Genomic DNA, 54,273 nt, shown 5'->3' on the forward strand with positions numbered 1-54,273 from the left:
GAGTGCGGTGTTGGTCCTCGTTAAACTGTTCTACCGTAAAGTACTCGCCTTCGCGTGCAGGTCGTCGGGCTACTGAAGCGGGGGTGCCATCCCCTCTGCAGAGGATCAAAATTGTGATGGCATGTCTTCGGATCATCCTCAGCTATGTTTCCCAGACCGTCGCCAATAGCCCATTGTGCGAAGTAAATGACAACTACTACAACTACTACCTTATTTAAAATTGCAAATTAATTTTTTAAAATTACATTCAGAGGTTAAATCGCACAGAAACAAGCAGCCAAAATAGGTTCATAACCGTAGCTGTAGTAAATAACAAACAAACCCATTGTATAGCTTTTATTTTGTTTGCTCTGTCTCATCCGTCTCCTATGTCAAATTTAAAATTTACAGATTTATTATCATGAAATATTTTAAAGATTTTTAACAATAATAAGAAATGGAGTCACGTCAACGTGCTTTTGCACAAAAATTAAAATGGTATGTATCTTGTTTAAATAACTACTTTTACATATTTTGTGAAATTAAGTCAAATTTAAATATTATTTGATGATTTTTATGACATTTCTTTGAAATTTTTTTTATTTAAGGTTCTTAAAATTTCTATGTTCCAATTATTGTAAATTTTACTTGATCTTTAGTTGTTGATATCTGTCTTTTGTGTAAACTTGCATTCTATTCTGTTTAATGTCTGATGAGAAAATTATAGTTTACTGGTTTTAAGTGATTGTTATTGTCTATGTATGATAAACTTGACTACTCTATAGCTTTCTACATTAAATGTAATCTCTGTATGTCCCATTGTTTCAGGCATATGACATATTTTAAGTAATTACTTTTTAAATAAATCCTTTTATAGGCCTAATAACGCTGATATTCGACAGCAGATATCAACTGTTGCTTCGCACTCAAAAGAAGATTCACTACACAAAAACAACATCTTCCCAGAAAATGTAATTTATTTAATTTTCTTCAATTTCTCGTAATTTTTATGTTTTTAGTCAGATTATTTCATGCTTTTAGTTAAAGTATAATTTAAATTTTTTGCATGAAGTTTTTGTTAAGCTAAATTTCATATTCTATAATTTTATGGTTTTAAATATTGTGAATTGTATACTATTAATTTTAGAACCTACTTATAGTTATCACATCATATTTTGCTTTCTTCTTTAGTAAAATATTTCCAGTTACTTGTATGTAGCATAAATTACCTCACTTCTGAAAATTTAAATTGTTCTTACCTCATTTATAACATGATATAGATGCAGCAATTATAAATGATATAGATATGGCATTTCATTTCTTTCGGTGGCAGTAATTATGCTGAGAGAAAAAGAAATCTTAGTTAAGCCTATTAATATTTATTTGAAACTTTTTTTAAAAATATAATTTTTAGTTTTTCTTTTATAATACATTATATTTAGTTTCATTTATAATCTGATATATATATATATATATATATATATATATATATATATATATATATATATATATATATATATATATATATATATATATATATATATATATATTGCATTCTAATTATTGTATTATAATAGATTCCTATTACTGACGTAGTGGATCCACTAGATTTTGAAGAATTTTTAGACCAGCATAGAGATCAGATTGATTGTGATTCTTTTAGACATGTTCTAGATTTTCCTGATGATGACTTAGAAATAGGTATTTTGCCTCATAAATGTAGAACACTAGGACACATTGTACCTGATGATGAAGTGTGAGTATATTATGTTATAAGGATTTAAAAAATTTGGTAACAATAATAAAATAAGGCTGTTTAAAATTTCCTGAAGAATTTTCTACTAGCTAAAATAACTTATATTCCTGAAACCTTAAAAAAATTATGTTAAAGATAACTATATATCTTAAGTAGCATAATAACTAGTGCGAGAAATAAATTTTCTTTGGAATTCAACTCTAGTTTTTTTCCTTATAACTTCAAATTTGTATTTAAATAGCTCAAATAACAGAAAAGAAAAGAGAAAAAGTATGATACCTTTTTTTGTTGCCTATATCTGAAAATAGAATCTCATAATCAATATTTCATCTTGTACCAGATACTAAATATAAAGTTTTATTTAAAAATATTACTGTTTTTCATGAATAATATAAATTTTTTGGAAAAAACTTGGATCAATTTAGAGTTGCCTTAGTGAACAGACGTTGTGCTGTTAATGAATAAAGCTAAATAACCTGAATTAAGTACAACTTAAATCCCAAAATTTTGATTCTGTTAACATGAACATTCTCCTATGTCAAAACACAGAATCACAGCAAAATAAAAACAACAATTACATTTGGAAAAGAGTGGTTTAATCATTAGGGGGGAGGAAAGAAACAAGTTTGAATGATATAATAAAAAGATGGAGATAGGAGCCAGGTGTGTAATGGAATGGTGATAACCTCTGGTGTTTAAGATGTAGGAATTAAATTCAAATAGATATTAAATCGAGACCACATACAAATTTTCTCTGAAATTATCACAAACAAAAAGTTATGCTCCTACAATATGTCTTTCTGAGTTTTTTCATTTTTTTTGTTGTTTTTCTTGAGTGGTAGAACAATACAAAGTTAATTTCAATTCTAAAATTTGCTTTTTTTTTCAATTTTGCTTTTTGAAAAATGCTTTTAATTAAACATAACTATTTATTTATTCTCACAAAATTAATATAGATATATTTTATTTAGTGTTGAGCTCAATCAACAAGTTAAAGATTGCATTCAGTGTTATACTTCAGATTGGATTGTTGTTAACAGAAGGTCTGTATATATAAATTTTTAATATATTAGGTTGTTTAATATTTGAACAAATATTTGTGAATTTTGCATTTTTCTTCAGGTACCAGCAGTACAGCTGTGCAAATTGTCCTTATGAAAAGCCTTCTGATCGTCAGAATGCTGCTAGAACTACACCAAGACAAGAATTTGAAATAGATGTAGCTCCCCCTATAAGAGATTATAAGGAAGAGGAAGAGATACGTCTAAAACAAATCAATGAAGTGCCATTACCACAACCTCCTCTTGCTGAAGGAGAAGATACAACATCTGTAAGCTTCAAAATTACTTTTGGTGTACATTTTAATTTTGCTTATTTTATTGTTAATTTATTAATGTTGTTTGTAGTTGATGTTGTTAAAGAAATAAGTTATCTTGAAATTAGTTAAAACCAGTCCTTAAACAAGATTCTTACATTCATAACAAATGTTGATTAGAAATTTTTATTCTCTCAGCATTATAGAAATTTTCTTGGCTCCTAGTATGACTGAACCAAAAATGACTTTTTTAAAATTAGATTAAAAGGCATCAATTAATACAAACAAGAACAAAGCAAAAGGATAAAATAAGATTCAAAATCATTCAATCTCAGTTTTTAGTACAAAGTGCTATAAGCGTGATAATTTTTAAAAGCAATATCAGTCTGAGTTACACATGGCACACATAAAACTTACCAATTTTACAGTTTCATATTTCATTCATAAATGCAATAAAAAAACTTAAATGATAGTTCATGGCAAATATCTTACGCTTTATGTGTTATAATATACATTAGCTAAGTTGGACTAAATCTATTCTTGGGAAAGGTTATTGTATTACCTGAGAGAAATATGCCTTTACTTTAAACATATAGAAAAGTGGTAGTTTTAAAGAAGTGTATAATACAGAATGAGTGACAAAATTAATGTTTTTTACAAACATAGCATTACATTTGAATGATTTTCTTAAAATTTTTTTATAACACTGTGAATGAACAAATGAGTATATGTTAAAACCCTAATATCAAAGATATTTCAAGTAGCATAAACAAAAAGCTTGGAGCAAATCGTAAGAATAGTTTTCGTGCATAAGAATTATTAAAGTTTACTTACTTATGACATTTTTTATATTGGGCTAACACTATATTCTATTTCTATGCTTTGTTGATTGTTTTTTTAAACTAAAAATTACATTGGTATTATATTTAAAAACCATAAGCTATACATTCAAACTGATATCAATGTTTGTATATTTCAGGATGATTCAGTGCAATGGTTACAAACTTGGTGGGGGTATGTAGGGCATATCATAAGGATTGAGAAATGTATAGTAGCCCTTGGTTGGAAATGTCATAGTATACTGCCAAGGGCATTTTGTTTATTATGCATTTCAATCACAACTTTTAAACTTAATTTTATGTTTTCTTATAATTGTTGGACATTGCACGAAAATAGGTTCTAAAATAGCTGTTTTACCATACTTTTCCGACTCAGTGACTATCTTACAGAACTTGTCAATTTGGTGTCAAATGATCTATGGTCAATTAAACTGCTATTATTCTAGGCCTAATTGAATACAATTTTTTTCTATGCTCCTAAGAAAACAGGGCAATTAAGATGATTTAGGTAAATAAAAATATTTGTTCAACTGGACATGAACTGCTTCTTTTTGTTTTGCCTTACCTCTCTTGCAAGTTCCTAACCACAGCAGCATTTTTTTTAAAACTTTTTAATTATCAATTTTTATTACCTACCTTCAATTGATGAGCATTATATTATAAAAAATTTACTGTTTCGAAAATTTTAATTGCTCTTAAATTGTGTTTTGCCATGAGCTTTAAAAAACTAGCATTTTTTTTTTGTTTCCAAAAATTCTAATATCAAATACAATAAATTTATTTATTTTTCTTACAAATTTGCTAGTACGTAATTAAATTGCTGAACATTTTATTGATGAATATTTTTGGTCTGAATGTAAGTTTATGATAACTTTTAATTGAAGAAATAATAGTTTTTTTAAAAAATCATTATTTTACAGGATTCTTCTGCTCCTTCATCCAATCGGCAATCATTTCAGTTAGTTGATACACCCAGAGGAAGTTGGGCAAGTAGTGTGTTTGATCTCAGGAATTCCCAAGCCGACCCCCTTATTCCATCATTGCTTGACCATACACCGTCTGAAGCTTTGGATTATATAAATGAAATCAAGCGCTTAGAAAATCGGTCTGATTCATTGTTCACTCTTTATCCACCCATGGAAGATGTAAGTTTTCAAAAAATATTAATTTCTTTTATTTATAAGTTTTTCTTAATACCTTTTAAAAAGAAATTTATCAATTAAAATTGAAAATTACACACAAATTAAGGTACTTCATTATAATAATAGCTGATAGGCAGGGTTGGCAAGGTTTAGGACAGAATGGATTAATCCACGGTTTAAACCGTCCTGTCCAAAACCCCTTTGTCCAAAACTGTCCAAAATCCTTTTACTCAAATTATGTCACAATTTTATCTGAACAATATTTAAGAGGTAAAATAAATATAGAACTAATAACATATTGATAATTAAAATATACTAGAGAATATTTATTTTTAAAAGTAATAATGTTTTATTAATATTGTTTGAGTCTTCAATTTAAACAAAGGAAGATTAATCAGTAATCAAGTTCAATTGGTCCTCTCATTCAATAGTACATAACTGAAGTTTGGCCTTGCCATACAGGTTAAAATATTAGGGACTAATTGCTTGGTTCATCATAAACAGGTTTATTTATCTATAGTACTATTCAAGAATACTTTTATTTCATTCATGTTCAATTCTTTTAGCATAGTGGTGATACATCACCAGTGTCAGCCCTTCAAAACTGTTAATACATTTTTCAATTATTTTGTATTTTCAATTTAAACTAATATACTTATATTTAAAAACAATTTTTTTTAAAAATAGATGTCTTTTTTATCATCCTGTAATGCAGAAATTATAACACTTTTTTTAAAAAAATATTGTGAAAAATAAAAGGTTAATTTTTGAACAAATTTAGTATTTTTTTTAAGAAAAATTATTTTTTAATATTGCCATATTTATCCTTATGCAAAAATATTATTTATGAGTATTAAAAGCATATTTATATTGAAAGGATTAGGTATCACTTTTGTTGTTCAATGAATTGTGGAACTTCAAAAATTATAAACCTTTTTCTATTATAATATATTATTTTCTTTTAATAAGTTAAAGTAAATTGTATAAAAAATATAAAATATATTTATTGATACATGTAATTATTATGTGTACAATGGTTACACCTATAGAATTTTTACCAAAGTTCAAGGTTCTGGACACTTTAAGACAGTCCAAAACCAGTTTAGGACGTCCAAAACCCCAACCCTGCTGATAGGTCTTATTAGTATATTTAGCAAGACTGGCTTTTTCACTACTTAACCTGGACTCTATTGCTATGGAATCAGTTTAGACAATTTTATTAATTTTAATATGGTTATTTTTTAATGTGTTTTAAAGTAATTTAATTACTTAGCTTTTATTTTAATTACCTCACATTTTTATTTATTGTAACATTTTATTTTATGTTTTAATAAACAAACTTGATTGATATTTAATATGTAACATTTATACATTAATTTACAAAATAAGTAATAAGTAAAATAAAAAATTTTTTGTTTTATATGTTTATTTTTTATTATGTAACATCATTTTAGTGAATCGTTTTTACTTGTTCATTTACAAAAAGTTTAAGACATAAGTTAAGTTAGATGTATTGCGCTTTTTTTAAAAAAAATTGGGAATAATTTTATATTTGTCAGAAAACATGTTTGCTCTATAATAAGAATTCTGTTACAAAGTAAATGCGCTTTTTAAAATTGTCCAATTTAATATCAATTTATGCTTTTTAAGTAAAATTTTTTAGCATTTTAGATATTTATTTTTTAATATAAAATGCTAATCTAAGTCAGTTTTATGAAGTTGAACTATCAACTTATAAGTTTCTTTCTTTCTCTCTTTTTTGCCAACTGAATATTTTCCTCTCTACAACTATTTTCAAATTCGTTGTTAAAAGAGCATTAAAGGAACAATATAAATATTTCTGTTTGTTTTTATAGGAAGAGTTTATTGAAAAAAGGTTTCCTGGTCAAGTGCCCAAAGAACATATAGGTCATCGCGTAATTGTCAAGTGTCTTGCTATGAAGTAATAATTTATTTATTTAATCAACGAAATCAAAATAAACATGGATGAAATTTATGGGCTATAGCATGATCAATGGTTATGTTTTAAAAATTTCATGTTATACAATTTTAAATACAAATTCAATTGTTTTATCTCAATAACTTTTTAGCTGACTACTTTTAATGCAACACTTTAATGATATAATTAGATCCTAGGACAACCTACTAAGGAGTTGCTTAATTTTTTTTGAAAATTTGGGAATTAATTATAGAGGCCAACATCTGCAGGAGATTCAGATCAGATAATAGGTGGGAAATGTAAAAAATTCATTATTCATTTTATAAATAAAATAATAACTAAAATGTAATTTTTGATTTCTATCACTTGAGAATTATAATCCATGGACTTAAATAATTAAAAAAAAATTTTTTTTTTAGATTTATTTCTGATTTAAAAGTCATTTTTCTCTGTAGTTATTTTAGGAAATTTTTTGTGACTTTCAGTAAATATATGGGTTGATTATGACATTTAATTTTGTTATATATATTTTTTGAAATTTTTAAATACACGACTTCAATAGAAATTTTATTAAATAAATTGTTATTATAGGTATGTTGTTAAATTAATTGTCTTAATGCTTTCAGACTTGACCTTGAAATTGAACCTATTTTTGGAATAATGGCTTTGTATGATGCCAAAGAGAAAAGAAAGGTTTGTATAATTATTACTTGTAATGATTATATTAAATATTTATGATTTATTTTAATGTGTTGTTTCAGATTTCTTTTGAGAACCTATTTAACTTGAATGTCAATATTATTTTTGTGTTTCGTTATTTAAATTTAGGTTTCTGAAAATTTTTACTTTGACATGAATTCTGAACCTTTGAAAAGAATGTTGTCAAGCCATATTTGTTATCAGGATGTGTCAACTCTAAGTAGATCCTGTATATTTCAAATAACTAATCCATCACCAGATTTGTTCCTTGTTATAAAGGTAATTTTGACTTTTTATAGGATCATGGTTTGAAATTTTAGCTGTTTCAATACTATTGATATGTTAAAAAGTAATTATATATATATATATATATATATATATATATATATATATATATATATATATATATATATATATATATATATATATATATATATATATATATATATATATATATATATATTGTTTTTTATTGTCAGTAGTAATAATTGATTTGGAACGACAGATTTATTTTTCAAATATAATCAATTGAAATATTTTTCTTAATGGCAAAACTTAAATGATTTAATTTTTTATTAATTATTTAATCTAATAGTTTCCCCCCTTATTTTTTAGCTTACTGTAAAACAAAGTGACTAATAAACCAATATTTAAAAAAAAATAATTGTATAAACTGATTTATAAATTAAATGTTAAATATTTAGTCAAAAACTTTGTGTAAGTTACCTAATGTAATAAAAAAATTTAAAAATCTCTAACTTTAATAAATGTAAATCTATAAAAATGCCGAATTCATGATGGCTTAGGACTGTCAAGATAAACCTTCTGTACAAAGTTATTATAAGTTTTGGTTTTTCTATGTATTTTTTGTTTACTTTTAAGCAGTGATGGAAGAAAACTGTTATTGATTTCTAAGTATTCAGTAGTTAGCTCTAATTTGTTTTTGCAGATTTACAAAATTTTTAAAGAATTCTTTGTTATGCAATGTTGATAATTTTACTTCTTTTCTTCTGTTGCAAAAAATAAATTATTGTCATCAATATTCTATCACAGAATATTTATAGCCATTCAGTATTAAAACTATTTTGATGATGAATGAATGATCAATACGCCTTGAACAATCTTTTTTGCTTATTTATTTTAAAAATGAAACAGAATGTTAATTCTCACTTTTTTGTTCTAAAACTCAATCAATCAAATATTCAGACGATTATAATGTCAAAGTTTACTGAAATCTTTCATTTCTGAGTACTATTCAGATGTAATTATTGGTAAATTTTAATATATAGTTATTAATGTGATATTTTACTGTTGTTCTGCAGTAATCATATATTTTTTTTTAAGCAAGAAAGAGGAATACAATTTCAGAAATTTATAATCTAATGTTTATCATCATTTTGTTATTTATCTAGTCATCTAGACACTAAATTTAATTTTTATAAATAGCATATCTTTCCACATAATTCTTAAAATGTTTAAGCAAATTTTATTGATTATTGTTTATGAATGGTAAAAATAAATTATGATGTGCATTAAATGTCAATATATAATAAATATTGACATGTTTGTTATATCTCAAAATTCAGAATTGCTTTTACATGATGATAATTACCAAGAGCTGTATTGAAGCTATTTCATATTTTCCATAATTGATATAAAATTTTAGTATGTTATGTTAAAATTATAATCATATCATAGTGTTAAAAATCATAGTGTTAAAATCACAGTGTTAAAATTGAATAAATATTCCTTGGCAATTAAAATTTTAGAATAAAAGAAAGACGAAATCTCTATGGAGTTTGGGTAGTTTTAGTTTCTTATTGCTCGTAGAAAATTAATGTTTATGTATATAATTAGTATAGTATCTGTTTGTTTTTGTGACTGTATTTTTATTTTATATTTTTGAACATTTTATCAGTTTTTCTTATTTTTATTGTAGCATTTACATAAATGTTTCATTTGACCTAGGCATAAATAATGTCTGCTATTTTTTTATGAAAATGTTTTTTGAATTTTTGTTCAAATTTTGTATAATTTAATTCAAATTCACAGCATTTGTAATTTTTGTTATTTACTCAATATCCAATTTTATACATTTTTTCAGCTTGAAAAAGTATTACAAGGTGATATTAACGAATGTATTGAACCCTATGTAAAGGATGATAAGGTAAGTACATTCTATATGGTTCAATATATATTTATATTATATTTACTTCTTTAAATATATTTGAAAATGTTTTAGTTCATGCACTGTTTATGATGTCATTATTTATCAGGGCTTGTTGGTTTACAAAAGTATAGTTGGTTTTCAAAATTTCTCAGATTTTGTTTGGTTAAATATTTTTATAAACTGAAATTTAATTTGCTGTTAAACTGAATTGGACAGTGAGAAAATAAGATTTTTTAAAATTTTATTTAATCAACCAATCAGAGAATTAAGACCAATTTTTATGCCGTAAAACTTGTATAAGGAAGAAAAGAGAAAGAGAGAAAAAATCAGTTTTACCTGTAAAAAAAGGTTCAAATAATAATTGAGCTGTTTGATATATTAATTACTAGATTTTCATAAGTAGATTTATTTCTCTAAATATCCATATAATTTTTGATATTTAAAGTACCTCTTGTTTAATCAACCATAAATTCTGTTTTTAATTCGTTTATTTTAAATTTATGTTGATTTTTAAAAATAATACTGTGTCATTTTATAAATGGTAGAACTGATTATATTTTTAGAACAGAGATAAACTCAAAAGTAGCGCAGTTTTGACTTGTGAAAGACTCGGGAAGTACAGAATGCCATTTGCTTGGACTGCTATTTACTTGATGAATATTATAAATGGTGTAAATACTTTAGATAAAGATTCTGGAAGTGATCGAGATAGCATATCTTCAAATAGCTTGGGTAATATAAATTTTTTTTTCTCTTTTTACTAATATTCTTCAGTATTTTTTTTTTAAATAATTTTTTTAAAAATAGTTTAATAAAAATTTTTTTCTAGTAGAAATAAATAGCTCTATCTAAAAGTTAAGTTTTTTTTTGTTGTAACTACAGTTTTGGTCTGTTGTATTGAGATGAGATGTTCAACTGTCTCTGCTAATGTTACAAAAAGAAATAAAAAATCTTGCTCTATAATGCTTCTACTGTTATCATCTGTAATCTGTGATTATCTTCTGAAGGAGAATTTCTAGTTATTTAAAATCAATTCAAACTAAATGAATCATTTGTAAAATATATTCTATCACAATTTTTTTTTTAATCGAATTTAATTTTTGTGTAGCATTTTTAGCATGTTTGTAACAAGACACAGTTAAGACAGGCATGTTTATGTAAACAGAGTTATTTTTTATTATATATATATAGATATTAAACTATTGTTTTATAATCTGTGAGAACTGCATATAACATTGATGCAGACATATAAATATCAACCTAGCAATTTTCTATACATTTTTTTAGATGAAGTATTTATCTATGAATGCTGAATACTACCGAATTAATTTTTTATAGTGAATATATATTTGGAAACTATGGTTAATTTGCTGTATACTTTTTAATAGATCGCAAAACTGTTGGCAATGGCTTTGAGACATTGCGCAAAAAAACTTCTGATTCTAGTACTCTTAGTAGAGGATCTTTAGAAAGAAGGAGTACAAATGACAAGCGAAACAGTTGGAGTGCTGATGATTTGGGGTCAAATTTAGATAGCTTTCGTCCTGTTACCCTAACAGTAAACAGTTTTTTCAAACAGGTACTGACAAATATTAGATTTATCACTTTTAAATTGTATTGATGGTGATATTCTATCACAAACTGAACAAAATTTACTACAATATACTGTAAAACCTTAAGCAACAATTACTATAAATCCTTATTCATATGTTTTTTTCTTATTTTTATTACTTTATGCCTGTTTATTGATTTAACATTTACCGTAACTTACATCTGGTTCTCTTGGAAATGCAGTATAATTTCAATTGTTATAATTTTTATAGTCATGATTGTAGTAATGAGATTTTTTTTTTCATTTTTTAAATAGTAGTATTTCAATCTATAATTTTATTACTTTAATTTTTTTTTTATAAATAGCCTCATTTGTTTTTTCTGTTATTTTGAACATATTAGAAATTTTATTTTAAAATACCTGGTAAATTACTTTTTCAAAATTGACAATTATATTTTTCAGGAAACTGATAAACTTCGTGATGAAGATCTTTTCAAATTCCTTATTGATTTAAAGCGACCCTCATCAGTTTTAAAACGTTTAAAATGCATACCTGGTAAGTAATCAAGATTTCATATATATTATGTTAGCATTTAAGTTTTTAAGTAAGCTGTACTATTATTTATTGGTATATTGATTCTGTTTTACAATTAGAGTAAACAAAGAAACTATTGATGTTCCCTGATCATTATGATATCAAATTGCTTAAAAAGTAACTAAAGAAATTACTTTAAAGAGATTTATGTTTAGTTGTTTTGTGTCCTTATAGTTAGAAGTTTTCTATTGTACTTTTTCAACTCATTCTTGTTAATACTAATTTTATTATTGTTTAATACAACAAATTTGCTTATTTTTATGAAATTCATTTGTGTATTTCAAGCAATTGTTTGAGAAAAAACATTATTTTAAAGTAATTATTAAAATATTTTAATGAACTTTGTCTAACCCAGTATTTTTATTAAAATTTAAAAAATTCTGTTGAATATTTTTTTAAAAATTATTTATCAACGTTATGTTCTTTTTGTTTTGTACATTTTTCTACTCTTAAAGTATTTTACAATTTTTCATTAAATAATTTGCTTTCTTACTTTTTTGTTTATCTTTTTCGTTTTAAAGGTATCTTGAAATTGGATATAGCTCCTTGCCCAGAGGAACCTAAATATTGCCTTACACCTGAGCTAGCTAGGTTACATCCTTATCCCGATGAGAAAGGCCGCCCAACCAAAGAAGTTCTAGAGTTACCAGTTAAAGAAATACTGGTTCCACACTACTCTTATCGCAATCTCCTTTTTCTTTATCCGAGAGATATAAACTTCTCCAATCGTCCTGGTTCTGCCAGAAATATCTCTGTTAAAGTTCAGTATATGGCTAATGAAGAATTACACAGTGCACTGCCAGTGAGTGTTGACTTTGGTTGATTTACTCTTTTTAAGGGTATTGTCTTCTATTGTTGTAGTACACTGGTGTCCAAAAGTTGAGCATAATTTTACTCCTTTACAAATTATGCTTAACTTTTTTCCCACGTGTATAAACAAAATGTGAATTCATATTTTTTGTAAAAATTCCATTACAATAATTTTAAACTTTGTACAATTTACAATCTAATGCAATAGAATAATTCATAATTTGAAAAGGTAACACAATACAGCTTATTTTATTTTTATAAAAGAACATTCCATATCTTTAATTATTGTTAAAATATGCAACTTTATGCATTAGGTCTGAAAATTTTCTAAATCCATATTTAAATACCTATTTTGGTGGTTTTTCTTTATAAGAAACTTTTTCTCTGGTTTTCATTAAGTTTTTTTTTTTTTTTTTTTGATTTACGGATTTTATAATTATCTCTTCTATTTATCAAATTTTTTCCTCTTTGTTCACCTTGGTTTAGTGGTTAAGGCTCTGAGCTGCCATTGAGAATGAGAGGGGTTCTATACCCAATTGCAATTTGAGGCTGAACCAGCTTCAGACTAGTTTGTACCAGCTTGCCTGGAAAGTAAAATATCGGGGGTCAATGCATAACATTAAAAACATTGTCAAAATTCGGAAGCCTAAACCTCCTTTATTTCCTTTGCCAACTAGCTGTTGTAGGATGGTTTAATTTATTTTTTCTTCTAAGAGATTTTTTGGTTGTCCCTACTTTATATATCTCCATCCTCTTGTTTGCTTTAATATTTGAAAATTTAGTTTCAGATCTTTTTTTTTTTTGAATAAGCAATTTCTTAAATTGCAAGTTTTCATATTAATTCTCAACATTTTCAATTTATAGTGTGACAACTATAGTGTGAAGTCTAAAACAATATTTATTTGCAAATAGTTTTATGTTGTGCAATTTGTAAAAACCAATTTTATTTTAAAAAATTGTGTAAAGCTATTTTTATAAAGCATACATTAAAAGACCATGCATGCAGAGACAGTCACCTTAGAGTTTGTACTAAGTGATTTTATAATTTTAAATACCTTCTCTTTAGGTTATATTTGGAAAATCCAGCTGTCCAGAATTTCTAACTGAGGCTTATACAGCTATAACCTATCATAGCAGGTATTTTGTGAAAATGTGTTTTTGAAATTCATTGTTTTTTTAAAGGTAATGTTTCAAGGTTTATTGATTTATTGTGTCTGTTTCAGGTTTCCAGATTTTTATGATGAAATAAAAATTAAATTACCTGCAGTTTTTACTGAGCAACATCATCTTCTTTTTACATTTTATCATATTAGTTGTCAAAAAAAAGTGGAGCAAAATCCTACTGAAACTCTAGTTGGCTATACGGTAAATTTATATCAATATTTACTCATTTTTATTAAAATATTTTCTCAACCAATTGCTTCTTTATATTTATTGCAAACATCAGTTTAACAAGATCCCAGGTTTAATATGAATATAGTTTAATATTAAAAAGATTATATAAAACTAAATTGTAACAATAAATTTTTCATAAATTTGAAAAAATTTATTTTATTTAAATTGTTAGAAAAAAAGTAAAATGAATGTGGAAATTCATATTGTTCAAAAACTGAATATAGATAAGTTGTGAGAAGTAACAATATAAGTTCTTATTCATTAGAGAAATTCTTATCCTTGTGCCCTTATAAAATCCGAGTTAAAAAGAAAAAACAATAAAGAAATTTTTGGTTTAAAATGTTTTTAAATTGATGTTTTTTATTGTTTTATTTAAAACTTCAGGTGAAAATATTTTAAACTGTAAAAAATATTTCATAGAAATTTTTTTTTAACTGTTATTAATTTTTTTAACTGTGATTTTTTTTTAACTGTGATTTTTTTTAACTGTAATTAATTTTTTCCATAAACAATTCGAAAATGTTCACTTTTTTATAACTATGCTAACATAATTAAAAATAATGATAACTAAAGATTTTAAATGTGTTTATAAATTACTGATAGATTAGATATGCTTACACCTCCACTTAACATGCTAATTAACTTTAATATCTAAATGTTAAGTCATAACATATAAAATAGTAAATTTATGTTACAGTGTTAGGGTTTAAAAAATAAAGTTAAAATGCAAGAAACATATAATGCTGATATTATCGTCATGGGAATAAATTTTTTTTGTCTTTTATTTTAATATAATTTAGTTTTAAATGTAACAATATTCTTATTGACATTATTGCATTATTCTTATTGTTATTGACAGCATTAAGCCATTATTCTTATTGACAGCAGCATTAAACAAGTAATATTAATAATGGTATAATTAATAAAAAAAAACAAGAAAATATTTTAAATGAATTTTGAATATTTTTTGCTGAAATTTTTTCTTTTTAAAATAAAACTTGTATTTTAAATATGAAGTTGATCTTTTGAAAATATTGCGGATACAAAATTTTTTTACTCTAGTGGTTGGAAAAAAAGCCTGAAATTAAACTGAAAAATCAAATTTAAAAGAGCACCTCATTCCCATTTCATACTTTTCATTATGTTAATATATTAATATATTTTGATTATATTAATATATTTTTAACAAATATTATACAATTAAATATATTAATATATTTTTAACAAATGTTATATAATTAAATATATTAATATATTTTTAACAAATATCTAACAATAAATTTTGAGACATTTATGATATCAACTTTTTCAATAATTTCCTTATTTAACTAATTTTTAAAAATAACCAAAGATCAAATTGGTGATGGCCTATTTTATTTAAATATTTTTTTAAGATATCATGTATTAATTAATCTTAAATTGGCTCACATTAATTTATTTTACGTAGATATTTTAGCAGGAGTGCAATCAAATATAAATTAAAGTAAAATAGATTTTAATTAACAATTAAACTCTTAATGAAAAAAAAAAAATTGTAAGCAAACTTCATATTTTTTTCATTTGGTTACTTCAAACTAAAATTGCAAAAGCATGATTTAGTCTCATCTTCAGTTTGGCTCTATTAAAAAATGAACATAAACTTTTTTTGGAAAATTCTGTGACTATGCCTCATACGAATAAAGTGTAAAATACTTCAGTCTCTATGTTTTTGTTTTAAATGAGTTCAAATTTATATTATTGAAAATTTCGGTCTTTAATTATTTTAATTCTATATATTGGTCTGTTATTATATATTAGTCTGTTATTAAGTTATGTCAGTCTGTTATTTAAAAAACTAATCAGATCTAACCTGTTGACTTGAATAAAGTATTTATTGTATTGTAATAGTGATAAAATTTTTTAACCATTATAATATTGAAAATGTGACTGAAGTAAACAAGTAAAATAATATACCGAAAATTGACTTCACCTTTGAAGATTTCTTAATTCCATAAACAGAACTTACTATGTGCTTAGTAATTGTTGCCTGAATTAAAATTCAATCTATATTTCTTTGAATTTACTTTTAAAAAATAAACATTTAATAATTTCCTAAACTTTTTGTAGAAAAATTTGAAAAAATATGTAGTGAGAAAAAAATTCTCTTCTGTTCAAATTTAATCTAAGTTGACCATAAAATAATTTATCACCAACTGTTCAATAAATTGTTTGTACCATTTGCAATCTAAATTTCTGTCTCCAAAAACTGTTCTTTATTTTTTAAAATTAAGCATTGTTTTTTATTATTGCATATATACCAGGTAGGATACTATTGAACACACTATCATGCTAGAGAAATTTAGTTGTGTAAACCCTCTTTATAAATATTACCTGATTAAAAACTTCATTCTCTTCAAAAATATATAAATAGGAAATAACAGTTGACATGTTTCAAGCTCTCAAGAACAGTTGCTCATTTTCAAGATTTGCCTGACAGGAATTAGAAGAAACAAAATTGATTTGAAGTATAAAACAAAAAGTTGCCAATGAAAAAGGGAAAAATATTACAAAACAAAACTAGAAAAAAAAGATGAGAAACAGAATTAAGAAGAATCACAGTGGTCGAGAGGTTCAAATCAGGGTGAAAGGCATTTTCTTGCGTTAGAGGTGAAGAACTAATGTCGTTAACAAGGGAATCGGCATTCAATCAATAAAACAAGATTCCAGGGCATCAAGATAAGCTAATGTGACTGGGGAAAAATAATTGTGACTTTGTCAAAATTAAATTTATTAATTAAATTTGAAGTTTCCTCATTATGAATGTTTTAAATTTGAGGTACAGTCATAGAAGGTTCATAAAATTTTTTGAGTTTAAGCTGATGTTCGTTTAATTTTTATTTCTTTTAGAAATGAAAAACTAGATTGCTTACGTAACAATTTGCTCCAAAACTGTTAATTTTATTCAGTGTTCTTTTACAGTATCACAGGAAACTAACAATAATATATCTAGATCACGTTTTGAGATTATTTGATGTTTATGTTTTTAGATATGTGAAAAACGAAAATAATATGGCTATTTCAATATTTATTCTAGTGGCTTCCATTGTTTAGGGAAGGAAGATTGCAAACAGGTGATTTTAGCCTTCCCGTCATGATGGAAAATCCACCTCCAAGCTATTCGTTCCTAACTCCATTTGTAAGTATTATAGTATTACTATTATTATAAGTTTATCTATTTATAATTTATTTTAAAAAGTTATGCTTATAAATGACATTGAATTTTTTATAAATAAAATTAATAATGTCATATAATTTTTTTGTGCAACATGCTATAATATTGATAAAAATGTTTTATTATTTAGTTATGAAAAATTAAAATATTTATACAACTGGATACAAATGTTAAGCAATTCTCAATTGCTCACACTTCAGCTATTGAAAATCTCATTTTTAAAGAGAAATTTTTTCCTCTAAAAATCTATTAGAAATTTTTAAATAAAAATCATAATTTATTGACTAATTGGACCCATTTTAATTGGTGGTGAAAAATAATTCGAAATTTTCTGAGCTTTCAATAGTTATTTAAACTTGTATATGTTCAATTATATAAGTATTTGGGAACTCTATCATTAATCTTTCTTTTAATCATATTTATAATCAATTAATATTTATTTTATATTAATCTTTATTTTAAATAATCTTTTTTTGAATTTTTGCTATTCATATTATGTATTAATATGGAGAGTTTTAGTTATTTGTTCATATTAAACCGCAATATTTCTCTTGAAAGAAATTCTCTACCTGCATTCTTGAAAGCCTTATATTCTTCATTTTTTTTTAAATAAACACATCATTTATATATTTATTGCTAATTTTCAGTTAAAATTACAATAAATTTATTTTTTCATTAAAAAAATTATTTTGGTGTATAGTCAAAGTATTAAAATATGCTTTTAAAGCTATAAAATTTTAGATCTTAGCCATTGTGTACAGTTTTAGTTCATATTTTCTTTTCTTTCTTTCATAGTAATTAAATAGCACATTATGCAAATAGCATTTATTTGTGTATTTTTGAGATAAAAGTTTTAAACTTAAAACAATTTTTGTTTTTAGATTCAAATTCCCAACACTAAATGGGTTGATAATCACAAAGGAATATTCAACATCACACTTCATGCTGTGTCTTCAGTTTTTCCAAAGGTAAATATTTGTGTGCATTTCAAAACTGGTATTGTTGTATTATTTGTACTAATTTTGTTATAAGTTAATGGGAATCAATGTTAAGTGCTTTAAATAATGCCATACATTAATTCATTAATTTCTGAATATTTTGATCAAATAATGTACTAAGATTATTGTAATAGAACTATTTATCTTTTTAATATTTTCTCTTTTTTTTAAAGCCATATAATTTTTAACCACTGTTAAGTCATTTGGAAGTGTAAAAGATTATAAGTTTAAATTTCCTTTACATGTTCTTATAATTTTTATTATGCTTTTTTTTTTTAAAAATTGAATTATTTTTTGTATTGTGAAATTCTATTTCTAGGATCCGTGCGTTGATCGATTTCTCAGTTTGTGCCGAATGGTTGGAGAAGGTTCTCTACCTCCAAGAATTACTGAAAATAATATTGAACATGAATTAAAAACCAGTATGCTTGAAATCACTAACAATAAAGATAATTCCCTGGAAACATTAGTTAATTTCTTGCCTTTAGTGCTCAACAAACTGGTTTATTTGTTGGTTCGCCCACCTGTTGTTAATGGACAAGTGATAAATGTTAGTCAAGCTGCTTTTGAAGCTATTGCAATGATTGTGAATACAATTACAGTAAGTTAATTTTATGATTAAAAAAAGAAATTAGAAATTAGTGTCTTATAATAGACACTAATTTCTAACCCTCTACATGTTTCTTGTAGAGGGTTTTGTTTTTTTAATTTATGATAGGTTGAGTTGACTTAGATTCTTGTTGTTGTTGCTAATCTCAAAATCGTCTGGCGCGCTAGACGACTCCCATGAATCCGAACACCTCCAAAAAGTCCATAAAAAGACTGGAGTCTCGCAGGACCTCATCTTTACCGAACCCCAAACAAGTCAGAATATGCGCAGGGGAGGCCATGTCTGTCGAGCACCAATGACATTCAGGATAAGTTTTTTGGCCTCGGTTGAAAGTGAGAGATCTAGTGTGATCTAGATCAGATCAAGAAGCGTGAAAAGGCAGTTTGATGGGCTCTCGGTCTAAGATTGAAAGATTTTCTTGTTTTTTTTTGCAAAATACCAAGAGTGGTTGGGAGGGGTTCTTATGGTCTTGTTTAATTTCATTTTTGCCAGGGAAGAAAATTCACTAAAGGTAAGCTTCCCACAATGATCACCGTCTTCTTCGGCAGCGGATTTGGCCAGGAAGTCAGCCCTCTCATTCCCATCAACCCCAACGTGTGAGGGAATCCACTGAAAGTGTATAGAATGGTTGGATGAAAGCCTGTCAATTAGATCGAAAATATCAAGGCTGGTCTGATCTCCGATAATATCCCAATTAGAGATATGTTGGATTGAGGCACGACTATCAGTCAATATCCAAATATCTTGAGAATAATCTGCCCGAGCAGCAAATTGCAAGCCCTTTCTGATAGCAATAAGCTCAGGCCTAAAAACTAAACTGTTGTTGGGATTTTTGATCTTGTATTCAATAGCACCTGCAGGAGCTGAAATATACACTCCACTACCGGAAATTCCTCCCTCACCTCTGCTACCATCAGTGTATATTTTTAGGGAAGCACGGGGAATATTCTGGATTCTTAAGTGTAACATAAATATGTATTTTTCACTATTTTGGAAAAAATTAATTTAAAACACTTTTGTTATTTTTTATAATCTTGTTAATAATTTCAGTCAATATCCAAATATCTTGAGAATAATCTGCCCGAGCAGCAAATTGCAAGCCCTTTCTGATAGCAATAAGCTCAGGCCTAAAAACTAAACTGTTGTTGGGATTTTTGATCTTGTATTCAATAGCACCTGCAGGAGCTGAAATATACACTCCACTACCGGAAATTCCTCCCTCACCTCTGCTACCATCAGTGTATATTTTTAGGGAAGCACGGGGAATATTCTGGATTCTTAAGTGTAACATAAATATGTATTTTTCACTATTTTGGAAAAAATTAATTTAAAACACTTTTGTTATTTTTTATAATCTTGTTAATAATTTATGTGGAATATCTTGTTTCATTTTAACTTAATGACCTTATCTTTTTTGTATATTCATTGAGTAAATGTCAATTTTTAAAAATTATTTTCTAAAGTTTTTTTAAAAATATGTACTATTTGGATTATTTATAACTCATTATAATTTTATAAGTGTGAAAATTCTTTTTGCATTCTTTCTGGATTTAAAATTTTAATTACACTACAAAACAGCACATGCATCCAATATATTGCTTAAATTAAATTTTTATTGAATATTGTAGAAAGTCAGATTATTTATACTACACTTAATTGACATATATGTGACATTTATTAGATGTACTGAATATATCAAGATTCTTCTATCAATCCTGATATATTTTATGAAAATATTAAAGGAACAAGTTACTGGCAAAGCAAAAATAGTTTTGAATAAAATTAAGATACTAGAAAGATAAAAATTTAATTTCAAATACTTTTTCTTGTACCATTTACATAATGGTGACTAACATTTTTTAAAAAATAAATAAATTTTATTTATTTTAGTTAGGTTTAGAAAACCAGAATGACCGTCATAATAGGCCAGCACTATTAGTTACCTACCTTTCCTATCAAGTCAGTGTTCCTCATCTTGCATCACCCTTTTTTGCTTCGACTGTGAGTGAATCAAATTCCATGGGTATGGGGTATGGAACGATTGGAAGACACATGCCTGCTCCTTTACATGTGAATATCTAAGTTATTTATTTAAATTTATCTTTGTTTTACTATATTTGTGTAATTCATTATCATTATTTACAACTCCCTTAATTATACATAAAAAATAATAAATAAAAAAGTAAATAAATAAATAAAAACTTTTCTTTTTAATAAAATGAATTATCATATTTATCTTGCCCCTTTTTAAACAAGTTGTGGCTTTTTCTGCAAAAAAAAAAAAAAAAAAAATACAAATATTGTTATTATTTTTTGTCTTATTTAATAATTCTTAAAGAAATATAGAAATTACTTACTAGGAAACAATGACAGGTTACTAATTTCCATAAACTGTTTGAAATTTTTTTTGGGCAGTAATAATGTTTATGAAGTGCAAGCCACAATTTTTTAGGTTTACTTTTGTTTTTATATTTATTTCTATTGAGTAGAATCCCTGACCCTAAATCAACAGCAAAAATAGTAATTATAATTGGAAAATATGAAACAGAAAAGTTGGTTTTCGTAGCTTAGTCCAGCTTGTCCCAAAAAGTACCAATTCTCATTTACTGTTTTATTATTGGAGGGAGACAGATAGAAAAGAACATGTATAGGTTTACAAGAAAAACATATATATATATATATATATATATATATATATATATATATATATATATATATATATATATATATATATATATATATATATATATATATATGTATGCATACAGGGTGTATATATATAACATAATATAAACATTCATAACATATATATAACATAAACATTCAGGGGAGGTAGAATACATCATAAAGATTGAAAATTGCATAGGAACCCATGACCGGAAATATCATACACTGCTAGGGATACTTCTCTATTATGAAATTTTTCTATGTGTGCCTTTGAACTGTTTTTTTTTTTAAATCTAAATTATGTTAATTTCTTGTCAATTTTATGTTTCCAAGTAATTAATGTCGAAAATTGCAGTCAAGTAGATGCAAAAGTTGTTTTGTGCTAATTTAAGGAATCCATGAGCTTGTCAAATGAGTGGCCAATTCATTTAATTACGATTAAAAATTTAATACTCAACCAATTTCAATGCAATTTTCAAGAATTATTATTAGAAAGTATAAAATTAACATTAAATTAGGATAATTTAGATAAATAAAAGTATCTGTTCAAAGTCTTTCGTTGAAGCATTTCATAATAGGGAAGCACTGCTAGCGGCGTACAATGACATATCCGATCACGTACTGCTACCTACCCTTAAAGTTTGCAACATCTATGAGACAATATATATAGTAATTTCCGATTCTCCCCGCGCAATGAAAATTCTCTCATTATTTTTCTTTTCTTGCTCTCTTTTGCTAGGGTTCTTGCATTCATGTTTATTTTTATTTATGTTAATTAAGGAATGAAATCATTTAAAGAAATTTGTGTATCTATGTAATGAAATAAAAAACTTAAAACTAAAAATAATTAATGCTAAAAAAATATTAAAAAAATTTTTTTTTTTTGCAGTTTAACATAAATTAAAGTTTATATATGAGATTTTTTTTTAATTATTAAAGCTGTCATACTGAAACGTAAATCTCATGCTTGATATTTTTTAATAGCGTTCTTGCTATGGGCGTAGCAACAGCAATCCTGACCTTGTATCTTATGCTGATGCAGATGGTGAAGTGAACTCTATTTTATCCCGTGGACTTGATAGAACAGCAAGTATGAGAGCTGGTGCGGCAATACAGGAAAATGTCTTGTGTGCTATATCCATGTCGCAATCTCGTAAAGTTCTCCATGAGGAAATAGCTTTGCAATGTGTTGTATCTAGTGGTTCAGCACGAGAACTAATGCTTTCTAATTCATGGTTTTTCTTTGATTTAATCATTAGAAGCATGATAGAACATTTAGCTGCCTCTAATCGCTTAGATATGCCAAGAAAAATGAGATTTTGTGCTCAGTTTTTTGATGATCTCACTACATTGGTAAGGAAATATTTACAACATTTCAGCTAGCATATTGTCCTTATTTCACATTAAATCTATTCCACATTAAATCTATGCCACGTTAAATCTGTTTCTCATTAAATCTATTTGCATTTAATCATTTCACATTAAATTTATTTCACACTTAAGCATTAAATATGAGTTTTTACAATTTGTATGTTAGCTAGTTTTCTACCTCTTACAGACAATAATAGTAAAATTTTGATATTTTTTTGCTCTAATTTTTCTTAATAAATTACATATTTCTTTTTGTTTAAAATAAAGCATTAATAAAATCTATTGCCGGTATTAAATCAAAACTTCTTTTTTAATATTTTTTCACCAATTTTAACAGACATTTTTTTATCTAACTTCCTTAATAATAATAAAATACAATTGCCTTATATTTTATCGAAATTTATTTAGATGTTAAATTAATTTATAGATAAAAAATTATAATTACCTATTTTTATATAATTTATTTATTTATAAAAAATCAAATTTATTATTTAAAAAAAAAAAATAGAAATGGAATAGTTTTTGTGGCTTAATAATTATTGTAATAAATAAACATTTTTCCAATTTGACTACCACATTTTTGTTTTGTTTGATTGGTTTTAATTTAAAAGCTCAGATTAATTTACAATAAATACTTTTATGCTTGAATTTTCTGATGTGAATAATTATTGATAAATATATAAAAATTGTTAAAAGTTTTATTATTCATATCGATAGAAATTCACATGGTTGTAATTTTTTTCTCGATCTTTCATTTATTTTGTACTAACTTGTGCTTACATGTATTTAAATTTATATTTCATTTAAAGGTGACAACTTTGACATCTGATATTATTAGTCGCTGCAATAAGGAAAATGATGAAAAATTCACAAGAAATCTTAATTCTAGTTTGGCCTTTTTTCTGTGTGACCTCTTTTCAGTTGTGGACCGAGGATATGTTTTCTGCTTGATTAAGGTAAGAAAGAATTTTTTCAATTCACTGTAAAGCTTTAAAATGTTCTTTCTTTTACTGAAGCATATTTTTGGCACTTTCAGTTTTTTAATAAAGTTGAGTGTATTTTGTGCAGGTTTATTGCAAACAAATGTCAGCAAAGATTACGAGCTTGCCAGATGGTGTATTTTTAATGTCATTAAAGTTAGATTTCTTAAGAATTATCTCTAGTCATGAACATTTCATCACCTTGAATCTGCCTTTTGGGACACCCTTGACCCCATCTCCAGCTACTTCACCTTGCCCTAGTGTAGCTTCATCATCATCCCATAGTTCTTTATTATCAACTGGCACCCTGGTAGAAAAAGGAAATTACACAGAACTTTCCACTGAATTCAGACAGCAGCATTTTCTTGTTGGATTGGTGTTATCTGACTTATGGACTGTTTTGTCAATGAAGTAAGTGTTTTTGTTTTTCGGAATCATTAAACATTAAGATTTAAGATCATTAAAAGACTAAAAGTGAACTTGAAAGTAATATAATTATTCTGAGATTATTATTTTATTTCATTACTGGCATCAAATAGCTGATTCATTTAAGATTTGTTGCTTTATGACTATTTACCTCTGTAACCCTCAAATTTTGAACCCTACCCAGAAGGCAAAGAAGCTCCTGCATCAAGCCTCATCTTCATGAAGGAATTTTTTAGTGAATCAAATTTTGTTTTTTGGATTAGAATGCACGGAAATGCCCTTCCATAACTATTCTAACTGATGTAAAGGTAATTCAATGAGGTAATTTCATGAAGTAGCAAGAAAAAAAGATCCCTAAATTCAGGCAAAGTTTTTCTTGTGTCTATTTTATGAGCTCAGTTCTGGAAGTCTCAATCTTCAATTCATCACATTCATTATTGTATTTGTTATTTTTTTAATAAAATGCATAAAAGAATTCTCTCTATGAAATATAATAAGATAATAAGTATTATAATAAGTTAATATTGACAATAAGATTAATAATAAGATAAGAACAATAATAAAATAAAATTAATAATAAGAGAAGATTAACAATAATAGAAGATTAAAAATAAGACATGAATAAGAATAGGGTTAAAAAATTTTTAAATTGTTTCAAATTTGTTGAATTCGAAATTTTTGTTTAAATTATATTGTATATATTTCTTTTGTATTCTATTTCAAAATAATAATTCTAAAAAAGTTTTTTTCTAATTATTTTATGTCTTGCAAAAATTTATTTATATAAGCTACTAAATACCAGAAAGTTAGAGCGTTAATATATAAGAAATTCCGGACAGTCATTGTAATTTATTAACAGATGTTGCATCTATTAATCAAAATTTCATGAATAACATGTTTGATATCCTCTTCAAGAGATATTACTGATAATATATTTAATGCCATTTATGTTTCATGCCAAACAATTGCTAAAAGAACACTATGTTTAATTATAAATAAATTTCCCACATTTTTTTTTTAACTTTCAGGGTAAATAAAAACAGTAAAAGGAACCTATTTGTAAGCATTTTTATAGTTAATTTTTGTGCTTTATAATTTTTTTATCCAACAATTTCAATTGAGGAGCATTTAACAAGTGCCCTTATTTAATGAGCAAGTTGCCTTCGTCTTTGATCACATTTGCATCATTATTAAACTAGCTTCACTTATTAACTTTATCACTTATTAACTTTAACTTATTAAAGTTTTGTTTTAAATTCTGTTCACAATATGTCATTTTATCATTGATTTTCAAAATTTTAAAATTTTGCCTTTGAATATCTTTTGATTTACTGTTTATTATATATTAATTTATTAGTATCTATCTATTCATGTATATGTATAACCATTTTTAATATAATATGTGTGCCAGTTTGTCAAAAAAAGTTTTATCATAACAAATAAAAAACTAAGAAATATATGCAAAACTATTTTCTCAACTGTTCAATTTATGTAGTTTTGAATATATGTTTTACATTTATTTAGTATTACATGCCATTCTTTTTCTTTTTTAGTAATACACATTTGCATACAAAGGCTGTCAATCTTGTTCGAAATATTTTAACTTTTCATGAGTGGGATCCTCGTCTTTTGAATTCTGATCAAAAAGCTCGAGTTGCTGTCTTATACTTGCCCCTAATTGGAATAACATTAGATGCTCTTCCTTTACTCTATGATTGGCAGAGCAATAATAGAAGTAAGAATTTATAAAATTAAAATTTGTATGTAAAATTAAATGCTTTTCGATGTTTTATCATTTCTATATTCATCCTCAGCATATTTCGCTAGACAGCCTAGAGTGAGCCAGTGCCTTAAATAAAATTTTTATCGATTAAAAAAAAATTGCAATAAAACTATAACTGTACAAAGGCTCACTCTGAGTTCTTTCCCCTTATTGAGCTAATTTATTTTGTTTTATTCTGACTGACTAAAGTAAGAATATGTTAATGACATTTTATGTGCTGTAAATATATAAACTTCATAAATTTTTGCAAATACATGTGTTTGCTGACAACTTCAAGCAATTTCATTTTTAAAATTTTTTATTTATTTATTTTTTTTTATTTTAATTTTTAAAATTTTTTTATTTATTTATTTATTTTTATTATTTAAATTTTTTATTTTTTTTAATTAATGAAAATCCTCAAATACTAAAAAAAGAAACAAACCAGTCTTTTATTTTGTAAATATGTTATAACAAAGTTGCATTACATAAAATCGTTCTGCATGGATAATCATAAAAGCTTAGGTTGCAAGTATTTATTACTGTTCATCTGTCTATAATCTATGAGTATTAAGTGATTAGAAATAAATATATTTTAAAGAAGAGCGTTTATGCTCCATTGTTTTTAAAAGTTATGGTAATTAAGTTAATTTTTTATCAAATAATAAGAGATCGTCATTATTTTTATTGTCCTTTTTTTAATAAAAAATAAGATTTATTAAAATTTATGTAGATTTTTTTTATATTACGAAACTTTAATTTAGATATTTCAAAATTTCAGCTATGTATTATTCTTTTATTTTTGAGGACTTTTTCTTTACCTAGAGTTTTAGCTTTAAGTATACTAAAGAATAATTTTCTATTCCGTATCACACATGTATCTGTTCATTTTATATCATGTCTTTTATCACACATATAATAAACAGTAATAGAGCATAGATTAAACAGTGTTAATCTGGGATATATTATGTATTTCTAGACCAGGACACTGATAATGATGGAGAATATATATCTCAAGAATTGGCTACTGCAATTTCTACTTCTAGTGTGCCTAATAGAAGCTCATTGTCAAAACCATATGAATTATTTCAGGTTGGAATTTTTGAGTTTATGTGTATTACTTGTTCATGTGCTTTAAATTTAATACTTGAAAAATATATTCGTATTTAATATTTTGAGAAATTGTGACAACTTTAACCTTTTTTTAAAAATGTTTATGAATTGTAATGAAATTATATATTATTCTAAAGCTTAATATATAAAGATTATTATATACTAAGACATTAATTTTTTTTAGCATCTTTTCAGGCTCTGATTTCTAAACATGAATTCTCTCAATTTGCTTGTTATTTTTCTTTACAAACTTTAAAGTGGTCAGAGCAATTCAGTAGCTGCTCAAAATATTAATGTTGCAATTGGTAAAGCCACTCTTATTGAACGGACAACTGAGGAATGGATAAAATTCTTGAAAATGAACCACCTGAAAGACCAGAGTCAAAGCTTAATGACTCTCCATTAAGAACACTTATGGAATTGAAACCTCACATTGCTGTTGAAAAAGTTTTGCAAGAATTAAGAGTTAGTTCAGCAATAGTATCACACAACTTCTCAGCCATTGGCAAAGTTAAAAAGTTGATGAATATGCGTCGCACAAACTGAATGAAAAGCAGAAAAAGAAAAAAAAATCATTTTGAAATCTTCAGTTTTTCACTTTTAAGAAATAAAAGAGGACCATTTTTGAACAGAATTATCACCTGTGATAAAAAATGGATACTTGATTACAATAGGCGTAATTCTACACAATTGTTAGATGCAGGTGAAAGTTCAGAAAGTTACTTTTAGCTACAACCTAAAAAGGTAATTATTACTGTTTGGTGATCAGAATAATCCGTTATAAATTTAACCTTATGCATCAAAAATTAAATGCAGCCGGCAATGGTCAAACAAAAAGGACCCATTTGCTTCATAATAATGGATGATCATATGTTTCATTGATCAATGCGAATAAGTTGGCTGAATTAACATATGAGGTTCTTCACATCCACCGGAAATATCATCAACTGATAATCACTTTATTAAACATTTGAGCAATTTTCTCCATGATAAAAAGTTCAGTAATCTAGAGCAGATAAAAAATGATCCCAATCTTTTATTGACATCAGAGAGCTACATTTTTATGAAAGTGGTATACAAAAGCTAGTAACACATTGGCGAAAATGTGTTGATTGTGGTTGTTTTTACTTTGATTAATTAAACAGTTTATAAAAAAAGTTATTTAAATTTACAATAAAAAATCCGACATTTCATATGTAACAACTTAATACTTATGTTTTATTCTCTCTGATTTTCTTCTATGCATGCTATCAGCTAAACTTCATTCAATAATTTTACCAGATTCTCTAAAACATTCTATTAGTTAGAAAACATTGACTTAGTTCTGACATACTTAATGAATTTTTTTTAAAATCTTTATAAATTCTGAGTATAAATTTGTTGTTTGTCTAAAATGAATCAATAGTAATAATATGATTCGATATTGTTACAAGGATTTATATAATGAAATAAACTTTTTTTACTTGGTTTTGATGGAAAAAAAGTAGTTTAAGTTGAAATTTCTGTGAAATGAAATTCTAAGTTACTACTTAGAATTGTTTACTTCCATTATCAACTTATTTCTGATTCTTTTAACAAAATGTATCAGAAATTTGTGATTTGCCTGGCATTAATGATATATTGGAGAATCTGTGTCACATTTACTTGACATCATGAATTAAAACATTTTTTTATACAACATGCTTTTTATATAAATACATTTTATCCTGTTCTTGAAGTTATTCCTTCAGTTTTGTATATCATCATTGTAGCAATTTGTAAAATATGTTGATACTTTTGATAAATGTTTATTTTAACAATTCTTATTTTGTAAACAATAAATGCTTACATATTATTTTCCAGGTTCGTAAGCAGTTACTTAAAGAAGATGCTACTCGCCACTTATTGATGTGTTTTCTTTGGGTTTTAAAGAATGTGGATAAAAAGCTTTTAAGGGCTTGGTGGGCTGAATGGAAACCTCGACGGTTACATCAGCTTTTAGAAATTATGTATATCTGTATTTCATGCTTTGATTATAAGGTGAGTATTTCTTATACATTTTGTTTTATTCTGATTTAAACATAATAATATTGGACTGAAATAACTGTTGTGGAGCAGGGTAAAAAAAGTCTTGTGAGAGGTAGTCAGCAGCAAATACAGCAGAAGACCTCAGATTTGAAATCCAGGTTGGAAGATGCTATATTAGGGCATACAAGTGCTAGAAGTGAAATGATGAAACGTAAAGGTAATAATGATAATTATGAATTAGTTCTATTGTCTACAACTTGTAAAACATTAGAATGAAGTTGTTTCTAAATTTGTTAGCTGATGTCTTTGTGTATTCATTTGATAATTCACTTTTACTGTTAGAATTTTACTATCTTGAATTAAATAGGAATTAATTTCTGATAACTTTATTTGAAATTTAAATAAAAACATACTGTTTAATGTTGCATTTATTAAGAATTTTCGTTCATATAAGTAATTGCTGCAATTTTTACTTTTACATTAGAATTTCAGAAATTGCAAGCTTTGTTTTTTTACATATGACTTCATCTATATTAACATGTAATTTTATAATTATTATTATTCAAACAGCATTGTTTAGTTAAAAATATTTCTGCAAAAGAATAAGTTCTTTTTTTATCCACTTGAATTCACTTCACTTCCACTTGAATTCACTAGTGTATGAAATTACATATTTAAATAGGAATTCAGGTAGGATCACTAAAACAGTTCACTATAAGTGAGTGTTTTCTGTAGCCCAGATTTATTATTACAGGGTACAACTAGAGCTGTATAAAAAAAAGATGAAAAGAAAAGATTTAAAGTGACCTCTTTATACTTCAAAGCTATGCCAATACCGATAAAATAGAACCAACTATATTGTAGTATTACAAATGACACTATCTTATAACCAATCAGCAAGAACAAAATAAAATTTGTGGAAAATCCCTGGGGATTTTGAGCTTTATTTGGAATGCACAAAAACTGCATATAAAATTGCCCAAAACTTTTCACATTTTTAAGATATTCAATTAAGACCTTTTTATTAGTTGCCAAATACCAAATTATAAGAAAAAAAATTAAATTTTTTTAGCTCATGTGCTATACAAACAAGCCATTTTAAATACTCATATCTTGCATAGTTTTAAGTGAACTTTTTTCAACTTTTAAAACAAAATTTTTGTATTTAATTTTAAATTGCTCCAAAATTTTTGTTCAATTTCACTGAATGTTTTTAAATTTATAGCGAAAAAGGTGAGAATTAATTTTATTTTTTTCATTTTTATTTATTATTATTTTTTAAAATAAAAATGCTTATATTTTTATAACTTTTTAAGCTAGAATTGCGAAATTTTATGCAGTTGTTGCAAATAACAATTAAAGTAATCGATACAAGTTACAAGCTTATTGCTTGATTTTCTGGCACAAGGTGTTTAAACATACTAGTTTTCTGTTGTAACTTATTGTCGACCCCTCAAACGTCTGAAAGCTTTAAATCTTGCTGCTAAGTTTGCAAAATTACATGAACTAAACAATTTTCAGGTTACAAATAAACCTCTGAGTATTTCTTGAGAAATTTAATAAAATGTCAAAAAGTGAAAGTGTCTCCTTCATTATTGTAGTGTAGTGTAAAATTTGCTTTTTATAAAAATAAATAAATTATTAATCTTTTTTGATATTTTACTTTAATGAGTTCTACAACATATATGATTTTTTTCTAATATGTGGAATTTTTTTGTGGAGTCTGAACTAAAATTCCATCAAATAAGAACAGCTGGTGCAAATCTTAGCTAGGACAGAATTGGGGCATCGAGTGATAGTTCTAAAATTACATTAGTATATTTAAAAAAAAAAAAATCTGACTGGCTTCAGATTAGGAAAAAATCAGATTTTAAAACTCTTCTTTATCAAAAATAAAAAATAGTAGTTTTCAGTAAATACAATGTTATGAAATGCAATGTAATGATAGCAAAATGTTGAAAACAGAATCATTATTAATAAAAGGAAATCTATTTCCAATGTTGCAATTTTTAATTGTGTATTTTTATTTATTTTATTTTTTCAAGTCATTTTAAATATAAATAAAGAATATTTTTATTTTAAGTTCTTAATTTTTAAATCTCTAATTTTTATATCGGTTGATACTTTATGTCATATAACAATGATATAAATCTTAACTATAGTTTAATATTTGGTGGTCTAGCAAATGTTTGTATCTGTATTAAATTGTCATTGTAACTGTGAAAGTTGAGTGCTTGTAAGTTCCAAGGAAAATTAAAAATGTTTAAATATTTTTTTTTGAAATCAGCTAAGCAATAAATAAAAGCTACACAGTTTCGTCGAAAATATAGATTTCTATGCAATTTTTACTGACTTTGAATGCAATGTGGTTATATTTCATTGTGTTTTGCCTTTTATATGAATAAGGAGAATTTTTCCTTTTTTAGATCGAAATCCTCCTTCTCCATCACCTACTGTTGGAGATAAATTGAGGTGGAGGAAAGATCAGATGATCTGGAAATCTACTGATAGTGCAGAAAGGTAAATGTTTAAATTCTATACATTTTTATACAATGAACATGCAATACATCTAAATAATACAATTCTATACAATATATTGTATACATTAATATTCAGAATTATGCAATGGTAAACATTTATTTTATCTTGATTCAATTAATTTTTTAATTCATCTAATGGGAACAGAAAAATAATATTTTCAAATCTGTCACAATTGTACAAATTAATCCTTCATTAAAAAAGTTAAATGTTAAAAAATGTCTCCTTTTAAAAACTATAAAGCTTTATGGCTAAATTTAATAAAAATTTTAATATTACTTAAAATTTTAATTCCTATGTATGCACATGAAAATTTAAAATATTTATCATACTTAGATGCCCTCTCATAACTTTATCTTCCGTTGGGCAATGTGTTGATGCATGACTTATAGCTTACAATGTTTTTATTTTGCACACATTTTAATACACATATTCTTTAATTAGTATAGAACAAAGTAGTTGAATTTTATATGAAATTCTGTTGTAAAGAAAAAAAAGCAGAGAACCATATGAATGTTACAGCTAATGAGAACTGGAGCAATAAAAATGCTTGCAAATAAAGTAATGCATGGGAAAAAGATGCCCTTTACCTACTCAAATCAACTGCTTAATTTTTAAATTTGTTTTGTATTTTGATGAAAAGGAGTCTGATATATATTTTGGAAAATTTTATTTTTAAATGCAACCAAAATGTTAAAATAAAATAAATATTTAAAGAAATAATGTTATTGATTAGACTTTAACTGACTGAACATTTGGAATACTTAAAGACAGCTTTTCACTTGTTATTTTTCCTTCCAAAGAGAAAGCTTTGTATCAAGGAGGAAACTTGCACACATGGAAAAAGATCAGTTGAGCAAGATACTTTTATGGTGTATATTTTCTATTCCTTCTAGTATTTTCTATATACTATACGTATCTCAGTTTAATAGGACAAATAATTAATAAAGTAACAAGTTTAGAGGATTTAAATTTTAAGGGAATACTCTTGGTTTCAGCCAACTGTATTTGAATATGTAAATTATTCGATTATAGGAGGAATGCATTAGTCACTCTAGAATGCTATGTTTTTATGAAATTTTATTTTTAAATGGCATGTAATGCATAGTATAATGCTTTAAGTGAGGAAATAAAGTAATTTGAATGATCAATAAACAGCTACAAATAAAATTGTTAGTATTATATAAAAAAGCATTTGAATTTATATAAAAATAAATTAATGTTAATGAAAAGTATACATAGTATAAGTAAGGTACTATAATAATATTAATTTACTTCTGGAGAAATCTCCAGAAGTAAATCCTGTAGAAGTCCTGACATAGCTGCCAACTCTACTGGATTTTCCAGTAGACTACTAGATTTTGTCAGTTTCTCCTGGTCTACTGCTTTAGTTAAAATTCTCCTGGTTTTTTTATATTTTAGAAAATTCCCTAAAATTGAGTGTGTTTCCTAAGAAAATCCCTATTGAAATAGTATTTTTGTATCAATTATTGCTTGCTGGTTTGAATATCTAAATAAGTATTACTAATACACAATGAAGCAAACCTCATTCATAGAAATCAGTTCAAAACTGTTTTTGTTCTAAAATGTTCAGTTTATTTTAATTCAGAACTTTTTTTTAAAATTAATTAAAAAATCTTTTAACTATGTTTGATGAATTAAATGCCTATTAATATTCAAAATTATGATAATACATAACATTTCAAGTATGTTTAATGTTAATGATAGCTAGAAAATATTGCAGTTTTTCTATTTTGATGACTATAAAAATCTGAAGTTCACTATGTGCAAAATATTTAGTACATTATGCAACAATTATCATAAAATTTATATTTCGTAAAATCTACTGGATTTCTTCTATCCATGTTGGCAGCTTTTAATTGAACATTCTCTACTTCTTACTTTCCCTCAATCAATCAAACAATATTTTCCCCTCAATGTAACATTTTCATATAAAATATTTTAGTTCTACAAAATTTTGTATGTATTAGTGGGAAATTTGATTATTTGATATGCAATTAAGTGTGGTTCACTATATTATATATTTTTATTACAGACCTAAAGTGGAAATTGAAACTGCTGCTCTAGTGCAAGGTAGTCTAGCAGCTGAAGTGAACATGATAGTTCTGGATACTCTTGAACTTATTGTGCAGGTAATTTGGACTAGAATTTAAATTATTATTATTTTCTTTCAATTTCTAATATTTTCTGTTGTGAGAGAATTTTTTTCAATGTTATTGTATTAGTTTTCACTTTAATTGTAATTTTTTTTGTAGGTTGCTTGCCATACAGATTCATTGCAGGTAGTCCTTAGCACAGTTTTAAAGGTTCTACTCCATGCTTTGGGATGCAATCAGAGTACAGCAGTATTACAAAATATGTTTGCAACTCAAAGATCTTTAGTCTATAAAGTAAGTTTCTTCTTAATAAAATAGGTTTTTAACTTTTTCGTAATTAACGGTTATATTTGTGTTTTTTATGAGCATGAGTTTGGTTTTTAACTTTTATACTTTTTTAAAAGATACTTATCAAATAAGAAACTTATATTTTGTTCAAAGAAACTTATTCAATTTTTTGTTATTGAGTACAGATAGGGATACTGATTTCTATTGTATTTATGATTTAATATAATTATACTCGGTGTTCAACCACTACTTATTGCCATTTTAATAACCTTTGATAATTTGCATTTTATTAAATCCTTTACTGAAAATTGCAGGTTTTTCAAAACATTTTAATATTTTTATTAGACTATTAATATTTTTTACAACAATTACATTTTAATAAAAAACTTCCCCCCCCCTTTTTTTTAAAATTTTATGTGTGATATAGTTGATCTAATTTTTTACTCATTGTTTATATGCAATTTTAGTTTCCAGAGCTTTTATTTGAAGAAGAAACTGAACAATGTGCTGATCTTTGCCTACGATTATTGAGGCATTGCAGCTCTTGCATTAGCAATGTTAGATCCCAAGCTTCTGCTTCCCTTTATCTTTTGATGAGACAGAACTTTGAAATAGGCAATGTAAGTAGCTTTTTTATTCATTTATTGCATGCGAAGTGATTTTTGCAAATTTTATAATATATTTTTATGTATTTTCTAGCTCATATCTGTTCCAAAAATAGTCAATTTCTATGTTCATTTTGTTCTAATTATTTATTTTTAAGTAATTTTAGTGAAAAATTTATTGAAGAATTTTTTAATATCAATAGTTTTAATTTGTTATAATGTAATCAGTTTTTAGCATAAATAGCTTTAATCTGATTCAGTATTTTTAACATGGTATTTTTAACTATGGTAAACTCAAATTTTACTAATTTTCTTCAGATGCAATCATAATTTGCAATCATTCTACTAGTAATCTTCATTGAACAATTCTCTCCTTCTTTCTCTAACGAAAATAGATGTATTTTCACTTATTTTGGCTAGTTTAAAAAAAAAAAAAAACACTTTTAGTTTAATAAATAACTTTGCTTTTTCAATTAAATATTAGTAACATTTTTGATAAAGAAGTTGAAGCTATGTTTGTTTGAATACTTTGTTTGGTTGTGAATATTGTACTAAAGCTTCACCAACAGGCTGTTACTGGCAGTCTGAGATTCATCCTCAAAGATGATTTTTAAACAATAATGGTGCATTAGCCCAGTATTTTTCCATAATTTAGCTTGGAGTACAGATAATGGTAATAATCACTGGGCATCTGCACAATGCTTTCCAACTGTGTACCCTAATGTAATGCAAAAGGCAAAACATTAGTGTGGATTCTAAACCACTGAAAGAGCAAGTATTTAGCACTGAGAATCAAACCTCAATGTAAGCCATGGTAAGTGAGGACTTTATTGACCACACCCACTGGATGGCTTATTTAGATGCATTTTGAATGATTAAAAATCTTACTTAATGAAAATTTTCTTTTTTAGTTTAAAACTAGTCATATTTTATATTATTTATGAATACATTAGTTTTGTTATTGTTTTTAGAACTTTGCTCGAGTGAAGATGCAAGTGACTATGTCTCTTAGTTCCCTGGTTGGAACTAATAGAAATTTCAATGAAGAGTATTTGAGGCATTCACTAAAAACTATTCTAGTGTATGCAGAGGAAGATACTGAACTGCAGGTTACTACATTCCCTGAACAGGTATCTGCTACCATTAATTCTTCACTTATTTCTCTTAACTGCAATTTAATTAAAGATTCCATTTTTTAAGATAACTAATTTTGGTTGATTAGTTATTATGTTCTCTTTAGTAGTGTTGCAGAATAAAATTTGATTCTCTCAGAATGCAATTCACTAGGAATATATATATAGGAAGAGACTAAATAGAAATTCTAAAAACCGATTAAATTCTATAAATCGAATATATATTTGAAAATTTTCACATGACCAAATACTCAAGATGTTTGGTAATGACTACCCTTAATATGTACTTTCAGAATGCCTTTAAACAATTAAGTGAAAGAAATTTATATATTTAGGGTCTCAAATTAATCTTTAAACCAGGATGATTTCCAAACGCAATTGAAAGTCTAGGAATCATTACTGAAGAGTAAAGACTGCAAACATCAATTACGTTAGATTATCAGAGGAAACAAGGAAGAGTAGAACAGTAATTATTAAAACCATATTCAAGATTTATCATGAAATTGAGCAGTTTTTGTTTTCAATACCCTTATATGAGTAATGGTTTGTTACATTTCAATAAGCTTTTTTCCCTTGCTTAAATATATTTTTATTATCTCTAATGTGTATACTGTTTTTACTTCATTTGCAACAAGTATTCTAAAAAAGACATACACTCGATTTAAAGTCTTAGAATGGCATTACAGCTAGCAGAGAGGTACTAGAACGGCGTATCGGTGCGTTCTAGCGCCACTACACTCCTGCTCTTTAGGGAACTAATAATAAATCTTATTCGAACTAGGAGTTTCATTTTAGTTTTTTTAGTACCTCTAAAGTTATTGCCTTTAAAAGTGTATGATGAAATTGTACAAATGAAAAAATTCTAGTGGTGCACAAGTGGGTGAAATAGGTCTTTAAAAATCAGATTTTTGTAATTTAAACTGAATTGATTTTTTAAATCAGTATATTTTACTTAAAATTAATTAATTTTAAGTTTTGGAATTTTTTTTCCATGTTTCTGTCATTTTACCAGGGAAAAACAGTTTTTAATATCTTAAGCTGACATCGGGATTCATCATCATATTATTTTTTGTTCCTTAAAAATTTAAACTTTAGTAATCATTATAATTATAAAAAACCCAGCCTTGCTGCAAATTCTTTGGAAACAAAATGTCTTAACTGCACCTATTCATTATAGTTTCCTTTTTAACAGAATAATAGTTTTAACATAATTTAATAGTTTACTTTATGTTTGGTAATAAAATACATTAAATTTCACGAATGTACTCTTTACCCAAAAGATATGCTTAACATTTTAGTATGTCCATCAAACATTATTGTTTCCCTGAAACCTAATATAAAATATATTAATAAATCTTTTTATCTCTAAATTTTTTTCTTCCTTAGGTTCATGATTTAGTTTTTAATTTGCATATGATTTTATCTGATACTGTTAAAATGAAAGAATTTCAAGAGGATCCTGAGATGTTAATGGACTTAATGTATCGTATAGCAAAAGGATATCAAACCTCTCCTGACTTAAGGCTTACCTGGCTAGCAAATATGGCACAAAAACATACTGAAGTAAGTGGTTATCTTTGATAAATTTGAAATATTTCGCTTTAGAAGTAGAAGCAGTTCTGTTATTGTATTATTTTTAATGTTTGACCATTTATAAATTTTTTCCTTAAATTTTTCAAAAAAAATGAACTTTATAATGTGTTCTCATAGGAAATGTGCTTGTAAATTGGGTCAGAAGTTTTTCGATTGAAATTAGAATTTATTCACAATTTAAATGTGCATTAATAATTATGAACTGTGCTATCAAACTCTGCTTTCAAATGTTCAGTGTGTGCTAATCAAAATCAATAATTTTTAAAATAAATAACCAAATTTTCAAAAATTAATCTTCTGCAATAAAATTATAGGGATAATCCATTGTTTTATGCTTTATGCAGTCTTTTAAAATAATACAAGTAAATTTTTATTGAATCTTTGGAATCTTCTTTTAGTAAATATGATATAAAATGAATTAATTGTAATGCTAAAATTGTGACCATTTCTTAATTTTTTTTAAATTCAAAATTGTTTCGTATGCTTACTTTTAAAACTTGTCTATATAGCTTTTGAACATCTTCTAATATCTATAGGTTTGAGAAAAAAAAAATTGATGAAAGAAAATAAGTTTATAATTTGGAAAACAACAAAAGCAAGGATCATTAGTCTGATCAAAAGTATTCGTAATTTACGAAAATATTTTTAAATAGCTTTTATTTGATAAAATATCACAATCACAAATATGGTACTTGACATAGGCTAAATGGTGTTAAATATCACATTGATTGTACTTTTATACACTATTGTTTTACTTTGTAGAGTATAGCAGAAAATAAAGCACCCTTTGTTCATTGAATAGATTTTGTTTGTTTAAATCTAATCTACCTTCGAAAACATTGAGAGTTCTTTATTTAGATGTCATGTTGATTTAGAAGTTTAGAATTTTGTAGCAAAATTTTGTTTAGAATTATGTAATGTGAATTTTTTCTCAAATGTTTGGTGGCATTTGGAGTACATTGATTTTGTTTTTTTTAAAACTTTTTTTCTTGTACCACTCAATTATTATTTCCTTACTCAGTTTTGAAAGTTCCCTTTTGAAACTGAAGCTATTTATCTATTCCAAACATGTAAAATTTCTTAATGAAGTTAAATTTCAATAAATGATTCTTTAAAAAAGATTTTTACTTCTTAAAAATTTTTTAATTGTAATTTTTAGTAGCTGCTTCATTTTAATATTCATGAAACTTAACTATTCATTTAATTGTTTTGCAAACAGAGATTGAATCATGTTGAAGCTGCTCATTGCCTTGTCCATTCAGCTGCACTTGTTGCAGAATATTTATACATGCTGGAAGACCGATCATTTCTACCTGTTGGTTGTGTGACATTTGAAGTAAGTAGAGGTTTGTTTCTAACTAGTATTTTGTTCTCTATTAATATTGTGTTTAAACTAAATCATTTTAAATTTTGGTAGCTTTATTAATATTTAGGCAAATTTTTTGATGTTTTAATACATTCATATATATAGTCAAACCTTAATCCATCATTGTGCACCTTTCATTTACCCGTATGTGTCATCTTGTTTCAACCATCACGGGATGTCATTCTTATAATGTTACTGCTACTCATTTAGATTTTTTTTAAACTAGAGGATTCTTAAGTCTGACATTCAGATAGTCTGACATTTAGATATTTTGCTAACAATTAAAAAGTTATTAGTTTTGAGAAGAAACCTAGTAACTCCTGATGCTAGTGATGAAAAAAAAAACGAAGATTTGTTGCAGTACGGGGACAATGTCTGAAGCATTATATTTGTTTATGCATCATTTGAGGAAAATGTTGAAACTTGTGGTATTTTTGTTTCATAAAATGATTGTAGAGATATCGATCAAGGTGGCAAAATGAAACCACAACCAGTACAGACATTTGTGGAAAACCTCAAAGCCTTTAAAATGAAGAAAACCTTCTGTAATCACACAAATTAACAAAAAATGAAAAGTACTCTACAACAAATGTGGAAAATTTAGTTTTTGCACTGAGGGGAAAAGAAAGTGTTTAAAACAAAAATTTCAAATATTTTCTTTGGATAGTGTATTTATTCATTTATCTTTTTCATCACAAGTATTTTTGTAGAAAAAAAAACTTAATTTTTCCAGTTAAACTGTTTATACTTATTGTACTTTTATTAACTTTCAAGTCTAATTCTTATTCATTTATTTTCAACAAATTTTTTTATATTTTATGTTGAACCACCTTCTACATCTTCTTGTACATATCATTCAAAACTAATGGACCCAATCGATCAAGATTTTACTGTATATATATATATATATATATATATATATATATATATATATATATATATATATATATATATATATACAGTGGTAGCCAAAAGTGTGGACACTTTTTGAAAGTTTCATGTTTTTCAACTTTGTGTGCTTGTAGAATATATTAATTTTCACTTAAATGCAAACGTTTATATATCGAATTGAAGGTAATTTAATGTAGAATTTAATAATAAATACAGTATTACAATATCTATATTACAAAAAAAGTTATTCAACTAATAGTAAGATCTATCTTAGATTTGCATTTTTTTAAAGTGATACTTACACAATCAATACTTAGTAGGATAACCCTTATTTTTTAAGGCAGCTTCACAGCATCTTTTCATTGAGTGAACGAGTGTTTGGAGTTTATCTTTCGTAACCACATGTTGCCAAGAATCAATTATAGCTTCAATAAGTTGTCTTTTATTGGATGGACGTTTTTTTCGCACAAGAATTTTCAAACGTCGCCACAAATTTTCGATTGGATTGAGATCAGGGCTATTTCCTGGCCATGGTAATATATCTATGCCGGTATTTTTTTCAAACTATGCTTTGCATACTTTTGCTGTGTGGCATGGAGCTGAATCCTGCTGAAAAATAAATGGTGCGTTGTTTGGGAAGACATCCCTGATGGAAGGTATCAATTTTGGTTTCAGGACAGTTTCAATGTATTTTTTGGCATTCAGGATGCCATCAATCACTTGAATTCCGCCCACACCATCTGCAGACATACATGCCCAAATCATGACATTTGTTGAGTTTTTTGTAGTTGCTTCAATGCAATCAGGATGAAGTACTTCACCTACTCTACGTCTCACGTATTTTCTACCATTACTACCAAAGAGTGATATTTTACTCTCATCGCTCCAGATTATTTGCTTCCATTGATTTTATGACCATTTAATGTGTTCTTTTGCCCACTTAACTCGTTTCTCGCATTGCTTTTGATTTAAATATGGTTTTTTCCTTGGAATTCTAGCTTGTAGTTCAAATCCTGATAACCTTCTTCTTATTGTTCTTGAACTTACTGCAATACCCTCTGCATTCATTTCACATCTCATGGCATCTGATGAAATTTTTCTATCTTGTAGGCATAGCCGTATAATTTTTCTATCGGCAGTAGTACTTGTGCATTTTTTTCGGCCTGATTTGGCTTTATTTTCCACTGATTTCGTTTTTTCATAACGTAAACAGAACTTTTGTACACCAGAACTTCCCCAACAACGCACCATTTATTTTTCAGCAGGATTCAGCTCCATGCCACACAGCAAAAGTATGCAAAGCATGGTTTCAAAATAAAGGCATAGATATATTACCATGGCCAGGAAACAGCCCTGATCTCAATCCAATTGAAAATTTGTGGCGACGTTTGAAAATTCTTGTACGAAAAAACGTCCATCCAATAAAAGACAACTTATTGAAGCTATAATTGATTCTTGGCACCATGTGGTTACAAAAGATAAACTCCAAACACTCGTTCACTCGATGAAAAGACGTTGTGAAGCTGTCTTAAAAAATAAGGGTTATCCTACTAAGTATTGATTGTGTAAGTATCACTTTAAAAAAATGCAAATCTAAGTTAGATCTTACTATTAGTTGAATAACTTTTTTTGTAATATAGATATTGTAATACTGTATTTATTATTAAATTCTACATTAAATTACCTTCAATTTGATATATAAACGTTTGCATTTAAGTGAAAATTAATATATTCTACAAGCACACAAAGTTGAAAAACATGAAACTTTCAAAAATTGTCCACACTTTTGGCCACCACTGTATATATATATATATATATATATATATATATATATATATATATATATATATATATATATATATATATATATATATATATATATAAACATATTGGATTGCATATTGCATCTATAGTTTGCCTTCTGTCAAAATATTTTATTCTTAAATAACTATATTTAAGAATAAGATGCTGATTTGAATCATATGTTTGATTGTCATTGCAGATGAGTTAAAGTAACTAATAAGGCATTATATTCATTTATCTATATATTGTTAAGCATCTAAGTGTATATAAAACAAAATAACATCCATTTGTATACATCATTATAAATTCATAATCTGTTGCCAGTAATTTTTTACATTTAAGCATATATTTAGATTATATAAGTAAATAACTTGATTGCAGAGCAGTCATACTTTCATTTTTCCCCTTTAGAAAATTTCCCCTAATGTCTTAGAAGAGAGTGCTGTTTCTGATGATGTTGTCTCTCCTGATGAAGAGGGTATTTGCACTGGAAAGTATTTCACTGAAAATGGCTTGATTGGTCTATTAGAAGGAGCTGCAAATTCCTTCTCATTGGTAACATTATATTAAATATAACAATTGATAATTATGAGCATTTAGATATGTAAGAACTATTTTTTTCTTTTTTTTTGTTTTGTTTTGTTCATTCATCTTAATATCTAAGCAAACTTAATAGGTATGAGAAATACGGTAAAATTAGCATTTAAAGTTTAAGTATTTTTGTAAAATATGATAAATATTTTGAAAATTATGATTTCTACAAAAGTTTTGTGATATAAAAATGTTCCCAATATAAAAAATATTATATATAAAAAAAATTGTTGATTATATGGTCTCAATATTATCTCAAAATTGCTTATAATATATCTATACCTGAACCTTCTCTCTTGTCTCTCCTATAAATTTACATAGACTTTGTTCTATTTTACCATAACTTAATTCAGTTCCAGTCAAAGACAAAATTAAAAAATTGAAAGTTATATAAGGGTCACAAAACCTATCAGTTTTTGAATCATTGCTGAAGAAAGTATTTTTTTCATACTAAAATTTTATTCAAAGTAATTACGAGGCAGTTTCTGAGTAACGTTCTCTAATAAATTTTAATCAAATACAAAATTAGACTTTTAATGCAAAATTTATAAGCAATTTTACAGCACTAGTAAATTAAAATTATTTTACAGTCCACAATATTGCTATGATTTGTATATTTACTAGAAAGTAATTAAAGATTTGTTTGTTTTTCTTTTCAAAAATGACAAATGCAAGATTAGATCCTTCATTTATTTAAGGCTTGTGTTAGCAAAATTATTATTTAATTATTATTACAAGCAAAGGCACTATTGTAATGCAAACAAATTATTTTGTGTGAGCAGTCTTCGAATAATCTAAACGCTTTGAAAATATCAATTCTTCAATTCTCTTAATATCTCAGAGTTTTGTTGCACAGCTTAAATCTAACTATTTAGAGGCAGAAAGCTCTAAACGTTATTCTTTAGGCAAAGTAGAGATTTTTTTTGTTGAAAGCTCTTATTTTAGTCTTACTTTATTTGACAATATTAATTTATTTGGCCAAGCTTTTAAATTTCACAGTTCCTAGTGAATGAATGAACTAAGTGAAAATTAAGTGCTTTTGGAAGGGAAGAGGGTTCCAAGTGCATTTAGCAGTGTTCATTCATTAAGTAAACTAAGAAAACCTCTTTTTAACAGAACATTAAAAGTCCAAGCGAATAAATGCTTTAATGCGGACAGTTTAAATGAATGTTATGGACTCATAAATTATGTGAAATGGTAGCTTGTATACAGGAACTAAAGGTAAGGCATAATCTTTATTACCGGGACTAGGATGTTGATGATGTAAAAATTCTTATAAAATGACTTTAAAAAATTCAAAAAGTGCCTCTAAAAATCATTAAAATATTACCTTAATAAAAAATAATGCCCTTAAAGTTTTTAAAATTTTTTTTTAAAGTTTTTAAAAAAATTTAATTTTGTATATATATATGATGATATTAGTACCTGATGAAGAAAAATGATAGATAATAATACAATGATAAAGAATTGTATTGTATTGTCAAATATTTTTTGTTATTTTTAAAAGTGAAAGATTGCCTACCTTCCAAAAGCAGATTCATATATCTTAAATATTCAACATCAACATTTAGAGAAGGATGTTTAAAACGACAAAGTTCATTGCAAAATTATTTACATTAAATGAAGAAAAAAAAAAAAGATTTATCATCAATTATTCTAACTCTGCTATTTAGCAATTTAAATGCATAAGTATTAAAGCGTCAATTCAGTTGCAAAATAGCTTTGAATTATTATTTATTAAGTTCTGAAATTACAATTTATTAACATACTTTATTATATGTATTACTTTCCAGGGTGGAATGTATGAAAATGTGAATGAAGTTTATAAAATCTTGATTCCCATCGCAGAAGCACACAATGATTACAAAAGTTTAGCTGTCATTCATAGCAAATTGCACGATTCTTTTCTAAAAATTGATCAACAAGTATGTACATAAATTTCTAATTCATTGATATTCTTTCATATCCTTTCATGCTAATTTTTTACATTTTTTCCCTAAAATTCTGTTTATAGGTTGGCAAAAGAGTATTTGGTACTTATTTTCGTGTGGGATTCTATGGTAGCAAATTTGGAGACTTGGATTGTGAAGAATTCATTTATAAAGAACCTTATTTAACTAAGTTACCTGAAATTTCCCATCGGCTTGAAGTTTGTAGCTATTGTCAATTTTTAAATATATTTTTGTAAGCATTACTGTAGTCATAGATAAATTATTTATAATATTGTGACGGATTTTATTGCATTTTCAGAACTTCTATGTTGAAAGATTTGGTTCTGAACATGTTGAAGTCATCAAAGATTCAAATGCTGTCGATGGTTCTAAGCTAAACCCTGAAAAGGTATTATTTTATGGTATAAAATCATTTTTCTATTCAAAATGTTACAAACTGGTGTATTTTTATTTTTTTTTACATTTTAGTTCCAAAGTAACTTTTATTAGTCAACACTTTGCTACATTTTATCCTGTAGATACCAGGCATTAAGTGTGTTCTGTATTTTTCTTTAATTAACTATCATTAATAGGAATTTTTATTGTATTTTCTCAAAAGTAAAATTTACTTGTTTATAACTTTGTTTAAATGGCAAAAATATAAATTTAATACCCTTTTGTTAAATAAAATGTGAAGATTAGTACTAATTCAATAAACTTTTGAACATATAGAAGTATTCAATCTTAATAAAACTTTTTTTTAATATCTAGTTTTCGTTTTTATTCTGTATTTTTAAAAGTATAGTGCAAAAGGCTCATAATATTTTGTAGTTTTATCTGTAACAGAATCTAAAGTTTTTTTTTTATTTATGCATTTTAAAAATTAAATTTTAATTTTATAATTGTTTTAATTAAAATTTATATCAAAATCTCTAACTCTTAGTTGTAATTCCTTAGGTTGTTAAAGAAATTAATTGTTTTAACTATACTTTATAATTTTATTTCAGGCATACATCCAAATAACATATGTTGAACCTTATTTTGAAATGTTTCAACTGAGAGAACGCAATACACAATTTGACAGAAACTACAATATTAGTAAGTTTTATTACGGTTTCATACAGTTTGAAGACTGTTGAAATTTACATTAATGCTTTAAAACAAGTATTTTATTAAACCTTTTTAACAATTAAAAAGATGTTCCTGCAAATTATTATCTAAATTTAAAAGAAAAAGTTTTATATTAATTAACTGAAGTGTAGGATTTATGGTTAAACTATAATATTAAAAAAAATTCATAATTTTAGGATGCTTTATTTATGCTACTCCATTCACTCCAGATGGTCGAGCTCATGGGGAGCTACATGAACAATATAAACGAAAAACCATATTAACAACAGCTTATACATTCCCTTATGTAAAAACGCGTATTCAAGTAGTAGAGCGACAACAGGTAACTGTAGCGTATTCATTGTTTTCTTCAGATTGATTCCTTGAACAAGTTTCAACTTTAAATTACATAACATTTAAATGGTTTGTTTTTGTATGTAAAGTATTTGTTTCTTTCTTTTTTTGTTCTTACTCAGATATTATGACATAGAATTAATTTTTTTCTGCTAAATATTGATTAATGTTTTTAAGTCACTCTAAAGTTAGGTAATAACGTAGTAATTTATGCATACAGGTTATTCTATGATCACTACTTTTAATATATACTTTTAAACTCTATAATATAAAGGAAATCGTAAAGCAAATAATATTTAAGCAAATAGAAACAAGAAACCCTATGGAAAAATGGTTGATTAACGGAGGAGTTAATGGGAAATCATTACAAATACTTCCAACTCTCAACAAGCTATCCAAATGTTTTTTTTTAAAACCAACTTTCTCATTAATTAATCAATATTCCATTTGTTTCTTATATGTATTGATATTAAAATGATTTTTTACCCCGTGTTCAACAAGGGTTTGTAAAATATTTATTCAGGATGGATAACGGATAACAGAACACCTTATCTAACTACAAAAAAATATTTCCAACCATATTCCTACAATTAAATGAAGGTGATAATAAATGGATCAAAATATCTTTAGTAAAATAAAAAGTTGTGAAAATAAATAAAAATAAACATTAAAACCCTTGTTGAAAACTTTCTTAAAAAAGGCCACTAAGTCTTTAGTCTCAACTTTATGAATTCTAGGTCCTTTCTTTATTCTAAAAAGTATCTTTTGTGTTCGGAAATGGACAATGCTAACTTCATAGTATTGGCTATCCAAACATAAAGCCACAAATTAGATTTATGTCTTTCAAAGATTTTAATCTTCTTTTATTAACAATCAATTAAATATACACACTAGCCAAACTATAAGAAAAGCCTGGAAGCCTGGTCTTCTGTTTCGACGTTCTGATGCCTATTGTGGTTTCAAACCTTATAGTGACCATGAACCGCATTGCTGACTTTTTCTTTTTAATATTGTCTCAGTTTTACAGGGAACTAGAGCTTTAATTATATATTGTATCTCCATTTACAAGAATTTTGCAATTTTCTATTTTAATGCTGGTGAATTGTACTGGGCAATTTATGGCGATTTATGGTCACTTGACTGATTTAAAAAATAAGAATTTTTTAACTGGTGTTTTTTTTAAAATCATTTTGCAATCATGTATCTTATGTTGAGACAATCTTGTGTTTTAACTTATTATGCAGTGTTCATTTCACTATGAAGTTTTGGGTACATTTTTACTTTATTATATATAGATTGTACTCACTCCCATTGAAGTAGCCATTGAAGATATAATGAAAAAAACCCAAGAATTAAATGCAGCTACTAATCAAGAACCAGCTGATCCCAAAATTTTGCAAATGGTATTGCAAGGATGTATTGGTACAACAGTAAATCAGGTAATGTTTCTTTCTATAATTTTGCAGTGTTTGCTAATAAAGAGCCAGTTTAATTAATAATAAATAATAATCAACTCCAATTATATATTAAATAAAATAGTTGTTCATGTAATTTTAATTATTATTAGATCATGTAGTGATGTTAATTATTTTGTACCTTTTTTTCTATATTCTGCAAAATAGAAAAAATAATCTCTATGAGAACCATATTTCATTCTGCAAGTTTTTTTGATCTTATGAGGATGATGTTTTAAAGTTTGTTTAATAAAATGAAACATTAAAAAATATATAGTGGTCTGAAATTCAGCAAAAGTACATCATATTAAAAATAATTTAATTTTCTTTATTAATTAGAAATAAAATAAATATAAATTTTTAAAATCAAAAATTTTGATTTTTAAAAATTCTTCGTTACATTAATTATTTCGAAAAAATGCTTATTATTTTTTAATTAATTTATAAATAATTTAAATTAATATTTTTTAAATTATGAATTTTTTAAAATTTATATTTTTTTGAAAAATAAGAATTTTTATTGTTGGTATTAGCAGACATAAAGGGTGAAATCATTGTTATTTATTACTGCTGTTATTACTAAATAAGCAAATTTTTATGAACTATTTATTATATTACTTATAAAGTAATTAAATATTATACCATTTACCTACAATTATTTTAGTTGTAAATGTAATTGGAAAAAAAATGACTTCTAAATATTGTTTTGATGCAGTTGTAAATATTTTTATAGGGTCCAATGGAAGTTGCTCATGTCTTTTTAATAGATTTGATTGATGGGAAAAAGTCTCCAACAGCTTTGCAACACAAGCTTCGTTTATGCTTCAAAGACTTTTTACTGAAGTAATGCAATTTCTTCTTATAAAATACTGCTACTTTATAAATTTTTATGTAATGAAATTCAAATTAAGTATTGGTTAGAAAGTTTTTTTGAAATTATTTTCAATTATTTACATTCTCAAGTATATCAAGAATTTAAATTATCAAATAGATAAATTGAACATAAATTAATTTAGTAAAAAAATTGATCAAGTACATTTATATAGTATTTACAATAAATATTCACAATTGTAACCACTACCAGTAATAGGAACTACAGCTGTTATTGACTAGCAATGCAGCAATGAAAAAGTTACATATATTCTTTTTTTTTAACGACATTGTATTAAACATGTTTATTTGCACCATTGTTCAGTTTTTAATTAACTAGCGAGTAATGTTGTGTGCTAGCAATATTGTATTTTAATTATTGTGTTTTTATTATTATCATAGGTGTAACGAAGCTTTAAGAAAAAATAGAACACTTATTGGTCCAGAGCAGAAAGATTATCAAAGAGAATTAGAGCGGAATTATCATAGAATTATGGAGAGACTAATGCCTATGATTAAATTATCTACATCAGCAGTTTGCAAGCTTAGCAGGTTAGTAACAATGTAACTGTTGAATTTTTTCACTTGTTATAAAGTAGCAGTTGGAATTATTGCATGAATAATTCTGATTTGAATCTATAATAAGCATGCGTCCGATATTTTTTTCAGGATAATGACTTTAAAACTAAATTTTCATTTTGCCCTTAAAAATTATAAAGTCTGGAAATTTTTTTTTGTTGATGAATTTTAAGTTGGTGGTTTTTTGTGCAGTGAAAAATAGAATGAGCAAATCATAATAAATAACACAATATATCTATTATAAGCTAATTGATAAATCCAGCATTTCGTAGTGTATGAATTTTGTATAAACTTTCAGTATTTTCTTCTGGTATGTCTGGTATTTGTCCTGGTAATGTCTGGTATTTTTTATGCTTATTGCATATAGCATTCTTGTCTTTAAGTTAATTTTTAAGTATGTGAAGAGTTCAATTAGACTGAATTTGCTTAGGTTAATTGTACTAAATTTTTAAAGGCTATTTACATTAAACCTTTATTATTGTACATTCATTGCAAACTGCTTGAAAAAACTCGAGACTAATTAAGCAATGAATGGTGCATTTTTAAATTAGCCTTAATGTAGTTGGGCTCTCTGCAATTAAGCCTAAAATGTGCCAGACTGATTATAAAGCACTAAACTGATCTTGTACAAGGTTCATACTGAAATAAAGAAAAAAAAAAGCAGAATTTCAAAGAAATTTTAACCTCTAAGTTATTGAAATTTTTATACAAGCGATTTATTATCCATTTATAGGTCACCAAAATTAAGAACATTTTAAGAATCTAGAGGGTCGTAAGGAAAATTAAAAATGGAAAATTAACCATTTAAAAAAAACCTGTAAGTCTGTAAGAAAAAAATAAGAATCAAAAATGAAACATTTCCTCTATTTAAGAGACTTAAAAACAATTTTGTTGTTAAAATAGTTTTGAAGCAGTATTTAACACAATTTTAAATAAGGTGTGCATTATTCATTTTTTTTTAATAAATTTTAAATTGTCTAATATAAAACCAAAGATATAATTCAGAAAGTTGCAAAACTTCATCAATGCTATAATCTACGCATTTAAAGATGTCTTATTCTATAGAAAATTTAAACCTTGTCAAAATAATTTATAAAATTAGAAAATATTCAAATTAATGGATATTAAATGTTTTATTTTCTTTAGGGAAAAACAATAAATTTATGCAAAATAAACTACGTTTGGTTAACAGTTTTGACCATTTAATTTAAGTTATAACCTGCAAAATATATCAAGATAAACTAATGAGCTTAAACTTTTTCTAGTCATTCTACATCATTTTATAGATTAAATTAATGCTATTTTTACATTGCTTTTAAAAGTGTCTGGCATGCATTGTTTAGTTGTAAAGTTTCTTATTAGTTTATTTTGTATTAATTCACTGGCTTCTTAATTTTGTGATTTTTTTTAATTGCAGAGATCGTCATAACAGTGGTGAACGGGGTACTAGGAAGAAACAGTGATTTATGAGAAAGCAGAATGCAAAATGATTTTTTTTTTTTCGTTTCAGAATTTGATTTTATGATTTTTTTTTTTTTACTAAAAATCTGAAACTAAGCAGGAAAATAATCCTTTAAAATAATTAGCACATCAACATATGTGTGTTAATTATTAAAGTATTTTATTGTTTCAGAAAGAAAAATTTGAAGAAATATTTGCACATAAAAAAAGTGACATTGTTTAAGTGCTGATATCAAACTTTTAAGCACACAATTTAAAATGTATGAAAACATTTATTAACGTTCTTTCATATTAGCAATTAACAAAGTATTTCCTTTGTATTGTTTTGATAAGTTTCCTGCAATTAAAAATATGATTGTTAAAATACAGCAAACATTATTAAATTTTATTTGTAATATTTTATGAATGTACTATAAGAAGCATACCACTGCTGCTTATTTGATATTTAATATTTAGCTGAACTATGATCAGTTAGCTAAATTTTTAATACTGCTCAAATTTTAAAATATAAACTATTGACTGTGTGATTTTAAAGTGTGGTATAATTTTATAAATGAAATATTAATCTCAAATGTATTTTATTTTTTGTGTTATATATAAAAATGCTATTTCGTATTCTCAAATTTTTATATTGTGTGTAAAATGCTTGTTAATTATTTTAAATTGTGTGTATTGTTTAGTTGTTCATTATTTCATAATAGTATTTAACTTATACAACTTTAAAGTCTCTTTACACCTTTGTTGATCAATTATCTCTAGAAAATCAACACACAAAAAAGCAGGAGTTATTATTTTTATTTCTTACATTTTTCATTATCATTATTTGTATATTTCTCAAAATTTCATTTTATAAAAATTTCATCATTTAAGGTTTAAGGTCACAATACTCTTTCTTTTCTTCTTCTAGTCATAAAATATAAGAAAACATTATTATTCCTTACATTATAAAAGCTCTAATTTTTACAATTCAAACAATTATCATGTTTTGTACATAAATCAAACCAGAAAAATCACTTTTCTTTTTTATTTTGAGGATTATTATATTATCTTGCAAAGTCCTTCATTATTTGTATATTTGTCGAATTTTAATTTTATCCAAAAGGTAATGAAAACGTTCATTTTATTGTATATTATTTTCAATATGCAGGCTTATTTTAAAAATTGTTTTTATTTTTTGTATATATATATACATGGATGGTTCATATTGACAGATCAAAGTTTGCATTAGCCAATTAAGGCTAAACTATATATTCAAAGATAATTGTCGTGACAAGAAATGTTGAAAGATGCCTTTAGCTTATTTTGATATAAATGATTAATGTCAGTTGTACTTTAAAATTTGTATTAAAGAAGTATTTGCAAAACTTTTTCATAAATGTATACTTATAAAATATACCTATAAAAGTATACTTGCGATAAAATCCAGATACAGAGGCTTTTAAATGAAATTAATTGCAATGAAATTTTATTTCTATTTTTTTAAAATCATAAGTAAAAATATTTATTTCATTCAAAAAATAATATTTATTTCTATATCTTGGGTATACATGTTTATAAAACTATTTGAAGTTTTAAATTTTTTATACCATTGGCCTTGTGAAGCAACAATTTGAATATATTATTTGTATGAAAAATAAAGTATATGATGTGGTAGTATTTGAATTAAGCTTCTGCTGTGGCTTGAAAAAAGTTTATTCAGTTTTTGCATGATTGTTTTTAACTTTATTCTCTTATTCTTCATTTATATATTTTTTTTTCTGTGTAAGTTCTGTATATGTTCATATATATATATATATATATATATATATATATATATATATATATATATATATATATAGTAATTGAATATAGTAATATAGAGTAATTAATGAGTTTTGATTTTACTATGCATATTACATCTGAGCTTATTTATCATTTTCTCTTGTAAAAACAGCTTAATTATTTGTTTAAAGAACTCTTATTTTTCTGATGTTTTTATTGTTTAATAGTATGTTGTTCCTCTTATTGTGAAGTTTAGCTTTTTTAAAATTTAGAGAAGTTAATCATTGAATAATCTATATTTTTAAACCAACAAATATTTGACTTATTTGAAATTAAAATAGACAAAGTTTATTTATTTGATTTACTTTTGTTAAATAAATATATTTCTAGACATATATGTACAGTCGAATTTGCTTATGTAAGAAAGAACGGAGTGTAGCAATTCTCTCATTAAATCATGGTCCTTAATTAACCAGAGTCTGGGCAAAGTTGTCAAAAATAAAAGCTTTTATGAACAATGGTCTACAAGAAAATGCTTAAAAAGGGTCTACTATTTATTGTTTACATTTAGGGGAAATATTTGTGAGCTTTTGCTACATAACTTGATCCTTTTTTTATTTTTGTAAGTAGTTTGACCTACATTGAGCAATAAGAAGAAGAAAAAACAAACATTCTGAATAACTTTTACTTAAGTTAGCATTAAGGGGTTCACATTTTCAATTACTCTCCTGTCTAAATTTTTGGGGCCATATTTTCCAAATTGCAACTACCTCACATATTTTGAGGGTCAAGAATCCAAGGGGGAAAAGGCATGTTTATTTAGCAAAAGTAGTTTTTTGTGCTTGATTTTGTAACTTAAAATATCGAATGCATTAATTTATAATCATATTTAAGTTTAAGTCCTTAAAACATAAAGATTGAGTCCAAGTGCAGAAAATCCTGTCATTTGCTCAATAATTATTTAGGGTGTTTACTTTTTTACATTCTTTGCATTAAATACATTATTTGTAGCTCTATTAAAGATGAGAGCTGCACTGTGATGAGGTTTTATTAAACTTTCTCCATTTTCTTCTTCCTCTTTAAAAAAAAAAAAAACTTTTTTTAAGGAAAACAAATCCTCTTTACTCAATATCAATTTTGTGTGTTAATTAATAAATGCAACACTAAAAATGTAGAGAAAATGTGATATATGATTTATTGCCATTTTTAGAGGAAAATACAAGCAAGTACATGAGCAACACAAGGTAAAATCTATTATAAGTTATTGTAATGATCATTTAGAATTTTTAATTCATCCGTTGCTATGCTACAAATCCGTGATTTGTGACAAGATAAAGGAGGCTCTTCAAATTGTTACTCTTTAACTCATTAAAAGCAATTGTTGCCTATTGCGTTTTTTTAGAGAAATTTTAAGGGAAGGAAATTTTCTCAAACAATCAAACATTTTTCACTATCAATTTTAACAAAATTTTTCTCGAAATTTATGAAAATTTTAATGTTAAATTCAAGTTATGCTTACAATAACAGAACTTCGTTTAGACTTTTTTACATCAAACCAACTATTATTAAAAATTTTCCCATTAAATCTATGAACTGGTTAACCAAGTTCGACTATGTATATATGTATTCACATGAATTAGTATCATGAATCCAGGATTGTAGGATTAGGCAAATTCTATTGCATTATATTTTTTCTGAAGTATGCATTTAAAGCTTCCATTTTTCAAAAACCATTACTTTTTTGAATATTATTTTCATTATTTGTATACTGCTGCTCAATAGAAAAATTAATGTTATCTGCAAAAAATTCAATATCGGGACTTTTAGGTATTTGGTATTTTTGTATGATAAATACTAAATATGATAAATTCTATTTAAGTGTTTATAACAGTAGCAATAGAAAGAAAACATTTATTACGCTACTTTTGTCGAAATCTATTGTCAATCACATTGTTTTTTTCAATTGCACAGCAGTATAGAAATAATCTGTGTATTTCTTGAAGCCTTTGTGTATAAAGTCTAAATTCTTGGAAAGATATTGGAATTTGTATTGATCTATCCAAAAAAAAAAGTAAAGAACAATAAAATAATTATGATATGGAAGTTGTTATTTTTAGTTGACATAGTGTGCTTAGGTGCTATTTTAATTAGATCAAGTTCGTTTTGTATCTAGTTGTAATAATGCTCAATTTCTATTATTTGCAGTAGTATACTATTCTCTTGAAGTTTTGACTATGGATTTTTTTTATTAATGTTGTTATTATTTATTAGTCCAATTTAACTTAAAGAACGAAAAATTAATTAATTGCTGTATATCAAATTTCTGCCTTAAAAGATTGCGAATTCATTTGGTTCATTTAAAAGATTGCGAATTCATTTGGTGCAATTTTCAATTATTTGCTATAGCTCAACTAAATTTTATAATAAGTTAACTAAAACTATGTTTTTGGTAATGTATTGTAAAACACAGTTTAATATTCAATTAATGAATG

General features: G+C 25.8%; 1 protein-coding gene across 1 annotated transcript; it reads left to right on the forward strand.

Annotated features, from left to right (window-relative positions):
* Positions 1–243: 243 nt before the first annotated feature.
* Zir (dedicator of cytokinesis) lies at positions 244–50,992 on the forward strand. The gene is made up of 44 exons (XM_043044367.3): positions 244–477; positions 857–950; positions 1,557–1,735; positions 2,707–2,778; positions 2,858–3,065; positions 4,810–5,034; positions 6,888–6,973; positions 7,597–7,663; positions 7,799–7,948; positions 9,774–9,836; positions 10,403–10,571; positions 11,228–11,418; positions 11,854–11,947; positions 12,508–12,788; positions 13,863–13,933; positions 14,020–14,161; positions 17,265–17,366; positions 18,284–18,370; positions 18,720–19,001; positions 20,901–21,080; positions 22,662–23,030; positions 23,858–24,004; positions 24,117–24,439; positions 26,008–26,189; positions 27,196–27,308; positions 29,172–29,348; positions 29,427–29,553; positions 31,763–31,856; positions 33,931–34,027; positions 34,151–34,285; positions 34,747–34,899; positions 35,856–36,014; positions 37,404–37,580; positions 38,830–38,946; positions 42,082–42,225; positions 44,055–44,186; positions 44,276–44,410; positions 44,512–44,601; positions 45,200–45,290; positions 45,500–45,645; positions 46,952–47,095; positions 47,844–47,953; positions 48,383–48,532; positions 49,977–50,992. The coding sequence occupies exons 1-44, from the start codon at positions 437–439 to the stop codon at positions 50,020–50,022; spliced, it is 6,342 nt and encodes a 2,113-aa protein (XP_042900301.1). The 5' UTR covers positions 244–436; the 3' UTR covers positions 50,023–50,992.
* Positions 50,993–54,273: the final 3,281 nt, after the last annotated feature.

Source organism: Parasteatoda tepidariorum, chromosome 8 (genome assembly GCF_982258835.1).
Source record: "Parasteatoda tepidariorum strain Cologne lab strain chromosome 8, Ptep-v5.0, whole genome shotgun sequence".
NCBI lineage: Eukaryota > Metazoa > Arthropoda > Arachnida > Araneae > Theridiidae > Parasteatoda > Parasteatoda tepidariorum.

Excerpts from the sequence above, each read along its gene's own strand:
- Zir (XM_043044367.3), top strand. The coding sequence starts at position 437 with ATGGAGTCACGTCAACGTGCTTTTGCACAAAAATTAAAATG. Across the intron at positions 14,162-17,264 it reads AAACTCTAGTTGGCTATACG|TGGCTTCCATTGTTTAGGGA; the intron begins GTAAATTTATAT and ends TATTTATTCTAG. Across the intron at positions 38,947-42,081 it reads TTGGTTGTGTGACATTTGAA|AAAATTTCCCCTAATGTCTT; the intron begins GTAAGTAGAGGT and ends TTTCCCCTTTAG.